The sequence below is a fragment of the Malus domestica genome, chromosome 09 (genome assembly GCF_042453785.1).
Source record: "Malus domestica chromosome 09, GDT2T_hap1".
Taxonomy (NCBI): Eukaryota; Viridiplantae; Streptophyta; class Magnoliopsida; order Rosales; family Rosaceae; genus Malus; species Malus domestica.
In genome coordinates this window covers 15941051-16011001 of record NC_091669.1, presented here as the reverse complement: position 1 = coordinate 16011001, position 69951 = coordinate 15941051, and the positions used below count along the sequence as shown (strand labels likewise).

At 37.9% G+C, this 69951-nt stretch overlaps 7 protein-coding genes and 2 non-coding genes across 15 annotated transcripts; 2 read left to right on the top strand and 7 right to left on the bottom strand.

Annotated features, from left to right (window-relative positions):
- Positions 1-18663: 18663 nt before the first annotated feature.
- Positions 18664-20598, bottom strand: LOC103454608 (eukaryotic initiation factor 4A-14-like). The gene is made up of 6 exons (XM_070804390.1): positions 20520-20598; positions 20243-20353; positions 19611-19736; positions 19387-19527; positions 19097-19293; positions 18664-18972 (listed from the first exon to the last, which is right to left on the bottom strand). Exons 1-6 carry the CDS (start codon positions 20596-20598, stop codon positions 18664-18666), a joined length of 963 nt encoding a protein of 320 aa, XP_070660491.1.
- Positions 20599-21249: 651 nt separating this feature from the next.
- LOC103454559 (eukaryotic initiation factor 4A-8) lies at positions 21250-24943 on the bottom strand. Its single transcript, XM_008394156.4, has 5 exons — positions 24676-24943; positions 22981-23050; positions 22760-22866; positions 22153-22583; positions 21250-22055 (listed from the first exon to the last, which is right to left on the bottom strand). The coding sequence occupies exons 2-5, from the start codon at positions 23046-23048 to the stop codon at positions 21420-21422; spliced, it is 1242 nt and encodes a 413-aa protein (XP_008392378.1). The 5' UTR covers positions 23049-23050; positions 24676-24943; the 3' UTR covers positions 21250-21419.
- On the bottom strand, positions 23239-23336 carry LOC114827209 (small nucleolar RNA snoR98). Its single transcript, XR_003776427.1, has one exon. It is a non-coding gene; the product is annotated as a small nucleolar RNA snoR98 (small nucleolar RNA).
- On the bottom strand, positions 23642-23747 carry LOC114827210 (small nucleolar RNA snoR98). The gene has a single exon (XR_003776428.1). It is a non-coding gene; the product is annotated as a small nucleolar RNA snoR98 (small nucleolar RNA).
- Positions 24944-40014: 15071 nt separating the features above from the next.
- LOC103454561 (deoxypodophyllotoxin synthase-like) lies at positions 40015-41462 on the top strand. Its single transcript, XM_008394158.4, has 3 exons — positions 40015-40475; positions 40590-40818; positions 40926-41462. Exons 1-3 carry the CDS (start codon positions 40105-40107, stop codon positions 41160-41162), a joined length of 837 nt encoding a protein of 278 aa, XP_008392380.1. The 5' UTR covers positions 40015-40104; the 3' UTR covers positions 41163-41462.
- Positions 41463-42793: 1331 nt separating this feature from the next.
- On the bottom strand, positions 42794-46269 carry LOC103454560 (telomere repeat-binding factor 4). The gene is made up of 6 exons (XM_008394157.4): positions 45965-46269; positions 45232-45437; positions 44381-44465; positions 43706-43795; positions 43096-43381; positions 42794-42999 (listed from the first exon to the last, which is right to left on the bottom strand). Exons 1-6 carry the CDS (start codon positions 46112-46114, stop codon positions 42968-42970), a joined length of 849 nt encoding a protein of 282 aa, XP_008392379.2. The 5' UTR covers positions 46115-46269; the 3' UTR covers positions 42794-42967.
- Positions 46270-52605: 6336 nt separating this feature from the next.
- On the top strand, positions 52606-58954 carry LOC103415054 (dihydrolipoyllysine-residue acetyltransferase component 3 of pyruvate dehydrogenase complex, mitochondrial-like). The gene is made up of 19 exons (XM_008353417.4): positions 52606-52937; positions 53598-53679; positions 54043-54119; positions 54311-54405; positions 54494-54534; positions 55120-55175; positions 55261-55335; positions 55468-55560; positions 55734-55988; positions 56078-56150; positions 56318-56406; positions 56619-56704; positions 56788-56863; positions 57683-57750; positions 57832-57898; positions 57979-58074; positions 58162-58264; positions 58341-58436; positions 58549-58954. The coding sequence occupies exons 1-19, from the start codon at positions 52899-52901 to the stop codon at positions 58617-58619; spliced, it is 1638 nt and encodes a 545-aa protein (XP_008351639.1). The 5' UTR covers positions 52606-52898; the 3' UTR covers positions 58620-58954.
- A 1670-nt stretch (positions 58955-60624) lies between these two features.
- On the bottom strand, positions 60625-61699 carry LOC103415053 (mitochondrial import inner membrane translocase subunit TIM23-2-like). The gene has a single exon (XM_008353416.4). The coding sequence runs from the start codon at positions 61515-61517 to the stop codon at positions 60948-60950; it is 570 nt and encodes a 189-aa protein (XP_008351638.1). The 5' UTR covers positions 61518-61699; the 3' UTR covers positions 60625-60947.
- Positions 61700-64942: 3243 nt separating this feature from the next.
- On the bottom strand, positions 64943-68654 carry LOC103415052 (probable 2-oxoglutarate-dependent dioxygenase AOP1). Of its 7 annotated transcripts, none has more exons than XM_029108293.2 (5): positions 68532-68654; positions 66611-66713; positions 66030-66495; positions 65602-65926; positions 64943-65494 (listed from the first exon to the last, which is right to left on the bottom strand). In XM_029108293.2, exons 3-5 carry the CDS (start codon positions 66398-66400, stop codon positions 65258-65260), a joined length of 933 nt encoding a protein of 310 aa, XP_028964126.1. In that variant the 5' UTR covers positions 66401-66495; positions 66611-66713; positions 68532-68654; the 3' UTR covers positions 64943-65257. The 7 variants fall into 7 exon arrangements, with proteins under 7 accessions (XP_028964126.1, XP_028964128.1, XP_028964124.1 ...); XM_029108295.2 differs by having other exon boundaries at positions 66030-66491; XM_029108291.2 differs by having other exon boundaries at positions 66030-66713.
- Positions 68655-69951: the final 1297 nt, after the last annotated feature.

Sequence of the window (69951 nt, the reverse complement as noted above, 5' to 3'; positions counted from 1 at the left end):
ATGAAAAAATGGATACATTACAACCTACAGTCTGGAAGTGAGTAAGAACACGTCACTCAGGCGTGACACCCTTAGCATGCTCCCAATCATTATAAAGAAAGCACCAACGTTTCTTCCATGTGCAGTACGCCTTTCTCTTATCAAAGACAACACGTTCTCTCTCACTCCGACATGCACATTCGGCATAACCAGTACATGCTTTCACCGGGCGCATCTTATAACAGTAGCGCCACTGATGGAAGGAAGGCTCACCTAATCCACACTTCATCCAAATAATATAAAACCCGATCAAGGTATCCCAGAAACCAGGGTTGAGTTGCCCCGGTGCATAACCAATAAAAGACAGCATCCGTTGCAACCACGGATGCAAAGGTAAATTTACCCCCAAGGTCATTAATGTCTGGGTATAGAACATAACATGACCCGTGGACGGCTCAAAAGGCAATTCTTCACAACGCACCAAACGTATTCCTACACTACGGGGGATACTACATGATCGCCTTAGGGCCTCAAGCTGCTTTTCGCTATCTAACAAGTTATTTTCTAAATGGTCCGCTGTGAACTCAAAGAGAAATATGGGTATGGCGTCACAAACAACCCCCTCACCCACTAGCATGGAGGAAGAACCAATATTGGCTAAGGTTTGACAATTGTGAGGATCATCCAACGTTTCTTTCATACCAGACTCTAACAAAGGCCATGAAGACCCTGACATGGCAGGCTCAAACCTAGAGCTAGAGCTAGGGAGCCCTCATCACTAAGACTTCCAGACTCCGACATCTACAACAAACAGAAACAAACTCTATCACTACATGAAGGATCAAAACATAAGGAAGCTCATAGGGCATGCAGAAAAGCTCAACCAGTTCATTATGTTCTTAACAAAATACATGAACACTCAAACAATTCAACAAGAATGAAAACATCTGATCTAGTGGAGAAGACTACCAACCTGAAGATGGTGCAGCAAAGCAATGCCAGAATCCCTCTCAAGTAAAGAGCACTATGTCTTCAAAAATCACTACAAGATGAGCAAATGAAGGTAAGGTAAAGAATGGAAACTTATCCTTCTTATATATAGTTCAACATGGCTATTGATATTCAAAATTCAAATTCAAACCGTGAGAAAGCCCCACATGGAAAATCTTCAAACTTCTAACACTAGGGAGTTTCAAATTTCAAATGTTTCAGTCCCCCCTTCAAAAAAAAAATCGAAAAAAAAAAATCCGAAGGGGGAACACAGTAGCTTCATCAATGGGATTCAACTACCAATCAAAAAAAAAAAAAAACTTCGCACTATCTTCATCAAGATAGTGCGAAGCACAATCAATTTATGGTGCCAACAAAAGCATCATCAATGGAGGACAAATATCAATCTCAAAAGCTTCGCACTATCTTCATCAAGATAGTGTGAAACAAAATCAATTTATGGTGCCAACAAAAGCTTCATCAATGGAGGACAAATATCAATCTCAAAAGCTTCGCACTATCTTCATCAAGATAGTGTGAAGCAAAATCAATTTATGGTGCCAACAAAAGCTTCATCAATGGAGAACAAATATCAATCTCAAAAGCTTCGCACTATCTTCATCAAGATAGTGTGAAGCAAAATCAATTTATGGTGCCAACAAAAGCTTCATCAATGGAGGACAAATATCAATCTCAAAAGCTTCGCACTATCTTCATCAAGATAGTGTGAAGCAAAATCAATTTATGGTGCCAACAAAAGCTTCATCAATGGAGGACAAATATCAATCTCAAAAGCTTCGCACTATATTCATCAAGATAGTGTGAAGCAAAATCAATTTATGGTGCCAACAAAAGCTTCACCTATAAAGCTTCAACACCAAAGCTTCACCTATAAAGCTTCAACACCAAAGCTTCACCTATAAAGCTTCAACACCAAAGCTTCACCTATCAAGGTTCCACCGTAAAGCTTCACCTATAAAGCTTCAAACCCAAAGCTTCACCTATCAAGGTTCCACCCCAAAGCTTCACCTATAAAGCTTCAACACCAAAGCTTCACATATAAAGCTTCAACACCAAAGCTTCACCTATCAAGGTTCCACCCCAAAGCTTCACCTATAAAGCTTCAAACCCAAAGCTTCACCTATCAAGGTTCCACCCCAAAGCTTCACCTATAAAGCTTCAAACACAAAGCTTCACCTATAAAGCTTCAACACCAAAGCTTCACCTATAAAGCTTCACCTATCAAGCTTCAACCCCAAAGCTTCACCTATAAAGCTTCAAACACAAAGCTTCACCTATAAAGCTTCACCTATCAAGCTTCAACCCCAATGCTTCACCTACAATACAAAATTTCAACACCAAAACATATAAAAGCTTCGCACACTCTTCATCAAGATAGTGCGAAGCTAATTCAAGTTTTTTATCCTAAAAATAGCTTCAACTAGTCACGCTATATACCCAAGCAAAAATCTATAGTCAATAAACCTTACCTATTAAACTATTTCCCAAACACAAAACCTTGTGACAAATAAACAAATTTTGTTCACAAAACCAAGATTCCCTTGAACCTGTACAAAAACACGGGTCAACGCAAACATTTGTTTTGTTCTACACCCACAACATCCCTGTCATAAACAAACAAGCAATTATGTATATGTTTCCAAACATATTATAATAAATCAAACAACAAGCCAAAATCCCAAGTTTAACTAGAAATCCAACCCAAGCAACCTCTTTCCCTCTCTTCCTCTTCCGCCTCCTTTCATCTATCAAATTTCTGCAACCTTTGCTCTTCTCCAGTGGAGCTGAATTTTGGACACCCTATAGTTCTTGAGCAGATGAACAACTTTCAAGAAGGAATCGTTTCTGTTTGAGCGACGGAAATTAAAGTGTTGAGGCTCCAAACACGACAGTCGGATTCCCGCAAATTTAAAAGCTGCTGTGATGTTTCGAAGATCTGGAAATATTTAACCGTTAGTTCATTCTGAATTTTTGATATGTCATGAAAGAGATGATAAGGAACAACTTCTATGAAGAAACTATCTTGATGGATCTCAAATTTGGATATGTACTGCTCCGATGGATTTGTACTGTGATATTTCTGGATTTGTACTGCTCCGATGGATCTCAAATTTGGATATGTTGTAGCTGACAAGGTGAGGAACAACTTCGATGAAGAAACTATGTTGAGCTGAACAAGAAAAAATGGAGTTTCGAAGCTCACAACAAGTCTGACAGGTTAACAGAAAATTGATGAACAGTTACTCATCATACCTGAATTTCTGGAGTTGTACTACTCCGATGGATCTCAAATTTGGATATGTTGTAGCTCACAAGATAAGGAACAACTTTCATGAAGACGACTTTGCGATCTGAGCTATAGAGAATGGTGTTATATTGCATCCACTCAGGCTGATTAGTGGAAACGAAAAGCAATTCCACCAAAGAAAAGATGAAAAAGAAGAATAACACAAACAAGGGAGCTGGGTAGGACACAGGTACTCATCAAAAAGAGAGAAAAGCTACTAATTGCACTTGATCTTGTCTAGTCAATAGCATGCAGCATCAAACACACAAAAGTTGGAAATATTTTTAGATAAGGCATATACGAATGTGTGACATCGAAACAAGGATTCGTTACTTTGACAAATTAGTAACAAACAAGACACCTCATTCGGCAAGTCTCCTCGCCTGAAGACTTGGGGGACTCCCACCATATGCTACTGCACCTTGATACTCGGAAGTCTCACAACCACTCAGTAACTTGGATTTTTCAAGTCTCCAACCGAGAAGTTTTCCTCACTCGGGAAATTAAGAGAACACTACCTCAAACTACATGCTTCACTCACAAAGCTTCAACAATACAAGTTTCAACAAAAGAAAAAAATTCAAAGAACTTTCTGAAGAAGGCTTTGGTGTATTTAACACAATATGTTGAAATGAAGCAAAGCTTATTTATTAATATTTCCGATAAGCCACAAATATGTACATATACATGAGTCAAAATAAACAAACAAAAGGGAGCCTTCACAAAGGTTGCTTAGGGGAAGTCTCAGCAGTCGGTAGAGCCCCAGAAAGAGAAAGCACCGGAGGGTGGTTATCCGAAGCCTCAGTACTGGATAGAACCCCAGAAGGAGAAGGCATTGGAGGTTGATCATTTGGAGCTTCATTATGCGGTACAGTCCCAGAAGACGAAGGCAATAAATGCCTTTGGAACAAACCCACAAACCTTTTATGATCAAGTAAAGCCTAACCATCAGATTCCTGCATCTGGTCAAGTTTCCTCTTCATGTTTGTAGCATAGTCATACGCGAGCCTGTGCAACTGTTTATTCTCATGCTTGAGCCCTCTAATCTCCTGTTTGAGACTTATCACTTCAGCAACCAATGATTCAACTTGGTGGGTTCTAGCAAATAGGCGTTGGGCCATATTAGACACAGAAGCTGCACACTGAACACTAAGAGCCAGAGAATCCTTAACAGCCAACTCATCAGACCGTTTGGAAAGTAGTCTGTTATCTCTGGGAGTGAGAAGGTTTCTGGCCACCACCGCAGTGGTCATATCATTCTTCATCACAGAATCCCCAACGGTAAGAGGACCAGTAGAGGATATGAAGGATAGGCGCCATATGTTGTCTGGAAAAGGCGTGGCTGCCTCTTCTCCAAGGTTCAAGTCAAAACGACGGTCGGATGGGCCAGACATTTTCAAAGGTGTTGAAGAGAGAAGAGGTCAGACAAATCAAGATCTTAGAAGTGCAAGAAGTGAGCTTCTACTGGTGGAGATTCAAGTGTGCTGTGGAACTTAATGCCAGCCTCTATAATCTGCACTCGACGGAGCTTCAGAAATCGAAAAGGCGTTTGCTTTCTCAAAAGCTGGGCTGCTCAGAGACCACGAAGGCCGATCTCAAAAATCGAAGAGGCGCTTCCTTTCTCAAAAGCTGGGCTACTCAGAGACCACGAGGGCCGATCTCAGAAATCGAAGAAGCGCATGCTTTTTCAGCCTCGTCAGCACCTGTCACATGCACACTCAGCTTTGCGGAAATTACGAGCAATCTGTCGAAGATTTCTGGTGAAGTAGAAAACACGCGAATCTTGCTGTTCAATCACCACTCTCCACAAGCACCATCAACTCCTCGGGTACCACATATAACTTTGCCAAAGATCTTTGACAAAGTTTAGGCGTGAGAATTTCGAAGTTCCAGCTACCCTACTATTACCCACAAGGGTAAAGGAACATTACCACTGCTTGACAACTGGAAAGTCCCTATGTGTGTCGACCTCCATGTTCCGTGGCAAGACAGGCTGGCAAGAACGTCTAACCTTTACTCACATTCGAGAAAAGACTCCCAACATAATTACTTTCTCAAAAACCGAAGTGGCACCACTTTCCAAATCTCGAGAGCCAGATCCCCGACGGGATTGCTTGTTCGAAAACCGAAGAGGCACAGCTCTCAGAACTTCGAGAGCCAGATTTCCTTAGATAAAGCTTGTCTATAATCTTCACATGCAACATCAGCTTTCCAGATACCACATACCATTTTTTCAAAGTGCTCTGACAAAGTTAAAACACGTGAAGCTGGCAGCTCCCACTACATTGCTGTGACCGATAAGGGTAAAGGAATAGCATTACTACTTGCTATTGGGAAATCCCTATATACGTCAACCTCCCTCCTCCACGAACATGCAAACCTGCAAAAATGCTCAACCCTTTCTCGCATTCGAGAAGGCACCCTCAACATAACCTCTCGAAATACTCAGCTTTATTTCCCCCCGATAATACCTCAGCAAATAAGCCACGCCAAGAACAAGAGTATCTCATATCATCAGGGTCGAAAGCAAGAGTATCCCATATCATGCTTTCTCCATGTCCTTATCTTTGTCCTTGTCCACACCTGCAGGACAAGGAGAAAGAGAGCAGTCAGTCGGAACCTGAAATCAAACCTCCAATCTGGAACTGACTGCCTGAGACCTTTGCCTGGTTGCTTACTTAGCATTGCTCTCGAGTACTCATCCTCAACTGCTGTCAAGGTCATGAATTCCACCGGCAAATACCTCATGACAGTTGATCAGATATTGGCTCTTTACACTGAAGCTGCCAAGCGTGGATGAGTCACTATGAAGGAATGTTCTGAAGGACCATTTAAATGCAAAGGTTTCACACCACTTCTGCCATGCAAAAGATTGAAGCAGAAGGTTCAACGGTGAGCTGAAACAGATCACTACAGCACGACACCTTTCCATACCACATTCACTATTCTGTCAACAGCAAAAGTATCCCATATCATCAAGGTCGAACGTACTCTAGATTTGATGGACTTGTTTAGAACCCTCAAATTCTTGAGTCGGCCTTATACTCTAGAGGGAACCAGAAAACCCTCAAGCCTAGTTCAAGAATAAGCCTGTGGAAAGTTACTTCTTCAAAAGCAAAAGTAGTTCATATCATCTCTTCTCCATTTGCTTCTCCTTATCCTTGGTGTTATTTACGACACAAGGAGAAGGAGAACAATCAACAGGAAGCCGAGGTCGAACCTCCGATCCAGGTTGCTTGCTTGGAAGTCTGATTGCTTACCTTGTCTGTTACCTCCTTCGACAAATCTCCTAGCTCGGCGACTTGGGGGACTCCTACTATAGGGTTTGTATCGCACTTGACCAAGCCCGAAACTACAAGTAAGCTTCAAGTGAAATTGATACATTACCTTGTGCATCTTCATCGGTTAAAGATACCACCCCTGGATGGAGGAAAAGTACTTCCAGAGAAGATGCCACATCTACATATGAGACAGATAAGGCACGTGAAAATGATACCACACTTCGGTACTTAGAAGTTTCGTGATTACTCAGTTGCTTGGATCTTGCAAGTCCCCAACCGAGGAGCTTCCCTCACTCAAGAACTTAGGGGAACACTGTTTGTACCATACTTGACCAATCCCGAAACTACTGAGCACCGGTCAACGTTATACCGTCAATGACCCAGAAGAGCTTCCCTTCAACCAGGAGGCCAATCACAATGCGACACGTGTCGACATCAAAAGCCAATCACAACGCGACACGTGTCAACATCAGAAGCCAATCACAACACGACACGTGTCAATGTCAGAACAAAACTAGAAACTCTCTTCTATAAATAGGGATCATTCTCCCATAATAATCTCTAATGTCATTTTGTACCAAACTATTCACTAGAACTCCCAAAAGGAGAGCTTGAACTTTGTATTTGTGTAAACCCTTCATAATCAATGAGAACTCCTCTACTCCGTGGACGTAGCCAATCTGGGTGAACCACGTATATCTTGTGTTTACTTCTCTGTCTATATTCATTTACATACTTATCCTCACGAGTGATCGAAGCAACCAAGCGAAGGTCACAAACCTGACACTTTTTGTTGTACCAAAGTCCTCGCTGATTTTGTGCATCAACAAACCTCATCATATGGTGTGAAAAAATTGTCATCAACCTCACCATAGGATACCTCTTGTTCTTCAAGAGCAAGACCTGCCATATCTGTAGGCGTATCTGTACAATGACTGATCTGTTAAAGTAGCTAAAAACAAACTAGTAATGGGTTTTTGAGAAACTATTAAGGTCATATATTTTCATGTCCGAATTGCTTAATTATGAGGATGTGATGAATGTCCCATTTTGGAAAGTTAAGAAAGCTGACATGAACCTAATTATAAGAAATTTAGACCGCTCCCCCCGTTTAGTATTTGGTTTTCGAGTTGAACTTCAACTTCCTTCATTGCTCAATAAAACCCTAAAAAACAATTTTTGAAAATTAACATTTATGATAGTTTTTTACCGGGTTCCTTTTCGTTTACATCCTTAGCCACACCACTGCCGCCGAACGCCAAAAGCTTCGTGTCTCCATGCTCCACAAATATCCACACGAGCAAAGCCATGCCGACAAGAGCCACGGCTGCAGTCGCTGAGGCCAAGGCATTGAACCCCAGAATGCCCACAAGTGACCCCCCAACTGCTAAACCAGTGAAGAATGCCATCAGCATTTGCCTATCACGACCCTCCATGGACTACTGTCTGGTTTACTTTCTTATTTTTTATGGGTGGATTGAACCTTTTCCTTCTTATACATCAAATGAACCCTTTTGGTTACTTGATAACCAAGTAATGAAGGAATGACATACGTAGTTTTTGCCTTTTGGGTACGAAAAAAGACCGACTTAATGAGTTTTGAAAGTTCTTCAGAATGCTGACTCTTTTGGCTTAAATTGGTAGCCATGTGACTTTATAGTGGCTCTGATAAGGCCTCGTCACATAAGCATATAATGGGGTTGTGTTTAGCCATGCCTTTTGTTGGCTTTTCAAACATGATAAGAGTTTGTGTAGAGTGTTCCGATCACATTATTTGTACCTTTTACAAAGTAGTGAATCATATGTATTTTGATCACATCCAACCTCACATGCTCTTACCCTAGTCAAACAACCTTACCAAATATCTAGTAAACAAACTGCATAGGCTACAACAACAACAACAACAACAAAGCCTTTTCCCACTAAGTAGGGTCGGCTATATGAATCATATAACACCATTGCGCGCGGTTTTGTGTCATATCCTCCGTTAGATCCAAGTACTCTAAGTCTTTTCTTAGGGTCTCTTCCAAAGTTTTCCTAGGTCTACCTCTACCCCTTCGGCCCTGAACCTCTATTCCGTAGTCCCATCTTCGAACCGGAGCGTCAATAGGCCTTCTTTGTACATGTCCAAACCCATTTTGTATACGTGTTAATGCTTCACCGCCCAACATTCTGTGCCATACAGCATCGCCGGCCTTATTGCCGTCCTATAAAATTTTCCCTTGAGCTTTAGTGGCCTACGACGGTTACACAACACGCCGGAAGCACTCTTCCACTTCATCTATCCAGCTTGTATTCTATGGTTGAGATCTCCATCTAATTCTCCGTTCTTTTGCAAGATAGATCCTAGGTAGCGAAAACGGTCGCTCTTTGGTATTTCCTGATCTCCGATCCTCACCCATAACTCATTTTGGCCTCCATTTGTAATGAACTTGCAGTCCATATATTCTGTCTTTGATCGGCTTAGGCGAAGACCTTTAGATTCCAACACTTCTCTTCAAAAGTTAAGCTTCGCATTTACCCCTCCTGAGTTTCATCTATCAACACTATATCGTCTGCGAAAAGCATACACCAAGGAATATCATCTTGAATATGTCATGTTAACTCATCCATTACCAACGCAAAAAGGTAAGGACTTAAGGATTGTTGATGCACAAAATCAGTGAGGACTTTGGTACAACAGAGAGTATTAAGTTTGTGATCTTCGCTAGATTGCTCTGGTCATTAGTGTGGATAAGTATGTAAATGGATAGTGATAGGAGCATATTTATGCGACTTAGTTAGCTTATTTTCTTGCATTTTCATAGTTTGTTTGTGTTTATTATAGTGTTTTAAGCTATTTTCGTGTGTTTGTAGGTCCATATGACAAAGTTGGCAAGAAAGTGCAATTTGGAGCATTTTGAGGCAGTTTTGGGCACCAAATGGATAGCTTATGAATGGAGCAAGATGGATGGACGAATTTGAAATTCAAGAGGCTAGAAATGTGCTGAAAAGAGTGAAGAAATAAATCCAAGTCAAGGAAGATAAGAAATCAGCTCAAAAGAAGGAACATTATCCAAAATCTTATCCAACCTTATCTTATCTTATCTTATCCTAATCCTATCCTAACTTAATTCCAGTTGCAAAGGGGATTTATTTTCAAATTAAAACACATTAAAATAGGTTTCTAGAAGCCCTTATCCACTCCTACAAAGGTGTTGCACCTTATCCCTTGTTTTTCTAGAAATCAGCCACAAAACAACCTTTCTAGAAGGCCTTATCCCTTGTCCTACAAAAGTGACGCCCCAAACCTTTCTAGAACTTCTAGAAACCTGATTATTCCTTTCCCCCTTGGTTTCTAAAAGCCTTAGCCTTTTCCTTCAAGGATTGTGTGTTATTATCCCATACAAATTAGGCCTTTAAATCCTTTTCCTTTGCTATATAGGGGCTGCGAATTTCAGCCTATAAATACCATCCTTTGCTGCACCATTTAGTCACCACCCTCTACCATATTTTCATTACATCATTCACCCAAAAATCCCTCTTGTGTCGTGAGTTTGCAAAGGAGAAGAAAGGAGACTCTTGGAGTCGTGCATGCCATTCAAGGAGCTTGGATTGTTGGAGCGTTTCTAGGTGTTTTCTATCTTTATGTCAATGTTTAAATTTATTTATCTTTGTCTATTTGCGAACATGAGGAACTAATTTCTTCGTAGTTAGAGGGGAATTCAAAGCCATGATCATATGTTTTATATGACTTGATTTCCTCCAGTTATGATTTCATAAATTGTGAATGTGGTTTGCTTATCTATTTGATTGATAACATGTTTATGTATGTTGATTGAGGGTCGACACTTAGTTTGCATGCATGAATTTGATGCTAGAGTATAAGGGAATTTCACCTAATCGTTATTAACTTATATTCATAAGTAGTAAAAGTCGCTAGTCACGATTGTGTTAAGTAAATCCTTGGCAAGAGTAACATGCGTATTCCATAGTTATGAATGCCTCGTCAATGCTTATGATTTCCATTGAACTTAATGATCTTTGATATGTGTCTCTATCATGCGTATTCCATAGTTAGGGTCCTTGATAAGAATAATTTGGTTGTAATGCGTATTCCATTCAATTCAATTAATCTAGGGAAATCTGAGAATTAATTGGTGCAATCTAGTTAATTTGGGGCATTGTCATTCATGGTTTGTTGAAAGAGTAACTGGAAATCGAGTCGTATGCATATGTTTCATGTGTGGAGAAGGAACCCTCTAACTAGCCTTTCACCATTCTATTTCGTCAAAATCGTTTTTGTTAAAGTTTGTTTTCAAAATTTATGTTTTAAATTTCAATTTTCGTCAAAACCAAACCCCTTACTTTTAAGTCTTGTTTTTAGAGTCAAAACTTGTTTCCTTTAAGTCCTTTGAGTCTTGGAAGTTCTATTTTCGTCCAAATCACTTGTTAGGTCTAGAATTGAGTCTTTTTTATTGTTATTTGCTGTTTTGAGTGTTTTAAGTTAGTTTTGAGTTTATAGAGTCTAGTTTAGTGTTTTTTTAATCTTATATTTGTTGATTGGCATCCCTAGTTAATCCCCGGTCTAGAACGATCCCTACTTGCATCATTACTACAATTGTCATCAATAGGGTTTAATTTGTGTGTCAAGTTAATTTTCACATCAGATAGAGACAGGAAAGCAAACACAAGATGTACGTGGTTCACCCAAATTGGCTACATCCACGGAGTAGATGAGTTCTCATTAATTGTGAAGGGTTTACGCAAGTACATAGGTTCAAGCTCTCCTTTAGTGAGTACAAGTGAATGATTTAGTACAAATGACATAGGTGCAGGCTCTCGTCTTCACTTGCCTTAACTGTCTCATAGGTAGATGTGGCGTCTTCTCTGGAAGTACGCTTCCTCCATCCAGGGGTGGTATCTTTAACTGGTGGAGATGCACAAGGTAATGTATCAATTTCACTTGAAGCTTACTTGTAGTTTCAGGCTTGGTCAAGCGCGATACAAACCATGTAGTAGGAGTCCCCCAAGTCATCGAGCTAGGGGATCTGCTGAAAGAGGTGACAAACAAGGTAAGCAATCAGAGCTCCAAGCAATCAGTCCCAGATCAGAAGTTTGATTTCGAGTTCCGGCTGATTGTTCTCATTCTCCCTATCTTGCAGGCAGCATGAAGGATAAAGAGAAGAAAATGAGAATAGATGATATGAGATACTTTTGCTTTTGAAGAAGTAACTTTCCACAGGCTTATTCTTGAAATGGGCTGGAGGATTTTCTGGTTTCCTCCAGAGTATAAGGCCGACTGAAGAATTTGAGGGTCAAAACACGTCCATCAAATCTAGAGTACGTTCGACCCTGCTGATATGGGATACTTTTGCTGTTGACAAAGTAGTGGATGTATCGGCACGTGTTCTGTTACGCTTGTCTCCACATGCTTCCTTGTATCCTTCTCACTTTCCCTATCTGTTCCTCAGCAGATGTGGTATCTTCTTTGGAAGCATAAGATGTTGAAGATGGGTACTCGAGAGCAATGCCAGGTAAGTAATCAGGTAAGGGGTTCCAGGCAATCAGTTCCTGACTGGAAGCTTGATTCCAAGTGCTGACTGATTGCTCTCTTTCTCCTTGTCTTGCAGGTAAGAACAAGGCCAAAGGAAAAGACAGGGAAAAAGCATGATATGGGATACTCTTGCTTTTAACCCTGATGATATGAGATATTCTTGCTCTGGTGTAGCTTGTTTGCAGAGGTATTATCGGGGGGAAAGAAAGCTGAGTATTTCGAGAGGCTTCGTTGGGAGTGCCCTCTCAGATATGAGGAAGGGTTGAGCATTTTTGCAGGTCTACCTGTCCGTTGAGGATAGAGGTCGACATATATAGGAGTTTCCCTAACAACAAGTAGTAATGCTATTCCTTTACCCTGCTTGGTCATAACACGGTAGTGGGAGCTGTCAGCTTCACGTGTGTCAGAGCACTTTGAAAAAGTGGTCTGTGGTATCTGGAAAGCTGATGTTGCGTGTAAAGATTACAGACAAGCTTTATCCAAGGAGATCTGGCTCTCGAAGTTGAGAAAGCGATACCTCTTCGGTTTTCGTACAAGCAATCATGTCGGACATCTGGCTCTCGAGATTCAGAAAACGGTGCCTCTTCGATTTTTTGAGAGAGCAATCATGCTGGGAGTCTAGCTCTCGAGATTTGGAGAGCAGTGTCTTTTCAATTTTTGAGAAAGTAATCATGTTGGCAGTCTGGCTCTCGAGATTCGGAGAACGGTGCCTCTTCGATTTTGGAGCAAGCAATCTTGTTGGGAGTGTTTTCTCGAATGTAAGTAAAGGTTGGGCATGTTTGCTAGTCTACCTTGCCACAGAGCACAGAGGTTGACACACAAGGACTTTCCAATTATCCAGCAGCGATGCTATTCCTTTACCCTTGTAGGTAATAATATGGTAACTAGACCTTCAAAATTTATGTATCTAAACTTTGTTAGTGCTGTTTCTTTGCTATTCTTTTAACCTTCTTGGTCATAGCGATGTAGTGGGAGCTGCAAGCTTCACGTGTCTAAACTTTGTCAGAGATCTTTGGCAAAGTTATATATGGTACCCATGAGCTGATGGTGCGTGTGGAAAGTGGATGATTGAACAGTAAGATTCACGTGCTTTCTACTTCACCAGAAATCTTCAACAGAATGCCCGTAATTTCAGCAAAGCTGAGTGTGCATGTGACAAGTGCTGACAAGGCTGAAAAAAGCAGGTGCCTCTTCGATTTCTGAGATCGGCCCTCGTGGTCTCTGAGCAACCCAGCTTTTGAGAAAGCAAACGCCTCTTCGATTTCTGAGATCGGCCTTCGTGGTCTTTGAGCAGCCCAGCTTTTGAGAAAGCAAACGCCTCTTCGATTTCTAAGATCGGCCCTCGTGGTCTCTGAGCAGCCCAGCTTTTGAAAAAGCAAACGCCTTTTCGATTTCTGGGCAGGCGCCTCTTCGATTTCTGAAGCTCCGTCGAGTGCAGATTTTTATAGAGGCTGGCATTAAGTTCCAAAGCACACTTGAATCTTCACCAGTAGAAGCTCCCTTCTTGCACTTCTAAGATCTTATTTGTCCGACCTCTTCTCTCTTCAACACCTTTGAAAATGTCTGGCCCCTCCGACCGTCGTTTTGACTTGAACCTCGTTGAAGAGGTAGCCACGCCTTCTCCAGACAACATATGGCGCCCATCCTTCTTATCCCCTACTGGTCCGCTTACCGTTGGGGATTCCGTGATGAAGAATGATATGACTGCTGCGGTGGTGGCCAGGAACCTTCTCACTCCCAAAGATAACAGACTACTTTCCAAACGGTCTGATGAGTTGGCTGTTAAGGATTCTCTGGCTCTAAGTGTTCAGTGTGCAGGCTCTGTGTCTAATATAGCCCAGCGCCTATTTTCTCGAACCCGCCAAGTTGAATCATTAGCGGCTGAAGTGATGAGTCTCAAACAAGAGATTATAGGGCTCAAGCATGAGAATAAACAGTTGCACCGGCTCGCACATGACTATGCTACAAACATGAAGAGGAAGCTTGACCAGATGAAGGAATCTGATGGTCAGGTTTTACTTGATCATCAGCGGTTTGTGGGTTTGTTCCAAAGGCATTTATTGCTTTCGTCTTCTGAGGCTGTACCGCGTACTGAAGCTCCAAATGATCAACCTTCGATGCCTCCTCCTTCTAAGGTTCTGTCCAATACTGAGGCTCCGAATGATCCCCCTTCGGTGTCTTCTCTTTCTGGGCCTCTACCGACTGCTGAGACTTCTCCTAAGCAACCTTTGTGAAGGCTTCCTCTTGTTTGTTTATTTTGACTCATGTATATGTACATATTTGTAACTTATCGGAGATATCAATAAATAAGTTTTGCTTCATTTCAACGTATTGTGTTAAATACATCAAAGCCTTCTTCACTGAGTGGGGTCGGCTATATGAATCTTAAAACGCCATTGTGCTCGGTCCTGTGTCATGTCCTCCGTTAGATCTAAATACTCTAAGTCTTTTCTTAGAGTCTCTTCCAAAGTTTTCCTAGGTCTTCCTCTACCCCTCCGGCCCTGAACCTCTTTCCCGCAGTCGCATCTTCTAACCGGAGTGTCAGTAGGCCTTCTTTGCACATGTCCAAACCACCGTAACCGATTTTCTCTCAATTTTCCTACAATTTCGGCTACTCCTACTTTACCTCGGATATCCTCATTCCTAATCTTATCCTTTCTCGTGTGCCCACACTTCCAACGAAGCATCCTCATCTCCGCTACACCCATTTTGTGTACGTGTTGATGCTTCACCGCCCAACATTTGTGCCATACAGCATCGCCGGCCTTATTGTTGTCCTATAAAATTTTTCCTTGAGCTTCAGTGGCATACGGTGGTCACACAACATGCCGGATGCACTCTTCCACTTCATCCATCCAGCTTGTATTCTATGGTTGAGATCTCCATCTAATTCTCCGTTCTTTTGCAAGATAGATCCTAAGTAGCGAAAACGATCGCTCTTTGGTATTTCCTGATCTCCAATCCTCACCCCTAACTCATTTTGGCCTCCATTTGCAGTGAACTTGCACTCCATATTTCTGTCTTTGATCGGCTTAGGCGAAGACCTTTAGATTCCAACACTTCTCTCCAAAGGTTAAGTTTCGCATTTACCCCTTCCTGAGTTTCATCTATCAACACTATATCGTCTGCGAAAAGCATACACCAAGGAATATCATCTTGAATATGTCCTGTTAACTCATCCATTACCAACGCAAAAAGGTAAGGACTTAAGGATGAGCCTTGATGTAATCCTACAGGTATGGGGAAGCTTTCGGTTTGTCCTTCATGAGTTCTTACGGCAGTCTTTGCTCCTTCATACATATCTTTTATAGCTTGGATATATGCCACTCGTACTCCTTTCTTCTCTAAAATCCTCCAAAGAATGTCTCTTGGGACCCTATCATACGCTTTTTCCAAATCTATAAAGACCATGTGTAAATCCTTTTTCCCATCTCTATATCTTTCCATCAATCTTCGTAAGAGATAGATTGCCTTCATGGTTGAGCGCCCTGGCATGAACCCGAATTGGTTGTCCGAAACCCGTGTCTCTTGCCTCAATCTATGCTCAATGACTCTCTCCCAGAGCTTCATTGTATGGCTCATTAGCTTAATACCCCTATAGTTCATGCAATTTTGTACGTCGCCCTTATTCTTGTAGATAGGCACCAAAGTGCTCTTTCGCCACTCAGTTGGCATCTTCTTCGTTTTCAAAATCCTATTGAAAAGGTCAGTGAGCTATGCTATACCTGTCTCTCCCAAGACTTTCCACACTTCGATCGGTATATCGTCTGGGCCCACTGTTTTTCTATGCTTCATCTTCTTCAAAGCTACAACCACTTCTTCCTTCCTGATTCGACGATAAAATGAGTAGTTTCTACACTCTTCTGAGTTACTCAACTCCCCTAAAGAAGTACTCCTTTCATGTCCTTCATTAAAAAGATTATGAAAATAACCTCTCCATCTGTCTTTGACCGCATTCTCTGTAGCAAGAACCTTTCCATCCTCATCCTTGATGCACCTCACTTGGTTTAGGTCCCTTGTCTTCTTTTCCCTTGCTCTAGCTAGTTTATAGATATCCAACTCTCCTTCTTTGGTATCTAGTCGCTTATACATGTCGTCATAAGCCGCTAACTTAGCTTCTCTCACAGCTTTCTTCGCCTCTTGCTTCGCTCTTCTATACCTTTCACCATTTTCATCGATCCTGTCCTTGTATAAGGCTTTACAACATTCCTTCTTAGCCTTCACCTTTGTTTGTACCTCCTCATTCCACCACCAAGATTCCTTTTGGTGTGGGGCAAAGCCCTTGGACTCTCTGAAGTGATGATTTGAAATGTTATCGATTTGTTTTCATTATCTCTTGTCAATAGTTATTTGTTTCGCATACAATCTAGAACATATTGGTTAAAACCTATGTACAACATAATGTGGGGTTGAGTGCAGCTATCCATGTTTTGTTCTAAACCAACATGCTCTAGTTGATGAGAGATACTCTTTTGTCATCAATTCACCACATGTTAAGCTCATGTAAAACGGATATAGTTCACTTTCTGAACACACGGCAAACCTTGATTGGATGAATGACCCCACTGGACTATGAATGGGGTGCATAGATATTCTCTCATAATTGAGAGTCAATACAAACCCACTAACTTCTGATCCAGTCGTATAAAAAATTGTCAACTAAGTATAAGCACTAAAACTGCAGGCATCAAACCCCAACAAATACATAAAGAACTACAAGTGACTTGATCCCTCAACGAGGGTACGTAGGCAATCTAAGGCTCGACCTTGGTGCAGTCGCAAAATCAAACACCCAAATCCCCAAGTTACGATTTATTCATATTGGAATCGAAGGGTTTTTCCTTTTAACGAAGGATTGTAATTAATAGACGCATAGTCTAGAATAAGTTGAACTCAAATTAATAAAACCCTCTTTGGAAAAATGAATGAGGGTGAAATTATGTCGAGGTGAATTATTTTTTACATATTGTGTACAATTTTTGCTCAACACCCCATATAATCGAAACTTTCATGAACCTCATCATATGGTGTGAAAAAATTGTCATCAACCTCACTATAGGTACCTCCTGTTGTTCAGGAGCAAGACCTGCCATATCTGTAGGCGTATCTGTACAATGACTGATCTGATCTGTTAAAGTAGCTAAAAACAAACTAGAACTGGGTTTTTGAGGAACTATTGAGGTCATATATTTTCATGTTCGAATTGCTTAATTGTGAGGATGTGATGAATGTCCCATTTCGGAAAGTTAAGAAAGCTGACATGAACCTAATTATAAGAAATTTGGACCGCTCCCCCATTTAGTATTTGGTTTTCGAGTTGAACTTCAACTTCCTTCATTGCTCAATAAAACCCTAAAAAAATTAGAAAATTAATATTTATTATAGTTTTTTACCGGGTTCCTTTTCGTTTACTCCTTAGCCACACCACTGCCTCCGAACGCCAAGAGCTTCGTGTCTCCATGCTCCACAAATATCCACACGAGCAGAGCCATGCCGACAAGAGCCACGGCTGCAGTCGCTGAGGCCAAGGCACTGAACCCCAGCAAGCCCACAAGTGACCCTCCGACTGCTAAGCCAGTAAAGAATGCCATCAGCATTTGCCTATCACGACCCTCCATGGACTACTGTCTGGTTTACTTTCTTATTTTTTATGGGTGGATTGAACCTTTTCCTTCTTATACATCAAATGACCCTTTTGGTTACTTGATAACCAAGTAATGAACGAAGGACATACGTAGTTTTTGCCTTTTGGTTACCAAAAAAGACCGACTTAATGAGTTTTGAAAGTTCTTCAGAATGTTGACTCTTTTGGCTTAAATTTGTAGCCATCTGACTTGATTGTGGCTCTGATAAGGCCTCGTCACATAAGCATATAATGGGGTTGTTTTTAGCCATGCCTTTCGTTGGCTTTTCAAACACGATAAGAGTTTGTGTAGGGTGTTCTAATATATTATTTGTACCTGTTACAAAGCAGTGAACCTTATGTATTTTAATCACATCCGACCTCACATGCTCTTACCCTACTCAGACAACCTTACCGAATATCTAGCAAACAAACTGCATATTTTGGGTTATCGATTTGTTTTCATTATCTCTTGTCAATAGTTATTTGTTTCGCATACAATCTAGAACATATCGGTTAAAACCTATGTACAACCTAATGTGGGGTTGAGTGCAGTTTTAGTATCCATGGTTTGGTCTAAACCAACATGCTCTAGTTGATGAGAGATACTCTTTTGTCACCAATTCACCACATGTTAAGCTCATGTGAAACGGATACAGTTCTGAACACGCGGCAAACCTTGATTGGATGAATGACCCCACTGGACTATGAATGGGGTGCATAGATATTCTCTCATAATTGAGGGTCAACACAAACCCACTAACTTCTGATCCAGTCTTATGAAAAATCGTCAACCAAGTATAAGCACTATAATATTCTCAAGGAATAGACAAATTAATTAACACAAACCAACTTAAGATATATTGGCTGGTAGAGTCACACAACACAAGAGACCCTAGAACAATTAATTGCTTCGAATCCTTCTGATATCAAAATGAATATTCTTTTACTCGGGTAGGAAATTGAATACCAAATGCTCAGAGGAAATCATCAAAATTTGCTGGCAGCTCCTCTGAATGTCAAAAAGCATTTTCTCCCCATCTCTAGCCACGAAGTTGATGGCAGCACCTCTTTTTCCAAAATTTCCGCTTCGTCCTATACGATGAAGGTAGTTTTCTGGTTGATCGGCCGGCAAATCATAATCTACTACAACAAACGCTTGCTGGACCTCAAGATGACGAGCATATTGATCGGTGGTAATGAGGATGCGGCAAGAGCATCTGCGAAATTCGCGCATAACAGTATCGCGAGTTTTCTGGTTCATGCCATGATGGATAGCAGAGATAGCTTGGAAGTTTCACATATGGTGAGCAATATACTTTTTCACTTTCTGGCATCATGTTAGACTACTTGGCAAAAAGATATCCCTAGAAACGAACCTTGTGAGTAAAAGTTCCGGTAAGCATATCATCAGCCTGATCCAGTACAATCATCTTAATATCTTTGGGGTCAAGTGTCTTCCTTCGCAACATGTCAAATATGCGATCAGGAGTGCCAACAACATGAACACCGGCTTCAAGAATGAATTTACCCTCACGATAAGTTCTGCCACTTACACCAGCGTAAACCTTCGCACCTAGGTCTCAGAAAGTTGCTCTCATAACGTTTCTCAGTCTCCCCTGCCAAGGCCTGGGTAGGTGCAGAACCGAGGCCTGGCACTCAACCGAACTATCAAGATCAAGTTGCTGCACAATTCCATAGCTGAAAGTTATCGTTTTCCCAGTTCCAGGTGGAGCCTGTTGAATCACATCAAGGCCTTGGCTGAAAGGAACAATGCCCCTTTGCTGACTTGCAGACGGCTTCCCAAAACCTTTTGAACAAAAACAAAACAAAATTACCATACAAACACATTAATGGCTTAGTCATTGTATTAAATACAGCAAACCAACCTACCATAAGCATAACTGGTCGTCTTAAGATTGCCTCGCAATCCGATGCTTTCAAAATCATCATAGACCTCATCAAATGATGGATAGAACTCGTGTCCTTGTGGAGCAAGCTCTGTCATATGACTCATATCTGTAGGCAGGAAACCATGAGTAATGATTGATCGGCATTCAAAAGGCTACCCCGAATGGGAAATTCGACATAATTTCAAATATAAAATCATTGTAGTCCATCAAAGAGGCATGCTAATAACTAGCATGAGAAAAAAAAAACGAAAACAAAATAAACCGGCCGCTAATTGGTTGCTAAGAAAACTAAGGAAACTTGATTTTATATCTGTTTCAAATCACTTCCAAGACGCGGAAACAAAATCCAAATTGATTTAGAGTTTATCATAGTTAAACTTATTAACCATGAACAATATGCAAGCACATTAAATGACTTTGCTAAGCACTAGCTAGATGGGACTTGGGACACTCCCTTGTTCATTGTTCACTATCTCCGTCCCAGTCTGAGTCTCATCGGAGTCTCAATCTCAGACTGGATCTCAGTATGAGTCTCTTCCTTAGTTTCATTCTGGGTCTGAGTCTTAGACCACCACTACCCCCACAGATACCGAGACCGAGACTCGGCCACACCAGTGACACCACCACTGTCAACCCACAAAAGGCATGTGCCGCCATGCTCTTGAAAAACTGATACCATGCAAGTGACAGCCGAGGCCACAGCCGAAGCAAACCCAGCAATTGCTGCAACAAACACAAAGCCAGCAAAAAGTAGCAAGGGGGATGACGGTCAGAAAAAAGAGTGCCGCTGAGGGAAGGGCCAAACCAAACCCAGCTACCGCTCCCCACAAACACAAGGCCAGTGAAAACAAGCCAGGCGATATTTGGCACTCAGTGAAACTAGTGTTACCCAGGCCAAGAAGATGAATCCCATCACGCCCACAAGTGACAACCTCCTGTTCTAGACGAGAAGATTCGGAACCGTCCATTGATTACTGTTGTGTGGTGTACTCTAATCTCCTTGCCGTCGCTAATTAGAAACTAAATTGGGAGATTTCAGATAGAACTTTGTATGCTTCTTGTTTTTTTTCCTTTCAGTAAAAACTACGGTATTTCGTTTGGGAGGATTGAGCCTTCTGGTTACTTGATAAACAAGCAATGGTAAGTTTGGAATCGGAAAACCGACTCAAGTTTTCCAAACTTTTATGATAAAAAATTGTGTCATTTGATAAATAAAAAAGTTCCTTATGACATCAGCAAAATTTGGACGAGTTATAACGCAAGAAGTAATGCTAGGTAAACTAAATTTGTAGATAAAATTTACTAAATAAATGATGTGTCGCTAATAAAAAAATAAGCACGTTAATCAAAACTTAAGTAATAATTCTATCATCAACTTCTATGTCATTTGGTTTATAAAATTTAGTCTACATATTTAGTCTTTCTTACGGAAGAGGGTTGGCAGGAATGAATTGAAACAGCATGGAGTGCTTAATGTAATTTGTAAATCCTGCGGGGTTTGTAAAAATACAATAAAAGTCTGGAGAAAAATCCGTTTCAACATCAAAAATACGGCAAATAGCAACATGACAAGGAGAAAAACTTGCAAGAACTCTCGACAGTAAAAGTCTTTCATGATATATCGAAACCGAGCAAGAAGGCGCATACCATTGAACAGTTAGATATGTTTGACAGCATAAATTGAGGACAAAACAAAATGAAAAGCAGCAGCATTAAACAGTACTTTCAAAACAGGATAATAAAAATCTGCCTCAAAAAGATAAGCGGGGGAACAAAATGCGCGAGTTCTTCAGAGAAGATCGGCCACATTCGATGGGAGCTCCTCAATCACCACGTTGTAAAACCTCTGGATGTCATAGAGCATTCTCTCGTCGTCTTTTGTCACAAAGTTAATAGCAACACCCTTCCTTCCAAATCTACCACTTCGTCCAATACGATGAAGGTAGTTTTCAGGTTGAGTCGGCAAATCATAGTTGATTACGAGAGATACCTGCTGCACATCAATACCACGAGCCAAGAGATCAGTGGTGATGAGAACACGGGATGAGCCTGATCGGAATTCACGCATGATGATATCACGAGTGTTCTGGTCCATGTCACCATGGGTGGCAGAGACAGTGTGGTCACGGCTTCTCATCTTGTCGGTAAGCCAGTCCACCTTGCGCCTGGTGTTAACAAAAATGACACTCTGGGTGATGGCCAGAGTCTCATACAAATCACAAAGGGTCTCGAGCTTCCATTCTTCTTTATCGACATTGACATAGAACTGCTTGATACCCTCAAGGGTGAGCTCATCACGCTTTACCAAAATCCTCACAGGTTTGTTCATAAACTTTCTAGTGATTTCAAGGGCTTCAGGTGGCATGGTAGCAGAGAACACCCCAACCTGAACCTTTGATGGCAAAAGCTGGAAAATGTCGTAGATCTGACCACCAAAACATCAAATATAATTAGGAATACATTGAAAACAAAACATTAATAGTGAGCTGAAGAAACACAACACCTTAATACAAATAACAAACCTGATCCTTAAAACCACGAGAAAGCATTTCATCAGCCTCATCCAATACAAACATCTTAATGTAATCTGGGCGAAGCGACTGCCTCCTCAACATGTCAAACACACGACCAGGGGTTCCAACAACAACATGAACACCAGCTTGAAGAATGCGCTGATCCTCACGAACACTTGTCCCACCAACACAAGCATGAACCTTAACGCCAAGGTAGTCACCAAGTGCTCGCATAACCTTCTCAATCTGCTGTGCCAACTCCCTGGTAGGAGCCAAAACCAAGGCCTGGCACTGGACAACACCATAATCAAGTTGCTGCAAAATCCCTGAGCAAAAGGTTGCTGTTTTCCCGGTTCCAGACTGAGCCTGTTGAATCACATCAAGGCCTTTGCAGAATGGAACAATTCCCCTTTGCTGAATTGCAGAAGGCTTCTCAAAACCTTCAGAATAAAAACAAAATTATACACAGAGGCCTTTAAAGATGAATATAAGTATAACATACTTTAACAACATTGCAAAAGGAGAAATCAAAATTAAGAAATTGAACATGCATTCCTGCAGGGGTGCATCCTACCAAACAAAAAGACAACTAAATAATGAATACAGTTGTACCTACCATAAGCATAAATGCCTCTCAGCAGATTTTCCTGCAATCCCATGGCATCAAAACTTTCAAAAACTTCATCATACGATGTGAAGAAATCTTGCCCATCAGTTGAGAGCCTATAAAAGTTGTCAAAACATTAATGGTGACATCAAATCATAAGATGATAAATTATCTTCCCCAAACAAACTTAACAAATAACTATGAAAATAAATACCAAGCAAGACACTCACAGCTCACTCATCTTAGTATCATACTGTTTTGCATCAAATTGTGATCCCTCGGGTGCAACACCTGCCATGACTGCAGAAAGAATTTCATTTAAAAAGTTATGGATCATAAAACCCAAAACAAATACAGTGTTTTTGACGTGGGATTCATGAGCATATAAACAAACACGAGACAGTTCATACGCACATAAATCTCTCCACAATATATATATATGAAATTCAAAGGCTTGCCAAAGATGGCTTGAAAGGAAATTTATACAAAAATATAACAGAAGAGCCAAACTTGTTAACCAAACAAAAAGGCAAACAAGCATTAACTCCTGTTTTAGTTTTCGGAGAAGCGTTTTAAAAAGGGTTTAGGATGTCCATTTGCTATCCAGAGAATGAACCCACAAGAAAACAGACACCTCTTTGCCCAACTCCCCAAACAGTCAAAGATGACTTGAATGAATATTTACACAAAATAATATAACAGAAAAGCCAAACATGTCAACCAAGCAAAAAGGCGAACAAGCATTAACTTCTGTTTTAGTTTTCGGAGAAGCATTTTAAAAAGGGTGGATGTCCATTTGCTATCCAGAGAATGAACCCACAAGAAAACAGACACCTCTTTGCCCAACTCCCCCAAAGGTCAAAGATGACTTGAAAGAACAGTTATACAAAATAATATAACAGAAGAGCCAAACTTGTTAACCAAACAAAAAGGCGAACAAGCATTAACCCCTGTTTTAGTTTTCGGAGAAATGTTTTAAAAAGGGTGGGTGTCCATTTGCTATCCAGAGAATGAACCCACAAGAAAACAGACACCTCTTTGCCCTACTCCCCCAAAGGTCAAAGATGACCTGAAAGAACACTTATACAAAATAATATAACAGAAGAGCCAAACCTGATAACCAAACAAAAAGGCGAACAAGCATTAACTCCCGTTTTAGTTTTCGGAGAAGTGTTTTAGAAAGGGCGGATGTCCATTTTCTATCCAGAGAATGATCCCAAAAGAAAACAGACACCTCTTTGCCCAACTCCCCAAAAAGGGCATATAACTTCCATACCAAACATTTACTTTGACAAAAGGTAACACATAACACAACACTTCATCTCTAAGAGTAACCGGATAAAATTCCGTTTTACAGTAGCAAGTAAATCAACTTTCACAAACAAATTTGATATTACAATACAACAATTTAGATGTAAGAACAGAAAAAACAAAGTTAACCCCAAAACCATAGACAACATAATTTTCACCAGAAACACAAAAAGTAACCACAGATACGTCAATAAAAAGGATAAACTGTAATTACACTAACTAGCGTAACAAAAACTAATCACTCGATGATGGGTTGCTAAGAAAACAGATGAATCCCCAACTTACATGTTCGAATTGGCCCCAAACACGTAAAAATCATATAAAACGTTAAAAAGTTACTATCTTTACATCATATTTCCCACTACTTTCTCGGAAAACAAACAGACAGCCATTGAAATCCATCCGTAACAAAAACCATAACTTGCAAACAAATCAAGCAGATGGATCCAGATCCAAAACACGATTAAAACCCACAAATCGATCACCAAAACAAATACTTTCACCAATAAAATCAATCAAATTAACAACTTTACAATCAGATATATAGATACACAACAATATGTATAAACATATGAGAGAGATAGAGAGAGAAAGAGAGACGTAGAGAGAGAGACCTGATGATGTTGATGAGCGCTAGAGAGAGAAGTAGAGGACAATTGGAGGTTGCTAAAAGAGAGCTAGGGTTTCCCAAACTCCTCGGATCTGCGCCGTGGAGTTTGAAAGTAGGCGAGTGTTGAAAAGAGGCTGAGTTTACCCACTCACTCTGTTATAGGTTTTAGGTTTTGGTGTTTCCCACTTTAAAATTCCGGATGTGCCCTTGGGCTTCTCCTCTTATCACCAACTCCCGGGGGACCGTTTCGTCACTTGAGAAAATTTCTGTCCAACAAGTAAAAGAAAACAGTGCAACTAGTTTACCACTTAAATTCTTTTTTCTATTTTTTTTTTTAATCACGAAATTATTATTCCAGTAGAAATTAGCACAATTCATTTATTTTGTAACGCGTGTTTGTTTTATTTTACCTAATAATATTTATTAATCATTAACACGTGTTATAACAAGTGAATTGATAATGTGTTTTTCGTGTATGATATATTGTAAGGGATGAACTTTGTTGGGACGGTTGCACACCTCACACTCAGAAAAACTTGTGTAGGGCTTAGCTTGCCATTGGATTTTACTGAATGACACTACAATCCAATCAAAATTCACCACATGGTAAGTCTAAGTATAATCTTTTATTTTTTATATTTAAAGCTCTTATAATTTTTTTCTTACTAATTAATATACACCATGAGAATAATTTAGTGGTTTTTTTTTTCCTCTTCTCCTCTCCCTCTTTTTTCTTCCCAAATTTTCTCTACCGTCTTCTTCCCCACTCTTTGTCTTTCCTTTCTTCATATGAATATGGAAAAAAAACAATTAAATCATCTTCTCCCACTATCATGAAATGGAAAAAAAAAATCCAACACATATTTCATATTTTACAAAATGTGTATTTTTACAAGAGTTGTTCGTTCATTTAAAATTTAATTATATACTTTTAACAATATTATAAATAATAATGAACATTTTGATATTTTAAACCCAAAACTTACTAAAGTGATTAAGATTGTAAATGTTGGAAACCCAGTGACCAAAACCGACTGTTGATACAAGGTGAGTTACGCCTTGTTTGGTACGCCGTATATAGCATCGGATAGGACTATTAATACGGAGCCGAGTATTTGGCATCCTTTCATATTAAATTGGACCGGATCGGGTCCCTTTCTTCTCTCTCGCGCGAAATGAGCGCTCTCTCTCTCTCGTCTTCCCTCGCCATCCCCGCTGTTCTCTCCGTCTCCTTCTCTCGCCGGCTATGTTCTCCCCATCTCCTCCGGCAAACTTTGTTCTCCCCGTCTCCTCTCGCCGGCTCTATCCTTCCTCACCTTCGTTATCTGATAATTGGAGACGTGAGAGACCACTGGCACCACCACGGCACAAATTCGAAAAGATTCATCTGGGTTTTAGAACCTTGACTGGGAATCGATGATAGGATTTGAAAATTCAGAAAGATTCCATCTGGGTTTTATTTGATTCGGAAAGATTTCTTCTGGTTTTAAGATTTCATCTGGGTTTCTAATTTCTTTAATTTCTGGGTTTTTAATTTCTTTAATTACTGGGTTTTAAAGATTTCATCTGCTTGAGGGTGTATTTCAAACCTCTTTGGGCCAAGAACAAGTAAGGAGAAGGGAGTGAGGTTGTTTGTGGGGCACGGTGCGGCGGAAAAATCTGGGGAAGAGATAGATTTCATTTTTTTTTTTTGTTTAGTAATTTGATTTAAACAGGGAACAGATAGATTTCATTAAACAACCAAAGATTTGTCTTTTTTTTTTCCTTGTCCTATCCGGTTCAATACCAAACACCGTATAAATAATACGATCATTAGTCTGATACTGCATCAAACGCTCAACTAATTTAGTCAGTACTATCCGGTGGCTATTTATCCTATCCGACAGAAACAGTCAGTACAGTCCGAGCTGCCAAACGAAACCTTAGAATCACATACCTGAAGAAAACTATATTTTTATATATACATTCAGGTAGGTGAAAAGTTAAAAAGGAAAAATAGATTTTAAAAAATATTACACAACAAAGGAAAAAGGAACAAACTTCCATATCCATTTTCCTTTTTCCCAGCAATTGAAAGGACTTGGGAAGAAAATTTTAATGGCTTAATTTTTTTTTTATCATATTCTTATGAAGAAAGGAAAGGAAGACACGAGTGGGAAAAAAAACATTAGATTAATCTCATGGTGTGTATTAATTAATAGAAAAAATTATTATGAGAGCTTTAAATTAAAAAAGTAATAAAAGTTATATATTGTAGAAAATAAAAGTTTTATATTGTAGAATTGTCATGCGGTGAGTTTTGATTGGATTGCAGTGCCACTCAGCAAAATCCAGTGACAAGACAAGCCCCACACAAGTTTTTCTCCTCTTGCAGAAGGCCTGATTGACAAGAGATATAAACACATATCATTAATATTATGTACAGTGTATTCAATTGGGATTATGGAAGATTTTTAATTCTTTTAATAAATCTAAAAGTATTCAATTAAGATTTTAAGTGATTATCTGAAATTTAATGGGTATCCAATTAGGATTTTTAAATAGTTTATTAAAATCCTTAAAACGAGAGTGTCTTCAATTAGGATCTTAAACAAGTTTATAACATTGCAAATGTATTCAATTAGAAATTTGTTTAAAGAATTTTTTTTTTTTTTAAGTTAATGAATTTGAGAGATTTATTTTAAGCATTCACAAATCTCACCTCTCCCTCGAGATTAAAAAAAAGTTGATGAATTTGAGAGATTTATTTTAAGCATTCACAAATCTCACCTCTCCCTCGAGATTTTGAGAGAATTAAATCAAAATTTTACATGAAATCTCTATAAATCAATCATCAAAATCAATGGATTCATAAATCCATTAAAATCCCTCAAAATCTCAATTGAATACACCCTTTAATGTATAATATCAAGCCATCATTCTCAAAATCCCCTTGTATATGTGAGCATTTATGCATAATGACACGCTATAGATCCCTCCGAAATGCCACGCAGGAATAGGTATTTCGGTTGAAAAATACTCAAATTGTCTTTTTGTAACAGTTATTACTGACGTGGCTTTTTTGGACTCCTTCTTCTTCTTTTTTTAGTACATCTATATTTTTACACTAAATAAAAGAAAAGTTCGATTAAATCATAAAATATGCAACCTAATTTAGACTCCTTGAAGATGCTCTAATATACCATTCAAGTGAACGTCATTATAATACAAGATGAAAAGCCAAATATACATCACACCACAAGTGGAGTTTGAAAACAATTATCCAATGTGGAAGGTAGCCTTTTTGTAGCCAAAAGTAAGTGGAAATAGGAAAAGCCGGTGGCATTTTGGTGTCTTTTTGACCACTGCAGGCTGCAGCCCAACTTCTTTATATGTCCAGCCAAAATTCTGGTGTCATGCCAGCATCAAACCACCTCAACTCCCATGTCAATTTCCTTCTCCACTAAGGTAAGGTTTGGTACTGTTTAAATTATTTTAAAAGCAGAGATGAAAAAACAGTTGGAATAAAATTTGTATTTGGTAATTCTACTTATTTTCAAAGTCACGGGTCATTTTAAGTTGAAAAGTGGAAAAAAGCAGAAGCAGCAAAATGCGGTGAACAGTAGAATTTAATGAAACTTTCACACTCTCAAAAACACCCTCCTCCGTTTCTCCTTCTTGCTGGGTTAAAGATCGAATCTTCATCGTTGATATTCTATTTCGCCAAATTTCAATTTCGAAATCGAAATCCCATTGGAGTATTTTTCAACTCGTCGTCGCATCGCAGACCAAAGAAACAAATCCAAAACCCTGCTGTCACAAACCATCAAGTGTTCAATCCAAGATGCACAATTTTACACAATAGATCTTCATAGCAAGCTCCTTCTGCAACTCTAAGAGGAAGGTGGATCGGAAAGTAAAGGGGAAAGTAGTGGATGGCAAAGGAGATGGGTGGTTTGTGAGAGCTTGCAGACGCCATGGATGGCAAAGGAGGTGAAATTGGGAAACTAGTGGTAGTGGAAGTTATATAATTAGGGAAAAAAAAGGTAGCAATCCTAGTCTCAGAAATCGGAAAGTCGATCTTGTCGATGATCTTGAGGTAGATGAGAAGGAACTTCTGGACGATGTGGTCCTCAGAGTGGAGAAAATCATACGAAAAAAAAAATTGGGCAAAAAGGATGACTCTAGAATTATAGATGGGAGAGAGAGACAGAGAGAGAAGGATGAGAGAAGGAGTGGGCGGCGGAAGAGGAAAGAAAATTGAGGTTTTGCAAAAGAGGAGGACTGAACGTTGGAGAAGAAAGTAGAATAAAAAATATTTCAGTCTAAAATATTTCAATTGAAGTAGTTTGTCATACTAATTAATATTTAAAATGAAGTTTATAAATATTTTTCTTTTAAAAATAAAGTATATTTAGTAATTCACTTTTATTTCTTAAGAAAATTAAATTAATAGCACATCTAGTATTATACTATTTTTTGTCATTTCACATAGTCACAGTTGTTTTACATAAAAGTTTATCAAACACTATAATACTCTTTTTTTCCAAAAGCACTTTTACAAAAAAGTTTACCAAACACTCTACTGCTTATTCTCACAGCACGGCAGAATCAGTTTTTTTTCATAGCACCGCAATACCAAAGCAGCCCTAAGTCTGCTGTTTTATTGAGCTTCCAAGAAACCCACCCCAACAATACATAACATTTTATGCTAAAAGCCTAACAACTGCTTGTTTGTAAGTGTTTTTAAAATGACTACAAGCATTTTTGGAGGAAATGTTTTTAGATTCCAAAAAGCACTTAAAATGCTTTTTGCAAGAAGCGCATTTCAAGTACTTTTCCATAGTTTACTTTCATTTTTACAAAAAATTAGTTCTGAAAATATTTTCACCAACAAGCGTTTTCAACAATTTTAAAAGTACTTTCAAACAATTCGAAAAACTCATGCGTTTTTTGTTCTCATCACATTGTTCTTGCTCTGTCGTTATTGGTGAAGCGGTTGAGTCTGACAGTTCAACAAGAGCAGTTTCGGCTCACACCCGTACCTAATGAAAATCATTGCTTTGAGGAATCTCAATGGATTAAGGATTTTTCTTGTCAATCCTCTTGTCTCAAGTTCTCAATGGTACTACAACTTATAATTAATTTGTGTCATGAAAAGTTATGTTATTATTAGGGATGAGACTTTGAACTATCACTAAGAAGAAAGACAAATCTTACTTAACCAGGAGTTAATCATGCCAATGAATCTATAAATAAAAAAAATTTAGCATTGAATTATCATATCAGGCGTTTTTCTTTTCCAAACAAATTAATTTAAATTACGTAAAGAGCACACCTCAATTCATTTCTAAAATTTTCCCCGAAATTAACTCACAAAAACTGTTACAATAACTAATGACACGGATGCCGTGCATAAGGAGTTTATTCAACGGGGTTTTAGTATTTTGATGTTTGGTCATTCCGTTAATTATTAATTTGAAATTCATGTATCTTAGGCTGTGATTTAATGTTTTTTAGTAATTTTGATGCATTGTAAGTTGCGTTTTAAATTAAGTGGCTAGGTGGAACAATTGTCATTTAATATGTTTTAGTGGCTTAGGGAGTTGTATTTGCTTTGATGAAGATGTTTTGGCACACTAGTATATTAGGGAGGGAGTTTGATATGTTAAAGAAGACAATTTGGAATTATAATTTGAGTAAACTGTCGATTTACCTCCTGAACTTTCACTTAACTTTCAATTTCCCCCCTGAACTTTTCTATTGGAAAATTAAGGACTCAAACTAATTTTTTTTTTTGCCAATTTGCCCCCTACCGTTAATTTTTCATATATTCCATCCATATTTATGTTAAGTGAGACCATATGCACAACATGTGAGAGTAGTTAAGTCATTTCACTCTTAAAAATGATTAAAAAACTGAAAATAAAAAAAAAACAAAACTTTCCCTCTATTCTTTCCGCTAATTCCTATCCTCAGTTTTATTTTTTCCCTCTCATTCATATGCATGAGAAATGACATATGGTGTTATTGTCTTCATAAGTAACTAAGTTAGTCTTTTTCTTGAAGCATGTACTATCATTTTTTTTTTCTAACAAATTAATAATTTGACAAATACTTATGGTGTTATTGTCTCAAAAGCAATGCATTAATATAAAAAAATGTGTTCATAATACTCATAAAAAAATGCTCAAGATAATTACATATTTTTCATAATGTCATAATAATCCCAATACAATTCCAAAAATGATCCTTAAGAAGTTGGAAAACATAACACCCACAACCTTACTTAGCTATCAGAAATGAAAATAGGTTTAGGTACAAGATTCCAACCAAACAAGGAAGGCCATGGAAAGTGTAGTTGATCTCCACATGTCATGTGCGTTTCGAGCAGAATGTTTGTGCTCTTGTTTTCATAACTAAAGCCTTATTTTGCTTGTGTTTGGTTAAGTGAAATGCCCATACTTTGTGATCGAGATTCTATGGGTTATATACCTTATGGATGGTAAAATCTCTTATGTTTTCCAACTTCTTAAGGATCATTTTGTGGAATTGTATTGGGATTATTATGACATTATGAAAGTATGTAATTATCTTGAGCATTTTTTATGAGTATTATGAACATGTTTCTTATATTAATGCACTGCTTTGGAGACAATAACACCATGAGCATTTGTCAAATTATTAATTTGTTAGAGAAAATAAAAATGGTAGTACATGCTTCAAGAAAAAGACTAACTTAGCTACTTATGAAGACAATAACACCATATGTCATTTCTCATGCATAGAAATGAGAAGGAAAAATAAAATTGAGGATAGGAATTAGCGGGAAAAAATAGAGGGAAAGTTTTGTTTTGTTTTGTTTTTTTTCTTCTGTTTTTTAATTATTTTTAAGAGTGAAATAACTTAACTATCCTCACATGTTGTGCACTTGGTCTCACTTAACAGAAATATGGATGGAATATATGAAAAACTAACGGTATGAGGCAAATCGGCTAAAAAAATTAGTTTGAGTCTTTAATTTTCCAATAGAAAAGTTTAGGGGGGGAAATCAAAAGCTAAGTAAAAGTTCAAGGGGTAAATCGACAATTTACTCTTATAATTTTATGGTAATGAAGAATTGAGCATTGCTCTTCTATCATTTTTCTATCAAGCCTCGTGTGTTTTTTGACATATCTCCTCTATCTCTTTGTCGTTCTGCATTACTTGTTACAATAACAAAACTTGAAACTTCACTACAAACGAGCAACGATCAATAACAATCGACTCGTGTCACCGTTAATCATCCACTATTGAAAGTTATTCATCTTTCATAAATCCAAAAGTTAGTAGTGGGTTGTCGGAATGAGATTGAAGTGGAAATGTATATAAATTTTTATTTTAACAAATTATATTATTTACACTAAGGAAATGGAGTGGGTTTAGCCTTATTAGGCTAGCAATAATGTGATTCAAATTTGCTTTGGCGAGATTCAAACCTAAGACATCTCACTTACAAATGAAGAAGAATACCACATAAATGAAATAACATGCTCAACTAGCAAAATAGCATAACAGGGACAAATGCTCAACTTTCCGAGAGATGCTCTATTGTCACGTGACAAACGTTTATTAAACGAGTGATTCGCTTGTCAACACATAACAAACATCAATTGAATATATGCCACCTAAAATTCCGTATTGATTGCAAGAGAAAATCTCTCATACTTCGCATAATTTAATCCCCCTTAGATCCCTTAAACATTGTAGCCAATTAGAAGAAAGGGGAAAAAAATGTGTGATATCCACACTTCCTTTTAATTTTCGGATCGGATGAATTGAAAATTTTCAAATAACCGAAATTAACAAGAGATATGTGAAAAGTAAAAATGGATGTGTGGATAGCACATCCGAAAAGGTTGCATGGGTACCCAAACAACTACCACACTTCGTCGTCGGCGGGGAGGTTTGCCTTGCACTGGAGCCTATTATAGGAAGTCAACTCTAAGGTTTATATAATACAAGGTAGTCTATAATATTAGACGTCCTGATTGAAGGCCTACACTCCATGTTTCTGCTGTTCCTCATGTGTTTAAATATGTTGACAGCTCTAGTCAACTTCCGGGCTTCCGTGAATAAGTAAATAATGGAATTGTGACAGGCTGTTCAATCTTAAAACGAAAACAACGCAGGAAGTCGTGGGTTTTGCTTAAGCTTTTGAGTTCGTTTATATCAAGACATTTGATATGGTTTCATTTATTTTGTGAAATTAAATATTTTTCTGTAAAGATTTTTTTTTCGAAGTTCAGTAAATTGATTGCTCCTTTTAAATTTGACAATAGTAAATTCTGGACTTTCATTTCAATGATTACCCAGTATTAATTGGTTATTGATTAGCATTTGTTTTCTAGAATTTGGACTCTGATCGGTTCAAAGGTTTTGGGAAAGAAGCGCTTTTTAATCAGGCCAATTGGGTCCTCCTGGCAATACAATGTCGAAATATTTAAATACGAGTCCGATAGTTTTGGCAGGAAGCAAATGGGTTGTGATTGGGAAGGTAACACCATCCTAATATATTTTTCGAAGCAATTTACTTATTTGTATTTTTCAGCTTTATGTGTCCAAAGAGTTTTCAAGTGTTAATGAGGACCTCGAAAAGGTTAATCAGTAGTGTTGTAGTAGCACAAAATGTAAACATCACTTTGAGTGAATAATATAAACTCTGTACGTTTTTAAATGTTAAAGTTGGAAATTGCTTTGGTTAGGATACTATTACTAATGATCAGAAAATAACTTTGACTAAACTTCTTCTTTGTTGTTATAATATGCTGCTTGTAACATCCCACATCGCTCAGGGGAGTGGATCTTGTAAGCCTTATATGTATATTCTCATCTCTACCTAGCACGAGGCTTTTTGGGAACTCACTGGTTTCGGGTTCCATCGGAACTCCGAGGTTAAGCGAATTTGCGCGAGAGCAATCCCATTATGGGTGACCCATTAGGAAGTTCTCGTGTGAGTTCCCTGAAACAAAATCGTGGGAGCGTGGTCGGGGCCCAAAGTGGACAATATTGTGCTACGGCGTAGTCAAGCCCGGGATGTGGTGGGGGCTTGGGCCGGGATGTGACACTGCTTCTGTGGTGGGTTTTGAAATTTCAGTTGTGGATGTGAAATTCACTTCTCAAGATAGTTGCGATAATGCCTATTTTCGATCAAAGCTCTTTCAGCCGAGTTGCCAAAATTAGTGATTAAAGCTCTCTATGACGAGTCGAACATCATCCTGGTACACTACTCTCACTCTTTCATGCTTTTAATTTTGTTTGTTTATGAAATGTGTGCTTTTAATTTGCAATTTGTTGCTGAATTTTATTTTGATAATTTGTAAAATTTTGTTTTATTTTTTGTTCGACAGCTTTTAGGGTTATTGCCCACAAATTCTCTTTAGGCCAAACAATAAAGTTAGAAGAGCTACGAATTTGCTTTCGATTGGTTCCCTTCTATTGAGTGCAGACCTACGCCTAATATACTTGAATTGATTTTAAGTTAGTATCTTTTTTTGGATTGTTTGTGGTTTTGTGAGCGTTGTCTAAATTGCTACATTTAAGAAGTGATTGTATTGCTACAACAATTTCAAGCAGCGATTGTATTGCTACAACAATTTCAATTAATTTTTCTGTGGATATTATTCATGTAGGTTGTCAATTATAATTTGAAAACCCGCAGTAAAGCGCAGGAAATCCTCATTACAAGTAACATTGCATTTCAGCCGTGGATTATAATTTAATTCTCTTGTACAAGAAACCCCTATAAATTTCATTTCTTGCCATAGGCAGATACAACATTATTCAACGTAGTGAGGGAATAAACTCCCACTGGAAGAGTTGGAACTAGCTCCACCTCTCTTAAAGCATTGAGTCTTGTGAGGTCCCAAAAATGATTGACATTTACCTTTATCATCTTTCTTCTGATTTCCATCCTTTTCTTCCTCCTCACTCTCACTAGCCATATTCTCTGAATCTTCAATTCGCAGCAAAATCTTATAAAACTCCTGATAAGTATCACAGGGAGTCGTGATCGCCATAGAATGCCACTTCTTTCGAGTACCCAACCTAAAACGACGAAGCATCTCAACTAGATTAGTAGCAACCTTCAGGTGATAGCGAGATAAATTAGTAAACCTCGTGTAATACTCATTACCTATCATCGTTCCTTGTTTTAGGTGCGTGAATTCTTTATTCTTGCGATCTATATACTCTGGAGGAATGAATCTCTTCTTAAACAACTGCTTAAAAACTTCCCAATCAGTAGTTTCCTCTGATGATAACTGATAAGACTCATGTCTCCACCAGGATGCAGGCTGCTCTCCTAAAAATCAGGTAGTCGTCTTAACCCACTTATAAGGATGAAGGCTCCCTTGACTCTACATCACACGGAAAGTATTCTCAAGATAATTGAGCCACTGCTCTACTACTTCATGACATTCATTACTTATGAAATGATTCAACTTCAGATTATACACAATCTCTAGATGAGTCCCTTGGGGAGGACGAAACGAATACTAAATAGCATTAGCTATAGCTTCCCTTAACTGAGCAATATCAAGGAAACCAGACTCAGCTGAAGGACGTGGCTTTCTACGAGGCGGCATAGTTCTGACAGAAGACACCAAAATAATTAGAATATTCACAAGATATGCAGGACTGCCAAACCTAAGCTGTGATACCAAACTGACACATCTCGGCCCGGGCTTTACCACATCCCGGGCTCAACTCTGTCGCAGCACAATATTGTCCGCCTTGGGCCCTGATCACGCCCTCACGGTTTTGTTTCTGGGAACTCACGCGAACAGAACTTCCCAATAGGTCACCCATCCTGGGAATGCTCTAGCGCTTTTCTCGCTTAACTTCGGAGTTCCTACGGAACCCGAAGCTAGTGAGCTCCCAAAAAGCCTTGTGCTAGGTAGAGATGAGAATATACATATAAGGCTTACAAGATCCACTCCCTTTAGCAATATGGGATGTTACACTTTTGATGCATTGTAAGTTGCGTTTTAAATTAAGTGGTTAGGTGGAACAATTATCATTTAATATGCTTTGGTGGCTTAGGGAGTTGTATTTGCATTGATGAAGATGTTTTGACACACTAGTATATTAGGGAGGAAGTTTGATATGTTAAAGAAGAAAATTTGGAATTATAATTTGAGTAAACTGTCGATTTACCCCCTAAACTTTCACTTCACTTTCGATTTTCCCCCTGAACTTTTCTATTGGAAAATTAAGGACTCAAACTAATTTTTTTTTAGCCAATTTGCCCCTACCCTTAGTTTTTCATATATTCCATCCATATTTCTGTTAAGTGAGACTATGTGCACAACATGTGAGGGTAGTTAAGTCATTTCACTCTTAAAATGATTAAAAAAACTGAAAATAAAAAAAAAACAATACTTTCCCTCTATTGTTCCCGCTAATTCTTATCCTCAATTTTATTTTTCCCTCTCATTCCTATACATGAGAAATGCCATATGGTGTTATTGTCTTCATAAGTAGTTAAGTTAGTCTTTTTCTTGAAGCATATACTACCATTTTTATTTTCTCTAACAAATTAATAATTTGACCAATGTTCATGGTGTTATTGTCTCCAAAGCAGTGCATTAATATAAGAAACATGTTCATAATACTCATAAAAAAATGCTCAAGATAATTACATATTTTTCATAATGTCATAATAATCCCAATACAATTCCACAAAATGATCCTTAAGAAGTTGGAAAACATAACACCCTCAACCTTACTCAGCCATCAGAAATGAAAATAGGTTTAGGTACAAGATTCCAACCAAACGAGGAAGGCCATGGAAAGTGTAGTTGATCTCCACGTGTCATGTGTGTTTCGAGCAGAATGTTTGTGCTCTTGTTTTGATAACTAAAACCTTATTTTGCTTGTGTTTGGTTAAGTGGAATGCCCATATTTTGTGATCAAGATTCTATGGGTTATATACCTTATGGATGGTAAAATCTCTTATGTTTTCCAACTTCTTAAGGATCATTTTGTGGAATTGTATTGGGATTATTATGACATTATGAAAAGTATACAATTATCTTGAGCAATTTTTATGAGTATTATGAACATGTTTATTATATTAATGCACTGCTTTGGAGACAATAACACCATGAGCATTTGTCAAATTATTAATTTGTTAGAGAAAATAAAAATGGTAGTATATGCTTCAAAAAAAAGACTAACTTAGCTACTTATGAAGACAATAATACCATATGTCATTTGTCATGCACAAGAATGAAGGGAAAAATTAAATTGAGAGGATAGGAATTAGTGGGAAAAAATAGAGGGAAAGTTTTGTTTTGTTTTGTTTTTTCCTTCAGTTTTTTAATCATTTTTAAGAGTGAAATGACTTAACTACACAGTTTTGTTTTTTTTTTCCTTCAGTTTTTTAATCATTTTTAAAAGTGAAATGATTTAACTACCCTCACATGTTGTGCACATGGTCTCACTTAACAGAAATATGGATGGAATATATGAAAAACTAACGATAGGGGGCAAATCGGCTAAAAAAATTAGTTTGAGTCCTTAATTTTCCAATAGAAAAGTGCAGGGGAAAATCGAAAGCTAAATAAAAGTTCAAGGGGTAAATCGACAGTTTACTCTTATAATTTTATGGTAATGAAGAATTGAGCATTGCTCTTCTATTATTTTTCTATCAAGCCTCGTATGTTTTTTGACATATCTCCTCTAGCTCTTTGTCGTTATGTATTGCTTGTTACAATAACAGAACTTGACACTTCACTTCAAACGGGCAACAATCAATAACAATCGACGTGTCACCGTTAATCATCCACTATTGAAAGTTATTCATCTTTCATAAATCCAAAAGTTAGTAGTGGGTTGTCGGAATGAGATTGAAGGGGAAATGTATATAAATTTTTATTTTAACAAATGATATTATTTACACTAAGGGAATGGAGTGGGTTTAGTCTTATAATGGGCTAGCAATAATGTGATTCAAATTCGCCTTGGCGAGAATCGAATATAAGACATTTCACTTACAAATGAAGAAAAATACCACATAAATGAATAACATGCACAACTAGCAAAAGAGCATAACAGGGACAAATGCTGAACTTTACGAGGGATGCTCTATTGTCACGTGACAAGCATTTATTAAACAAGTGATTCGCTTGTCAACACATAACAAACATCAATTGAATGTATGCCACCTAAAATTCCATATTGATTGCAAGAGAAAATCTCTCCTACTTTGCATAATTTAATCCCCCTTAGATCCCTCAAAGCTTGTAGCCAGTTCGAAGAAAGGAAAAAAACAGTATGATATCCACGCATCCTTTTAATTTTCAAATCGGATGAATTGAAAATTTTCAAATGACCGAAATTAACAAGAGATGTGTGAAAAGTAAAAATGAATGTGTGGATAGCACATCCGACCCAAACAACTACCACAGTTCGTCGTCGGCGGGGAGGTTTGCCGTGCACTGGAAGCCTATTATAGGAAGCCAACTCTAAGGTTTATATAATACAAGGTAGTCTAATATTCGACGTCCTGATTGAAGGCCTACACTCCATGTTTCTGCTGTTCCTCATGTGTTTAAATATATTGACAGCTCTAGCTTCCGTGAATAAGTAAATAATGGAATTGTGGCAGGCAGCTCAATCTTAAAACGAAAACAACGCAGGAAGTCGTGGATTATAATTAGGAAGTCGTGGGTTTTGCTTAACCTTTCGAGTTCGTTTATATCAAGACATTTGATATGGTTTCATTTATTTTGTGAAATTAGATATTTTTCTGTAAAGATTTTTTTTTTCGGAGTCCAGTAAATTGATTGGTGGCTGTAAATTTGACAATAGTAAATTTTGGACTTTAATTTCAATGATTACCCAGTATTAATTGGTTATTGATTAGCATTTGTTTTCTAGAATTTGGACTCGGTTCAAAGGTTTTGGGAAAGAAGCTCTTTTTAATCAGGCCAATTAGGTCCTCCTGGCAATACAATGTCGAAAAATTTAAATACGAGTCCGATAGTTTTGGAAAGATGCAAATGGGTTGTGATTGGGAATGTAACACCATCCTAATATATTTTTCGAAGCAATTTACTTATTTGTATTTTTCAGCTTTATGTGTCCAAGAGTTTTCAAGTGTTAGTGAGGACCTCGAAAAGGTTAATCAGTAGTGTTGTAGTAGCACAAAATGTAAACATCACTTTGATTGAATAATATAAACTCTGTACGTTTTTGAATGTTGAAGTTGGAAATTGCTTTGGTTAGGATACTATTACTAATGATCAGAAAATAACTTTGACTAAACTTCTTCTTTGTTGTTATAATATGCTGCTTGTAACATTCCACATCGCTCAGGGGAGTGAATCCTGTAAGCCTTATATGTATATTCCCATCTTTACCTAGCACGAGGTTTTTTGGGAGCTCACTGACTTCGGGTTCCATCGGAACTCCGAAGTTAAACGAGTTCGCGCCAGAGTAATCCCATTATGGGTGACCCATTAGGAAGTTCTCATGTGAGTTCCCAGAAACAAAACCGTGAGGGCGTGGTCAGGGCCCAAAACGGACAATATCGTGCTACGGCGGAGTCAAGTCCGGAATGTGGTGAGGGCTCGGGCCGGGATGTGACACTGCTTCTGTGGTGGGTTTTGAAATTTCAGTTGTGAATGTGAAATTCACTTCTCAAGATAGTTGCGATAATGCCTATTTTGCTCTCAAAGCTTTTTCAACCGAGTTGCCATAATCAGTGATTGAAGCTCTCCATGACAAGTCGAACATCGTCCTGGTACGCTACTCTCACTCTTTCCTGCTTTTAATTTTGTTTGTTTATGAACAGTGTGCTTTTAATTTGCAATTTGTTGCTGAATTTTATTTTGATAATTTGTAAAATTTTGTTTTATTTTTTGTTCGACAGCTTTTAGGGTTATTGCCCACAAATTCTCTTTAGGTCAAACAATAAAGTTAGAAGAGCTACGGATTTGCTTTCGATTGGTACCCCTCTATTGAGTGCAAACGTGCTCCTAATATACTTGAATTGATTTTAAGTTAGTATCTTTTCTGGGATAGTTTGTGGTTTTGTGAGCGTTATTTAGGTAAAACGTGCGTTGTCTAAATTGCTACATTTAAGAATGCAATTATATTGCTACAACAATTTCAATTAATTTTTCTGTGGATATTATTTATGTAGGTTGTTGATTATAATTTAAAAACCCGTAGCAAAGCACGGGCATTCCTGCTAGTTAAAACGAAAACAACGCAGGAAAGTCCTCAGTACACGTGACATTGCATTTCAGCCGTGGATTATAATTTAATCCCCCTTGTACAACAAACCTCTATAAATTTCATTTCTTGCCATAGGCAGATACAACAGTATTCAACGTAGTGAGAGAATAATCCATTAGATCCCTCAAAACCTTGTAGCCAATCAGAAGAAAAGGTAAAAAAGGGTTGCATGGGTACCAGGGATGGATTTCTTCCGGTGATAGATTTCTCCAAAGAGGACTGCTTGAAGCCAGGGACAAGTTCTTGGCTCTCCGTCCGCAGGGAGGTTTGCCGTGCACTGGAAGAGCTCGGCGGTTTCATGGCGACAATGCCCGACAAAGTTTCTGCTGAGCTCCACCAAACCATCTTTGGTGCACTGAAGGACTTGTTTGAGTTCCCTGCCGAACTCAAATCCAAAAACCGATACGAAGAGAATCCCTTTTGTGGCCATTTCATATATAATTCTGTCCATGAGAGCTTGGGGATTCAGAATCCCACACACTCGGAAGAAACTCAGAAATTCACACATCTTTTCTGGCCTAACCAAAATGATCAATTCCGGTATGTATTGTACGAGTTTTTTCGTTTCATGAATTACAGTTCTTGTTACTCTTAATCATTTTCTTAATTAATACTTATTTACTAACAATTATTATTTTCTTTTTTTTTGGCCAGTGATAGTGTAGACTCATATGTAAAGGTGATGATGGAACTTGATCATGTTGTAACAAGAATGGTATTCGAAAACTACGGTATGGAGAAGTACCACGACGAACACATTCGATCTACTTCTCACTTTATCCAGTTTGCTAAATACAAAGAACCCAGAAAAGCTGGAAGCGATGTGGGTATAGTGAGTCACACTGACAAGAACTTCCTTTTCATAGCTAGTGATGTGTTTAAGGTATGTACGTGACAACTTTTGAATTGACAAACACAATTAATATTGCAACATGCATTACTTAGAGGAAGTTTCCATGGTCTAATTAATATTTTCTTTGGTTAATATAGGTATGGAGTAACGGCAGAATACGAGCTTGTAGACACAGAGTCAACGTAAGAGAAAATGATGAGGCAAGATACTCGGTTGGGTTTTTCTCTCTAAAGATAGGGGTAACAACCGTACCCAAGGAGCTTGTGGACGAAGAACACCCCTTACGTTACAAGTCACTAGACCAAGTGGAGTATATCGAAGCACAAAGGAAAAATGGAATTGAGTGCACACCGGAGGCATTCTGCGGAGTTTGATTATTTTTAGTTTACTTTTCGTAATATTACTTCCCTTTTAAACTGAAATGTATTTATGTTTTTTCCCTTGTCTTGGGATATGCTGATTTCTCATTACTTGATTTCTCAATGTTTTTGAGCATCAAAATCATTATTGTTGCCCTATGTGTGTTGGACCAAGTCATAACTTGGTTTCAGTTGTAACGGCGTGAAGTGTTGGAAAATATTAGTATTCAGGTGTTGGAAAAAGTCATTCAAGATGTAGTCATTCGGTTGTAGCCGTCTCGACAATCTTGTTTAATAAAATAATATTTATAGTTATATTCTGTTTCTTCTTCCGTTTACTTTCAACCGTTTGTGATTCATCTAAACTCTCATCAACGAAGAGTTAGCTATGTTCCTGCAATTCCTTCCATGAACCCCTTCTCATCCATGACTACTGTCGTCAACATAAAGCTGGATCGAACCAACTATCCTTTATAGTTGGCTCAGATTCTCCCAATCCTCAAAAGCCGTGACTTGATGGGGTACGTTGATGGGTCCATTGATACCCCAATCACGTATCCTACATATGAAATGACTGAACGCTGCTCAGGCACATGATACACTGATACCCCAATCACGTATCCTACTCTTGAAGCTCTCCTGCTGACCACGGAGAGAAGAATGACGGAGCAAACTGCGCCTCTTGTGGAGGCTGCTCCTGCTAATGCCTTTGTGACTACTAGAGGTCGTGGTGGACGATCTCGTGGAAGTAGACGTGGTGTGTTTCCGTCCACTCGTGGTGCTGGTGCTGCCAACCAACGAGGCTTTATTTGTCGCAACAACAACTTCAACAACTAACGGCTCAGTCTGGTTGAAATGGTGACAGGTTCAACACGGCAGGAGAGAGGATTACCTGCCAAATATGTGGAAAACTGGGGCATCCTGCCCTAGACTCTTACCAAAGAATGAATGCAGCATATGAGGGAAGGATTCCAGCCAAACGCCTCACCATCATGGCCACTCACCTATCACTCTCAACAGGTAGAACAATGGACAAAGGCTCCTGGACACCGGTGCAAATGCTCATGTCACGGATATTCAGCATTTGGTGAACGCAAAAGAATATAACGGTAACGAGGATGTTGATGGTGTAGGTAATGATACTGGTATTTCAATATCTCAAGTTTAATTTAGATAATAACTGTTATTTGCTTATTTTTCCTCACTTTTTTCTTGTACAGAACCTCAAGACCCATAAAACACTTTTCCACGGAAGATGTGAGACTGGCTTATACCCATTCCCAGGTGCGGTGGACAGTTCAATTACCCTATTTCAATGTGTTGGCATTCGTGTCTCGGCCAAGAAATGGGGGCCACCAAACCTAAAGTGGCGACCACCAGACCCGACACAGTCGTATCATTTGACAAAATTTTGTCACCAGTTGATGTGTCACTACACATTTCAAAGTGATAGATTGATCGAGGGAAGCAGCTTCTAACTTTAGTTCCCAGAACACTTCTTTTGATCTTGTCAACTAGATCCAAGGGGATTGTTAACAAGCCTAATCAAACCATGTTCCCAACGGGCCTGTAGTATCGAACCACCACTGAACTTGTAGCAGCAAGCGACATACGACAAACAGAAAAAAAAAACATCTAGAGAACACTGGCTGAATCCAGGCACACTCGCGCATCCAAATGGAATTGACTTCTGGTATAACAGAATTCGAATGCATTTTCATGACAAAAGAAAGCTTAAACTGTTCGATTGGATCAGTGAATTTACATACACCGTTCTATAAGTTACAAGGTACACACTAGTCAGACTTACAATTGAAGACCTAAGCCAAGGCAACGACTTCACCACGCAAACCTGTAATGATTGAAACAAAAATTATGAAGGTAATACACATCATGATAATGGAGAGACTTACAACGACTAAAGTACACATACAAGTTTCATACTTACATTGTTCATAAATCTCTTCCATTAACAGTAGCATTGAGTCGGTATCTTCTGCCATCATTGAAACTCTTTCTGCTTCCTTCATTGCTTGAGTAGCCAGAAAGCATTTGTTATCAGCATCCACGAGTTTGTAGGCAGCATTATCAGCTGCATCCTTCACTGTTTCGGTAGAGATCATTGGCACATAATTCTGCAACTTCCACGGCCTCACTTCCTTTTGATCTGGAGTAGATATAGGTGTTTCTGCTACCAAAGTTACATCCTTTTTTATCTTGTAACCATTTTGTGCCTATATTTGAAAGGAACACTTTAGAATGTTTCAAGTATCAACGAGTGTGGTATAATTAGGAACAAGATTTGACATGACAGAAGTACACAACAAAGCATCAAAGAGAAATGTTCAAAAGATATAAGAAGTACAAGATCTAATAATACCGTGCAAGTGCCACCTAGATAGTTAGAATATGAATATGAGTATTAGCTATCACTCAACATTTGAGAAATACAACCAGGTTGTGTTCAAGCCTTCTGAGTTCTGACAGGCTACATGCAATAAACGACATAAAAAATTTATTAATGAAAAACTTGTAAAATTTCATCATGCTAAATATACCTTGTCCAGTTTTCCTTGCATAGCAAGCTGTCTTAACCTTGTACCCAAAACCCTTCTGAAATTTGCTGGTACAGGCACCTCATGCCTTTGCTGCAGTAGGTGTATCAAGATTCAAGACAGTCACCATCTTTCTTGTACGTATATGAAATTTAAAAAAAGGCAGCTAGAGATTAATTGCAAACTCAAAAGTATGAGTGAGAGGCGAGGATTCAGCAATTGTGCCTTGCTGCTCAGATAAATAAATATACTTAAATAGTTTAATACCCACAATAATTGATAATGTTAGTGAGAAACACTTCAAAATGATACCATAGAAAACAAACCCCTCACTCATGCTGCTAACAGTCAGGTGTAATAATAGTTGGGTCCAAGGGTTTTTCTCCTTCAGAAAGTCAACTGGTAATCCGATGGAAGGTTAATGAAACTAACATATAATATATTAATATGTTCTCAACCTTCCGTGGCTCGTCTTTGGTTTGTGCAACAAAATTTTAACTTTGAATGTCTGAATATATGTAGTGAAAGGATTTATGCTATGCAAGATTTTTTTTCATAATTCTGCAGCAGGTTTCCCAACTAAGCTACGGACATTCAACAACCTAATACATATATTTCATAATAAATCGAACTAATCAGATATTTTTAATAATACATAACAAAAGACCTCCATCTGACCTCAATATAGTTAAGAATGGCACCTATAGTAGATCCATCCTTATCTTTCATCGTTAAAAGGGCCTCAAAAATCATTGCATCATACCTGTCGAAAATTGTTTAAAAATAAGAAAAAATAAATGAACAGATCAAGTACCCTGCAGATGACTTAAACAAAAAGCTCTACAAAGTTTATCCATAATGTAGAAGAAAGACATTAATAACTGTGGATACCAACTGTGAAAACAGAATAAATTAGTGAATGGTTGAACGAGTGAAAGCCTAAACGGACAAATTTTGAATCGTTGTAAATAGTACAGAAAAATTACACTAGCTAGAACAAACTAAACTTTAATGTCTATCACAATGGAGGCAGCATCTGTTCCATACAAATGTACTGCACCCGCAGTAAATACCTCACTATCTACTGTAGTGCTTTACTATGTCCTCCTACCATACTGTATCAGATCACACAAAAGGTCAACAATGGGTCTAGTTTGAGAAATTTTGGTACGTTTGGCATTTTTCAAAGATCTCTATGTCCCTGGAACTGTGTTTCAACCGCTCTCTAGGAAAAACAACGTATTTCAATTCTTAATTCCAGTTGTCTGAAAAGAGGAAAAACTGAAAGAGCTCTTCATAGCATGTCGGGATTCAGGAGTTTTTTTCTCTCCATCTTTGAATCCTATATCCTAAACATCGGTTGACATGACATACCATACATTTGCAAACACCCCTTCTACTTCAATTCAAACGGCCCCAACATCATGTTCATTTCAACCGGAATTTTGTTCTAAAGAAGCGATATCAAAAAGAAATATGAAGCACACCATCTAAAGGCCTGACAACATCGGGATCACAAAAGCACACACCTTGGAGCATTTTTCCCATCAGATGCTGTACTCAAAGCATCGTTCGTGACAGCAACGAGAGATGCATTGGGTCGAACTGAAGCAGCAGAAGCAGGGCTCTGAACAATGTCATGCTGGGTACCCACAACCTTTCTAATCTTTGTAGCCCTTGGTCTTTCCTTAGAACCATGTCCACAAGAATTAACACCCAAGTTCCTCCACTTATCCTGATTCGCAAGCGAAAATCGAGACAAGGAAATAACGTTGCAAAAGAAAGGACCAAAATCATCAATTCATTTACTGAAGCAGCCAAGACACCCATAGCAAATGCAGATTAGACAAAACCAAAACTAGGGTTTCTTCATATACAATTATATATGTGTGTGTGTGTGTGTGTGTGTGTGTGTGTGGGTGTATATATACAAAAAATACATGCATGCATATTTGTCTGTATCAATTGATGATTATTTTTGGTCAATTTCAGGCAGAAATTGGGAGACCTAGGGTTTTCTAAGCAGAAAATTGCATATTTCTCAGAAATTCAATGAATAATATATCTGCCTAACAGTTCAACCACCATCAACTCAGCTTTTTTTTTATTTTTTTTTTTGAAAAAAAAAATGGCACTTTACTTTTTACAGTTTCATTTTTTCAACTTCAAAATTTAGCTAAAAAAATAAGAAAACTGAGGAAAGAGTGAACTTTTCTTTTTAGTAAGATGAACAGGTGGCAATAGATGTAAATAGGAGGGAACCTTGAGGTCGATATTGGAGCGGTGAATTAGGAAAGGGGCGCATTCGGGATCTTTGATGATGTTCTTCCACTTGCCTGGTCCGTGCTTCGCTACTCCGGCGAGTAGGGCTTCTTCCTCCGCCGCCGTCCACTTTTGCTTTTGGTTTCCCATTCTACCCCTCTCCCTCTCTCTCTCCCCCCGAAGCTTTCTCTCTCCTAGTCTCCTTCTCTCTTGACTTCTCAGCCTAAAACTCTGTGTGTGTCTGTCTCTATCTTAAAATATTATGGCTTTCGAGGGAAGGACGACATCTGTGCCTCTCTCCCGCTTTCCGCTGCCCTTTCGTGGTTTGGATAAAAAAAAGCCCATCTTACGATATCCATGTCTCACGTCGGCCCCAGACACTCATGTTCCGCGGCCCAAAAGGTCCAACGACTGGTAAAATAAAATGAATGCCAAGTCAACACACCAACGGATTTTTTGACGGAGTTGGAAGGACAACATTGATGACTAAAGCAAGAGATTAGGGACGAAAGTGATGAGTTTGAAATATAAAAGACAAACTGATGCGTTGACAAAACATCAAGGATCTTGAGTGATAAATATTCTATAAAAGGTTTGAAATTTTTATGGATCATATATGTTTCATCACCAAATGTTGTTTCAAGAAATCCTTCTAAAAGTACTTTTTAACGAGGAACTTAAATGTCAACATATTTTTAATGAAAACAATTATAATACAAGCGTTTATTAGTAGAAGTGTTGTTTATAAAAGCAATTTTAAACGAAACCTATTTATATTAGTAACTAAAACGAGTGGCGGCAATTGAAATTATATGTACTAAAGTCAAACTTTGCTCAAATTATGGAGATTAAAATTGAAAGTGAGATTACTCCTCACATGTATCATGTATGGAAGATCACCAATGCTTTGAATTGTTTGCTTGGATAATGTATTGCCTGTTAGGATTAACTTAAATGTATGGTTCTAATTTCTACTTGGAATACGTCTATTTTTGAGAAGATTACTACTATAAATGAGAACATTTTTATCTTATCTTCTTTATATATAAAGCCAACAATCCATTTTTGGGTCACAAGCTTCATCAAAAAAGTTGGAACAAAACTGCCCTAAAACAAAAAATTTCAAAAGCAATCCAAAATAATGCTGGGATATTTTCGTCATTTTAACAATGTTTTTTTTTAATAATTAATTCTGTTTGTACAATTTTTTTAATTAGTACCTCACAATAGGCTAGCAATAATGTGATTCAATTAGTTGTTCATTAAATATTATTTTCTCTATTTTTAAACACGTTCAAAACATCTTAAAAGGCATGTAATGCTGATTATAAAAAATGTCTTTCGCACTCGCATAATAATGTGATTAAATTAGTTGTCAAATGATTGTTTTTTTTTTTTAACAAACGATATTATCTACACTAAGGGGGAGGAGGTTGGCTTAGCCTTACAATGGGTTAGCAATAATGTGATTCAATCAATTGTTTATTAAATATTATTTTCTCTATTCTTAATGTAATTTCAATAGAATGTAAATGGAAATTGAAAGACGGATTTTATTATGTGAATTCAACTGCTTTGATTGGTTTGTGAGGGGTTTTTTCTAGCATGATTTAAGATTATTCATTTACTTTAAATATTTGACTTTCCTTTTGCCAATTCATGCATATGAATACATTTAAAACGTGTAAGTAAATATGTGATTTTCCATTTGTCAATTCACGCATATAAATACATTGAAAACGTGTAAGTCGCGTGTAGTATGTCATGATTCAAAAAATGTCTTCTGCACGCGCTTGAGCGCGTGCATGAAGGCTAGTTATATTTAAAGACAAGAGGCACTTTTGGGATCACTGGCTTCACCAAAATTTTTAGGACAAAAATGCCCCTCAAACAAAAAAGTTCAAAAGCAATCCAAAATAATGCAAGAGTATTTTCGTCATATAAATAGTGTTTTTTAATAATTAATTCTTTTTGTATAGTGTTTTTTTTTAATTAGTACCTCACAATAAGCTAGCAATAATGTGATTCAATCAGTTGTTTATTAAATATTATTTTATCTATTTTCAAACACGTTCAAAATATCTTAAGAGACATGTAGTTCCAGTTATAAAAAAAGGTATGTCGCACGTGCATAATAATACATTTAAAACGTGTAAGTCGTGTGTAGCACGTAGTGATTCAAAAAATGTCTTATGCATGCACTCACTAATTATAAAAAAAGGTTTTTTCGCATGCGCATAATAATACATTTAAAAAATATAAGTTGTGCGTAGCATGCCATGATTCAAAAAATGCCTTCTTCACGCGCTCACCAGTTATAAAAAAAAAGTCTTTTGCACGTGCATAATAATATATTTAAAATGTGTAAGTCACGCATAGCATGCCATATTCAAAAAATGTCTTTTGCGTCAGGGCCAGCCCTGGCCCAGGGCTAGCAGTGCGACCGTCTAGGGCCCAAAAACTCGAGGGGCACCAAAATTGATAGGGTAGTATTTTTGCATATATTTCCATAAGCCTATAAATTTTGAAACCTTGGTTAAATCAACAAGAACTTTAGGCAGGAGCGGTGGTGTTTCGCTGCTTACTTAATAGGACAGTGTTGTGTTCGAAACCCAATGAGTTCATTTTTTTTTCCAATTTTTTACGATATTCTATTTGGGATCAAGGCGAGGCACGTTATGCTTTTCCTTTCATGCCTTTCCCCTCACCATTTAACATCGGGATGTAATTTGCACAACAAACTAAAATACAAATAAGTTAAAACAATAAATTAGAAATATGGTGCCCAACACCGGGATGTATTTTAATAAAACAATAAATTAGAAATATGGTGCCCAACATCTATTAATGTTCTTCCTCAACCCTTTTGTCATTTCTTTTAACTTCCCTAGGCAGCAGTCATAAGCCATGCCTCTCAATTTCTCTTATTTTATTTATAAAGAAATATAATTCTTGAAAAAATAATTTTACAATAACAATTACATATGGTTGTAGGTCAGAGAAAATTGCAAAGGCATAGGGAGGAAGAGGTAGAATTGGAGAAGGATTTTGATGAATTTACCTAGTTAACGAATTTCAGAAAAAATTACGAAAAAAATGTCATTAGTTCTACAAGATTTAGGGGTTAAAATGTGAACGATGATGAGAGATTCTATGTTGAGAGACATAGCTGTTGCGACCCGTGGAGGAAGTGAAAGAGATAAAATTTAAAGTTTGAGGAAGAACAAAGATAGGTGGTGGGACTCAGAATTTTAATTATCTTTAATTCTCTCATGCATTGCTTATACATTTCAATTAAAAACTCAAAAATATGATATATTTTTTTAGTCACATATTGACAAAGTAAGTAAATAAGAAAAAACATCTCACAGTTTTATATAAAAGCACTCCAAAATTTCGAGGGGAAACATTTACTTGTAAGCCCAGGTTTTTTGGTTCCCTTCTCTCAAACCAAATGTTGTGTCATCAATAGAAATAAGCACGTTAATCAATCCTTAAATAATAATCCAATCATCAACTTCCATGTCATTTAGTTTACCATATTTTGTCCACAAATTTAGTCTTCTTAACATTACTCCTTCTAAATTATTAAATTTGGTGTGCTTGTCTAAGTGTTATTTTATCGAAGTTCAACCTGTAAAAACAAATAATTTTTATTATATGGAGTTAGGGTATATTTTTTTACGTTGTCCTGAGCCTCAAAAATCTCAGGACCGACCCTGTTCTGCATACGCGTGAGCGCGTTAATGAAGGCCAGTAAAAACATTATGTTGGCAAGCCTCCTAACATATGTTTGTTCTAACATAAAAACATATGCTTTCAAGACAGCCTGAATCCTTTTGGCTCTTACTTTTAAAGATTTGTGTTAGAGTATGACTTAGGGGTGGGCACGGGCCGGGCCGGGCCCATTTTTGGAGGGACCGGACCGGACCCGGGTGCAAAGGAAACGGGCCGGGCCGGGCTGGGCATTACAGTTTTGAATATAGGAACTGGACCTTACCCGGCCCGGTTGAAACGGGCCGGGTCCACGGGTCCTTGGTTTTTTTTTTTTTTTCTTTGGGTTATTAAAAAAAAAATTGCACAGAATGCAATTGCACAGATTGTTGCAATTTGCACAGATTGCTGCAATCTGCAGTTTTGCACAGATTGCATTTGCCCAGATTGCTGCAATTGCACAGATTCTTTCTATGATTCTACCACGGCACTACCAACGTCCAAAATAACAACACATCCAAATTCCGAGAGTCCAAAAAAACAAAAGAACAACACATCGTCCAAATTCATAGATTAACAATACATCCAAAATAACAACATTACATCGTCCAACATCTAAAAATCAAATCAACATACAAAAATCATACCACATCCAACGTCCACGTTCCAACAACATTCCTCATTGAATCTGTAAGGAAAAATAGTATATAAACATGACATTTTTAACGTCCAACATCAAACTATTCTCATTGAATCATTGAAATTTAAAGTTTATTCATTTGAGTTTAACGTCCAACATCAAACTATTCCTAATTGCCTTGCTATGATTCATGGGTAACCTACATTAGCATTCACTGCACACTATTTCTGAAATTAATTATTCGGTCTAGCTTCAAGTATTCTGTCTCAAATATTCACTACACATATGTCTCTAGCAACGAAATCAAATAGCAGCTCAACAAAAAAAAGAATCCAAAAGAGGTACCATGCAAAGGATTTGCATTACACAAGTCTACCTAAATTGATCAGAAAGTCAGAACAGTGGCCATGGGGTTTCCTGGCAAGCAGGACAAAGCCAGCTGCATATTGAAATTCGAAAGTCTGGTTTTTCTATCACATATTTACAGAATAATAATACAAAAATCTAAGGCACCTATGCATTTCAACTTTCATTTAACACTTCCAAATACCAATATTTACAGAACAATTATCACATATTTACATTTTACAGAATATTTGAGAGTCAATAACAGGATTCAAATAGTTGCCTAGGGTTTTTACTTAGATACGAATCACTCAGTCCACAAACCAATAATACGAATCAAATAAAAGAGAGAAGCGAGATTGTTTGTTAGGGTTTTTACCTGAGAACGAAGAGGTTGCGACGAGAGAGAGAGAGAGTGCGAATTCGAAGAGGAGAGATTTGAGGTTCTGCCGTTGTGTTGGTGCAGCGTCGGAGTCGAGGGATACGGATTCGAGGTTCTGCCATTGTGTGACTGACTGTGAGAGACTGATCTGAATCTGGAAAATGGAAACCTGGACTCGGTAAGGGTAGGGTTGAAAACTTGAAACTCAGATACGAATCACTCAGTCCACAAACCCATAATACGAATAAAATAAAAGAGAGAAGCGAGATCGAATTGTTTGTTAGGGTTTTTACCTTAGAACGAAGACGCTGCGAGTCTGTGACGAGAGAAAGAGAGAGTGCGAATTCGAAGAGGAGAGAATCCAGGTTCTGCCGTTGTGTTGGTGCGGCGTCGGACTCGGAGTCGAGGGTTATGGACTGACGGATGGTGGAGGAGAGGTGGGAGTGAGTGACTGTGAGAGAGTCGAGAGACTGATCTGAAATTATGAATCTGGAAAATGGAAACCCGGACTAGACTCGGTAAGGGTAGGGTTGAAACTAACGGTTTAGATTGAATGATAGATTATCATTCAATCTTAACCGTTCATTATAAATAGAAACGGGTCAATCCGGGGCCCCGTTTTTCTAGGATGTAGGACTCGGCCCGCCCCGTAAATGACAATGGCCCAGCCCGGCCCGCCCCGTTTAGTTTCTAAAATATTTGGAACCGGCCCGTACCCACCCCGAACCTACATTACCCGCCCCGACTCGCGGTTCCTCTACCCGTTTGCCCACCCCTAGTATGACTAGTAACTAATTGAGAGTTTTTATATATTCCTTCCTTCCATAAAAGTGGCTTTTTTGGCAACCGACTTATGCCAGTTTAATTCTCATAATCTGATACCTAATATTACAAATAAATAAATAAATAAATCTAATACCTAATAGAACGACCAAACTATTAGGTATCAAACTTATTATTCGTCGCAATTGAACTTAAACTTCTTTGTTATGATTGATTTTTCATAACAGTCATGTAATGTTACTATCTCTCTTAAATTATAACACATTTATTTTAACTATTATACCTAAAATCAAACACATCAATTATATCGTTCATTTCTATTATAATACGTAAATTAATACGTCCCGTGACTTGTTTCATAGATATCCTTAAACAGATTCGCTGGTTATAAATAACAATGAAAGCTCCACGTTTATTCCTTTTTGTAATTTCGGCCGCAATAAAATAGTATCATTTGGGCACAATATATTATGCAGCAGACAGCTAACAAACACGCACCTACTCAGATCTGAGGCACTTCTGAGTGCTGTTTTGGTACTTGGTATTTTTATAAAAAGTGAATATAAAAGAAAATTGAGTTTAAAAATATGTTTGGTAAACACTTAAAAACAACTTATTTTCACAGTTTTAAGTGAAAAAAAATAAAAATATGAAGCAGTAAAAATGAACTTATTTTCATAGCACAGCAGAAACAATTTTTTTTCAAAATACAACAATACCAAACCAACCTTGAGTCTACTGACTTGAGCTCAAAGGGTTAGGTAATTCCAGAAAGGCGGGCGCCTACCCACCTCTGTCAACCAAACAATCCAAAAAGCCCAGCCCAAACTCTTCCCCTTTACCTCTCCTCCTCCTCCATTTTCTTTCACCCTCTCCCTCGATCGCACAATCGTTTTTCACTCATTACACAAATATTTATATTTATATACACACAATTTGCAATAAACTCATTGGGTTCCTCTTCCGTGGCAATCGTCGCAATCCCATAAATTTCCAATTTTTTTCGAGTTTTTTTGGGTTCGCTGGTTTCTTGGGCACTGTTTGTTTGATCGGTTTGATACCGGAGAAATATGACTTACGCATCTCGTATCATCCACCATTCGAAAAGGGTGCGCCTCAGTTTTCACCATTTTTCCTATCTCTCGTGAATTTTGTTTAGGCATTGATTTTCCGGGTTTGTAGCTTGTTTGGTTAATGGGTTTGTTTCCAAGCACTTGTTTCACTGTTTGAATTCCACAAATCTTGAATCTTGTTTTGTATTGGATTTCGTATTCACTTGAAGATTTATATTCTATAACTGGGTAGTGATTGGAGGAATATGTTTATACTTCACATTAGCATTTCATTCATTTTCGGGTTACTCCGAGTTTGGTAGCAAGTAGGTGTGTGAGCATATAAATGGAGGTAGTGTAAATTTCAGACTTAATCCTCAATTGGGTAATTTAGGATACTATGTCCAGGGTGTTTTTACTTTGAATTTCACTAGTATCAAAATTGTAGGCAGAGGATCGTGCTTTATGGAATATAGTTTTTCGGTGTATATTTTGACATAAGTTTTTGAATTCGGTTTAAAGGTACCATGATCCCATGACCAAATGGTGATTGGAAGCTTACATGGCCCATTTGTTTTGTTTCCTTTTTATTTTTGGGTGCTTTATATCATTGATTTAGATATATTTCAAGTATTAATCTACGAAGCTGATGGCTCTCTGTTATCACGAAGTTTCTTTTAAAACTTAATTTTGTACTACATTTCGTGTTCACTGCAGTTACAGAATGCCCCCAACTTAGTACGGCAAGAGCAAGCACTCTTGGTTCGTTGGTTTTCACATGATGCTCAACCCTCTACTGGTAAATAAAGCTGGTCTTTTTTGTTATTTATTTACGTTGGTTTTTAATGTAAAATTGAAAACTTGCTGACCCGATGACTTAATTGCATATAGTTCTATCAAGAATGAGTGTGTGGGTGTGGATGAATGTGTATTTGTTTGACAACTATTTGTGCTTTCCTTATCATTCTTCATACATTAACAGATACTATATGAATTAAGAAATTTGATGATTTAACTATGAATCACATGTTAAAGTTTTCTTGTTGTACAATGTGTGTGGCATCATTTGAATGCAACTAGCCACTTGGATTTTTAATTATGCACATAAATGCGTCTGAAATTTTGTTTTGCCGACTTTAAGCGAGTTCAATTTTTATCTCAGATATCCTGAAGGCTCGTCGCCCCAGTTGTGTGCCTTCAGAAAGAGCAAGAGGTTCTAGGTCTTTCAGCAGTAGCACTGTAAGTTAAACTAGTTAAATATTAAAAATGTGCCATCTTTGGAGTATTTCTGTTCAAAGTTTTTAGTGGTATATCTTTGCTTCTGGCCTTTTTTATTTTTATTTTTTTATCTTGTCACACACACTTAGAAATAATTTTTTACAAGTGAACTTTGTATCAGTTATAACACTATGACGTATCATCTTTTGCAGAAATCAGTGTCTGGTACATTTACCAGGGATATCTCAATGACAAGGAAACTAGGAAGTTCAGTTTCTGAATCAGGATTCAACAAACGGCTTTCATGGTATGCTGTGCTAGATTTTGTTACTCTGTGTGCGCGTGCGTGTGCGTGGAAAAATCTGTTTTGATACATATATTTTTCCCTATATCAGTATGCAGGTGCAATTGAGCAGAGGCTTTTCATCTGATGCTGGTACGCCTCTTGCTGTTTTGGATCTCTCAAATTTCTTTATGTATTTTTGTGTCCTTGAGTGCACATTGCCTTTTGTATCTTCTAGTAGGCTAGTATGATGATGGACTAAATGTCACTATAACAGCTGCTTCAAGATACAAGTTTCTAGCATAGAGCTATAAGAACTTAACTATTTGTTCATAGATTTCTCAGGCTTGTCCATGCTGGAAATTGAAAGTGTAGTATTGTCATCAATGACTGTGGCTTTGTTATTTCGGTTATTTTTTTCATTTCATAACTCTATTTGGATATTTTTAAGATTGAGGGTGGTCACTGGCCATTACTCTTCGAATACTGATTTTATGTAGTACATTTTCTTGATCTCTGCTACTTTAATTCATAGAGAGATAGTTAACTTAATTTGAAACTATGATTTATTGTGAATGTTTTATTTCACTAGTTTTGGGCATTGAAGTGCTTTGCATCCCTTTGCAAAGTGTGATAGTCTTTCATTTTGCACTCTTTTGTTGGTTAGGCAATCCTCAAAAATGTTACCTTGAGTTATATGATCATCTAACTTATCAAGAATCATGTGCTGCCCTTCAGGCCTTCCTCCACACCAAGAAATTGGAATGCCTTCTCTTTCACCCACTATGTCTGAGGTATTTACTGTTTTGAGGCTTATTGGACTATCATACCTTTGAAATTTTACTGCTCCTTTCTAAGTCATTGTTTTATGATGTGTAGGGTAATATTGCTAGGTGGCTGAAGAAAGAGGGTGACAAAGTTTCTCCTGGTGAAGTTCTTTGTGAAGTTGAAACTGTAAGTTTTCTGTACTTTAAATCCACTTACCTATGGCTTTGTTGATTGAGTAAAATGTACATATTGTCAGTTTATGTGCTTCTTTTTATGATGGAAGCCTGACGTGTACCTCATATCCAATTACCTGTTAAGGATAAAGCTACAGTGGAGATGGAATGCATGGAAGATGGTTATCTTGCCAAGATTGTACGACCAGATGGGACCCAAGGGATCAAAGTTGGAGAGGTATTGATTGTAGTTAACTTTTATGGGGCCTGGGTAGATTTATATTTCATCTTTCTTTTACTTGTGCTTGGTGATGTTCAACTGATTAATTATGGGGATAAATTAGATTGAATAGAAAGAAACATCTTGGCATGATATGAGCACTTTCTAATGGTTAATGGGTTGGCACATAGGTGATTGCAATTACCGTTGAAGAGGAGGATGATATTGCAAAATTTAAAGATTACACACCATCGGCATCTGGTGCCAGTGCTTCTGCAGCTAAAGAGTCATCTGAGCCTACTCCGCCCAAAAAAGAGGTGGTTGCAGAACCAGTTACTTCCCCAGAGCCAAAGGTATCAAAGCCCAGTGCAGCTCCTGTTGCTTCCCCTTCTGGAGATCGCATATTTGCAAGTCCTCTGGCAAGAAGTTTGGCCGAAGAGCACAAGGTATGCCATGCAGAATTCTGTGGCTGAATTATTATCATTTAATGGTAGGAAACAAATCATGCGCCATTTCTGACTTCTGTGTTTTCTAGGTTCCCCTCTCAAGTATCAAAGGAACAGGTCCTGATGGAAGCATTGTGAAGGCTGATGTTGAAGAGTATTTGGGTATACTTTTGTTACTCTTTGCTATTTTATTGTTTACATTTTGTTCATTTCATCTTGAACCTTTGTCTACCATAATTTTCTTCTGGTTGAAAAAAAAAAAAGCTAATCCACCTGATGATTATAAATTGTGTTTGATCTTTTGCTTTTGTTTTCTCATGATTATGTAGCTTCTCGTGGGAAGGAAGCCCCTAAAGCTAAGGGTGCAGTACCTGCAGCGTTGGATTACACCGATATCCCCCATTCTCAGATACGGAAGGTAATATTAGAAGTAATGATTGTAGCAATTCAGTCCCCACAACTATTCTTATTTTTGGTGCACCTGAAGTACTGTCTTTGAAAAATTTGAAGATGTTTCCTTGGTTTGCTTCACTTACACTTTACAAGTACTTTTCATCTATTAATTGTTTAATCTCTGTTCTGAACTTAACTTTATTCTTTCTAAAGCTATATCTGGTATGATTTTTGCAGATCACAGCTTCGAGATTATTATTCTCAAAGCAAACAATTCCTCATTATTATTTGACAGTAGATACATGTGTTGATAGACTCATGGAGTGAGTATAAGTTTCTTGAACATTTTAAAAATTAAACTAACTGCATAACTCTTGGATATGTTTAACTCTTGTTTTATCTGCAGTTTGAGAGGCCAACTCAATGCACTACAAGAGGCATCAGGTGGGAAGCGGATATCTGTTAATGATCTCGTAATTAAGGTACAAGATTTCTTCACTGAATCTTTTTATTAGCCAATTATGGTACAAGTTTCCCCCCATGGTAAGACCAATGGAATTTGTGAGGTGCTCAAGTGTAGAATGAGATAACGGGTTCTTGTGATCTCGAGAGTTATGAAATGAAATCTAACTATTATCAGAATGACCTCTAGTCTATCAAAAAGGTGTCTCAAGGGGGAGACTGAGTTCTAGAGATAACTAGAACCCAGTTAGGTTATGAGTTCATGTAAGAGAAAATAAAAATCAAGTATACTGGAGGTATATGGTACCTTTCCGATTGTGGATTCACTCCAATGCAAGGTTCTAAAAGACGCTAGGTGCTAGTCGGGCGACAGGCTGGGCCTTAGCAGCTAGGCGGGGTCTAGGCGGGTGCCTAGGCTGATTTAATTAAATCTATTATATTTCATGTAAATAAGTGTGTTTATATTTAAAATATATATGATTTCATCATAAACTACAAAATTGAATGACATATATATTATGAGATATTGGAACACAATGAAAACATGGAGAACAAGTATATAATGTGTGTTCCTTTAAGTATTCAACAAGTCTTTTACAATTTATTGAAAAAGTAAAATGTAAAATGAAAGTCAGCTATTTTTTGTCAAAGTGAGTCGCAATCTATGCAGGTGTCTAGGCAGGTCTGGGTGGGCTAGGCGGTCTAGGCGGGCCCCTCAGTAGGTCTAGGTGCCCTTTCTTAATTTTCAAACGCCTAGGCATTAATCGGGGTTGTGGCCAACCGCCTAGCGTCTAGGCATGGATTTTTAGAACAGTGCTCCAATGTAACTATTATTGCAGGCTGCTGCTTTGGCTCTTCAAAAGGTTCCTCAATGCAATAGTTCATGGACAGATGATTACATCCGCCAGTGAGTTTAGATACAAACATTACTAATTAAGTTTCCATATTCCACTTGAATTAATACTTACTTTACGGTTGCTATTCTCAGGTTTCACAACGTGAACATTAATGTTGCGGTACAGACAGAAAATGGACTCTTTGTACCCGTCATTAGGGTGAGTGATTAGCTTGGTCCTATTTTGCTGAATTAGTTATAACAGCAATTTGCCTGAGTCTACGTTGTTAAATTTTGTAGGATGCGAACAAGAAGGGACTATCCAGCATAGCTGAGGAGGTCAGGCAGCTGGCCCAAAAGGCCAAAGAAAACAGCTTAAAGCCAGAAGATTATGAGGTTGATAAAATTGTCCTATATTGTGTGCACTGCAGGTATATGATAGCTTTGTGGTTTTGATCAAACTTTGGTTTATTCTCTGCACAGGGAGGCACATTTACCGTGACCAATTTGGGAGGTCCATTCGGCATCAAACAATTCTGTGCCATTATTAACCCTCCTCAATCAGGCATTCTTGCGGTTGGATCAGGTAATATCGGGACTTAATCATGTCTTCTTTGGACCAAAGTTGTCTTTATGTTTATTCTGCGTTTTCTTCTGAGCAGCTGAGAAGAGGGTTGTACCTAGTTCTGGGCCCGAGCTATACAAGTTTGCTTCCTACATGTCTGTAACACTAAGCTGTGATCATCGTGTTATCGATGGTATGTCCATCTCTAATTTCTTTTCGGAACTGAATCTGAAATCATTAAAACTACCTTGTATACGTATCTGAAACATTATAACAACTTAATAACGCCACTTTCCCTTGTATAGGTGCAATTGGTGCGGAATGGCTGAAGGCGTTCAAAGGCTACATTGAGAACCCCGAGTCAATGCTGCTCTAAGTAGACGGATTTTTTCATCGTTTTCCCTTGTGTGATTAGTCAAGACAATGGGGGCTTTTGGCTTGAATGATGACATCCCAGGTGTTGTTCCCAATCTTTTGAGCTGGGCTTCGGATGATTGTATTTGTATAACTGAGGAAATCATTTTGTAGTGTTCATTAATTCAGATTTGCATAGCTTTTGAAATAAAAGGGTTTCGATGATTCAGGCATCAGATTTTGGACGAAATTTTGCCCATATAGAGCGGTAATTGCCCGCTGTATGTAATAAGAAATTTGAGTTTAACCCATTTGTTTTGTTTTTCCTCAGATTATTGTGAATATTTGCAAGTTTTACGTGTGCTTTTGTTCTGCTACTCTTTTTATTCATTCAAAGTACCTTATCATTCTGTACTAAGATTGAATACTAGATCATCACAATACTAGCGACAATAGACCGCAGTACTAAATGATATTTGATCGGTAAGGATAGTTTATATGAATGGTTCTTATTGATTTTGCATGAAAATTAGAGAAAATGTTTCACTAGCCTGGTATTCAAGCAGGTACCTAACGTGTCATAGAAAAAGAGGATGGATACTGAAAAATGTATCATTTCCTTCAACTTATATAATGACACGTGGACTGTGAAGTATACATCACCTCTAGGTTAATGGAGATGAGGATGGTTAGTAGGGACCATATATAATGGAGCAACTCGCAAATGTGCTTTAAGGATGACAACTTTGGGGATCACCTCCCGTTGTGCATTCTTCTGTACCTCAAACAGGATAACCAAAATGGATGGCACCCATGCCTTCGTGCCGTGCCCTGCCATGTCCATTACGCGACGGCCGCTGTGATTGTTATGTTTAGAATGTGAAAGTGTAACTTCAAGAAATTCACCAACAAGGAAATCTATTAGTCATCAAGATTGTGTTCACCAGTACCTTTGAAACCAATATATAAGAATAAAGCATCATTAAGGCTCCAAGACATTCAAATTGGAACTCCATTTTTAGTACCCCTTGACGTTTAAAGCTTTCTTTCACATTCATAACTACTAACCCCACCTAGAAGCTCGTAAAACAATCACGGGTCTCCTGGGAAGCAATGACAGGATTCCAAGTGACAAAAAGTTGGGAAAAAAATTGCAAATCCCATGTACGCTTGTCTCTCTCATATCAAGTGATGAGAGAGATAGAGAAGGGTTTACAAAATTGTTACATGGGTGTTTATCTCAAAAAGTTAATGCGTTTTTGCTCAACCGGATCCAAATACAATGCAGAGGCAAGATACAAGACTACACAAAGAACATCAACAGCATATGACAATTCCATAACACACAATTCTAGCATCATCACTTACGCCATTGTGCTCGAGTTAATCCAAGTAGTTCATAAAAAACTGTTGTTTTGAAGCAACTTGGTAAAGACTTGCATGCATTTTCATAATTTCTAGACCAAACCCAATTTCTGTTTCAATAAGTATGTAATCTACCATCAACATAAAACCACACAAAACATTATATTCCCAATCAAATTATATTAACTTGCTAAACATCCTCAAAATATAGATTCCCTTGCATCACTCATCAAGTATTACTCGAATTTCTACCCTAAAAGTGCCTAACACCAGACCTTCATGCGTCTGCAACCTCATAACGAAACATTCTACAATGCAAAAATGCCAATGACAGCAATCATAGCACACACCCTCTCTCAATTTAGCATCAATTTCCACATAAAGTAAAGAAGTATCGAACAATCATCAAACAAAAGAGAACCAACCTCTATAAAACCCCCATTAGTAATGTGTTCTCAACTCACATATATCCCTAGACAATGTTAAAGTCAGAAGTTCACACGCTAACAATGAAACAGAGAACAAACTACCTCTTGATACAAAAGATAATAACATCAAATGAAAACAATTCCATGACTCCAACAAACATTGCAAACCACATGTTTAAAATATTAAGGACTGCAAATTTGAAGAATTATTGATATACAATGAATACCCAGAAGTCTAAATGCATCCAAATTATTCATTATCAGGACAAGTCGACAAATTACAATAGAATTCTTAACATGAAAACTCGTATAAAAGCATGGAAACTCCCGTGCTCAACTACTTGTTCATCAATAATCAATTCCATTTAAAATTACCAAACACAGCAACACCATCTTCATCATGCATTGCCCACATATTTTCACTTTATCATCGTCTCCGATTCCTAATGGGACTATCAAAATTGCCGAAAACTAACCAAACAGACAAAAAAAAAAAAAAAAAAAAAAAAAAAAGAGCCAACAATACCACCACTCACATCACAACCAGGCCTCCCTGATTATATTGGCACATATCGCTTGGCCGCCTGCTTCGCCGTGACTGCCACGCCAACCAGGACTCCTCCAATAGCTCCAGCCACCGCAGCCGACCTCACGCCCCTCGCAGCTCGGTAAATCGCACCAGTTCCCAGTCCAGCCGCAACGCTATTCCAAACATCGTCAGTGTCTCTGACCGCCTGAATCCCACTCTCCATACCCGCATAGATCAACCCGATCACGCCCAGCCGGTTCCCCCAAGCCCGACCCGTGTGGCCAGAGGAGTTGAGAACCCTATTGATCCTGAGCTTGGTGGTGTCTCCAGACTCGAACGATCGTACGCCGGAAAAGAGACCGGCGGCGCCGCCTCCAACTGCGCCGGCGAGGTAGGAGCAACCGGTGTAGAAGGTGAGATTCTCGCCCCAGGAGCGACGCTGACGTTTAGCCTCTTCGACGAAGAGGAACTCCGGGGAGGTAGGTAGCTGGTAGAGGTTTCGCATGGGAACCTGGAGATCCTGGTAGGGGTTGTAGAGGCGGGCCTTGGACGAGTCGGAGTTGGGGTCGTGATCGGAAGGGGACATTTGATGCGCCATCGCGGAAAGAGAGGAGAGAGAGATAGAGAGATTGGGAAGAGGAGGAGGATTTAGGCTTCGGGGGTGGTTAGGGTTTGGTAGTGGCTTCACGGAGAGAGAGAGAGAGAGAGAGAGACGAGGTCAGTTGTGTGGTGGCGTCGTGGTGGAAATTGGAATGCGAGAAAAAAGAAGGTTCTCGGAAAATATCAACGATATTCTTAAGAAAAATTTTATTAGGTAAATTACATAAAATTACTTCAACGATTAAGTCATTAATAGTTTCATATCTTGTTTTTAAAAAGTTTTAATATCATACATTATTTTCGAATTTGTTGTAATGTTATACATTCCGTTAGTTGTCTTTTAATTATTTTGTTAAATGCTGACGTGGCTTAAGACGAGGTTCATTTTCTATTAAAAAATTAATATAATATTATTAAAATAATAATTTACCCTAAAAAGAAAAATACCCAAATCATCATCTTCCTCGACCTCCCTTCCTTGCAACCCCCCTCCTGTCTTCCCCAAACCCACCGCGCACCCACTCTGCAACCCATCTTCTTCGACCTTCCCTTCCCTGCAACCCAAATCCAAAACCACAGTGGGAAGGTGGATGTCTAGAAAAAGATTTTGAAGTATTTATGCATCTATTGAAGATTAGTTTTAGAATTGGCTAAAATGGCTATTTCTTTAAGGACTAGTATAAGGATCCAACACTTGGTGAAAAACCATAGTCACAATCATAATAAAAATTGAAGTTTTCTGGGGAAGTCTGGGTTGTTGGTTCAAATCCAGTTCGTAACATGGTGGTGGGGGGTTGGGTGCTTCAAATTGAGGGAGAAATAAGAGCTTAGGGGAAAAGAGCAAGGGAAGTAAAGAGTAGCGGAAAGAGAGAAAAGACGCGAAACTCATTTGGCCGTTGAATTAGTATCAACGGATGAGATTAATCCGTTAGAAGGATCCCTATGGAAATAATCCGGAGAGGATCTGAGTTGCAAGGAAGGGGGGTCGGGGAAGATGGGTTGCAGGGTGGGTGTGAGGGTAGGTGCGGAGGAGGAGGTGGAGGATGGGTGCGCGGTGGGTTTGGGAAAGACCATAGTCACGATCAGAATAAAAATGGAAGTTTTTTGGGGAAGTTTGGGTTGCTGGTTCAAATCCAGTTTGTAACATGGTGGCACGGGGTCGAGTGCTTCAAATTGAGGGAGAAAGAGGAGCTGAAGGGAAGAGAGCAAGGGAAGTAGAGAGTAACGGAAGGAGAGAAAAGACGCGAAACTCATTTGATCGTTGAATTAGTATCAACGAATGAGATTAATCCGTTAGAAGGATCCCCCACGGAAATAATCCGGAGAGGATCTGAGTTGCAAGGAAAGGGGTAGGGGAAGATGGGTTGCAGGGTGGGTGCGAGGGTGGGTGCGGATGAGGAGGTGTAGGATGGGTGTGCGGTGGGTTTGGGGAAGACGGGATGGGGTCGGGGAAGATGATGATTTTTTTTAAGGGTAAATTAATATTTTAATAATTTTTTAATAGAAAGTGGGCCCGTCTCAAAACCATGTCATCATTTAACATAGGAATTGACAGACAACTGACAGAAGGTATGACATTGCAACAAATTCGAAGATAAGGTATGACATTGGAATTTTTTAAAGATGGGGTATGAAACTATTAATGACCCAATAATTGAGGTAGTTTTATGTAATTTACCTAATTTTATTTGAATTCATCTAACCTCTTTCTACACCTAACGTACTCTTTCCACCCATTTGATTTTTAACTAAACTATTATTATCTCTTGAAACCCAAATTTACTACCTTAGATGCCCTCATAAACTCAATTCAATATGTAAATTTATCTTTACACCCATTTTATTTTTAACTCTATTAATGACAGTAAATTGTATTGGAGTGGTTCATCCTCAAGTTTCCTTAAGTCTCAAAGCTTAATTTTCTTCTCTTTTCTAGATTTCACCATAAGATGGTGGAATGCAATTGCAGAGACGGGTCCCTTATGACACAGAGTAGAGGAGCATAGCTTATAGGCTTCCATATGAAAACTGCACCAAGTAATTGGCTCAAGGACTAGGATTCTCTCTCAACCTCTCACATTCTTTATTTTGTCTTTCTCTTTCTATAAAAAATTAATATAAGATATTGACGTGACCTAAATCCTAAACTAGCAACAACCCCATTAGAGGGGTTCACCTGCACTGCACATCAGTACAGCCTATGGTTGTCCTGTAACTACCTACCATCTTACCCATTATCACATCCGGATAATGAAACTTCCCAGAAATTTAGGAGGAGGGAGGAGGGAAATGATGGCAGCAGCAGAGAAAAATAATAAAAATATAAAATATAAAATGCATGAAATTTGACCAAACAAAGAAGGAAATGGAATCGAAAGTCCTTGCAATGTCTGCAAGTCCTTTTAGTGTTTTGGGGTGTAGAGAGAGACCGAGAGAGTATTTGCAACAATTTGATGTTGCATAAAGTTTAACAAACTATGCGGAATTGATGAAAAAAAAAATTGAAACTCAAATACTCATCTTCTAAACTCTAAAAAAATTGAAATCAAACGAACAAAAAATTCATAAATTGAGTCATACTTTAGTTAGAAGATTCAAAACTTCAAAATCACCATCCGTCAATAAAATAAAAAGAGTATTTTTCTCTATAATACCTATTAGGGTTTTAGCTGAAATGAAAGTAGGATAAACAATGAATTATGGTAGGGTATAATTATAGTTTGGGTTTATTTACAAATTTGAGTTTTATTATTAATTTCATTTATACTTAATAATAATTGTGTAATATGATAAAAAAAAGACAATTAACTTTTAAATTTAAGTTGGATGTAAAAAAAATGTTACATGAATTTAAATAAAATTTTCCTATTATTAAATTCGTTTTTTATCGGCGACCTATTTTTTTGGGGGGGGGGGAGGGTTAAAAAACTCTTTATTTGATTTGGATAAATAGAGTTTATTACACATTTTCCCATTATTTTAGTCCTCGTTCCACTTTGGTCCTCAAACTTTTTTTTTCTTTTTGCATTGCTTCCTCATAAATGGAGTTTCTTTCTAAATATATAAATCTTGGAGTGCACATGAGATTTTTTGTTTGTACAAACGATATTATATACATTAAAAAGAAATGACAAGCTTAACCTCATAATAGATTAGCAATGACAGGAAGCTGTTTAGGAGGGCATTCAATGTATCCATCAACGTACCCCATCAAGTCACGACTTTTGAGGATTGGGAGAATCTAAGCCAAATATAAAGGATAGTTGGTTCAATTCAGCTTTATGTTGACGACAGTAGTCTTGGATGAGAAGGGGTTCATGGAAGGAATTGTAGGATACATTTTGAAACATAGCTAACTCTTCCTGGATGAGAGTTTAGATGAATCACAAACGGTTGAAAGTAAATAAACGAACAAATAGAATATAACTATAAACATTTTTTTTATTAAACAAGATTGTCGAGATGGCTACAACCGAATGATTACATCTTGATTGACTTTTACAAACACTTGAATACTAATGTTTTTCAACACCTGATGCCGTTACAACTAAAACCATACAACTAAAACCAAGTTATAACTTGGTCCAACACACATAGGGCAACAATAACGATTTTGATGCTAAAAAACATTGAGAAATCAAGTAATAAGACATCACCATATCCCAAGACAAGGAAAAAAAACGTAAATACATTTCAATTTAAAGGGAAGTAATATTATGAAAAGTAAACTAAAAATAATCAAACTCCGCAGAATGCCTCCGGTGTGGACTCAATTCCATTTTTCCTTTGTGCTTCGATATACTCCACTTGGTCTAGTGACTTGTAACGTAAGGGGTGTTCTTCGTCCACAAGCTCCTTGGGTACGGTTGTTACCCCTATCTTTAGAGAGAAAAAACCAACCGAGTATCTTGCCTCGTCATTTTCTCTTACGTTGACTCTGTGTCTACAAGCCCGTATTCTGCCGTTACTCCATACCTATATTAACCGAAGAAAATATTAATTAGACCATGGAAACTTCCTCTAAGTAATGCATGTTGCAATATTAATTGTGTTTGTCAATTCAAAAGTTGTCATGTACATACCTTAAACACATCACCAGCTATGAAAAGGAAGGATGAAGGTAGATGTGGATCGAACATTATCCACTCGTCATCGTCAGTGTTTATCTCCAGACCGTTGACATGATTTTGATGAAGAATTGTGTTGAAGTTCTTGTCAGTGTGACTCACTATACCCACATTGCTTCCAGCTTTTCTGGGTTCTTTGTATTTAGCAAACTGGATAAAGTGAGAAGTAGATCGAATGTGTTCGTCGTGGTACTTCTCCATACCGTAGTTTTCGAATACCATTCTTGTTACAACACGATCAAGCTCCATCATCACCTTTGCATATGAATCTACACTATCACTGGCCAAAAAAATAAATTAAGTAAATAAGTATTAATTAAGAAAATGATTAAGAGTAGCAAGAACTGTAATTCATGAAACGAAAAAACTCGTACAATACATACCGGAATTGATCATTTTGGTTAGGCCAGAAAAGATGTGTGAATTTCTGAGTTTCTTCTGAGTTTGTGGGATTCTGAATCCCCAAGCTCTCATGCACAGAATTATATATGAAATGGCCACAAAATGGATTCTCTTCGTATCGGTTTTTGGCTTTGAGTTCGGCAGGGAACTCAAACAAGTCCTTCAGTGCACCAAAGATAGTTTGGTGGAGCTCAGCAAAAACTTTGTCGGGCATTATTGCCATGAAACCACCGAGCTCTTCCAGTGCACGGCAAACCTCCCGGCGGACGGAGAGCCAAGATCTTGTCCCTGGCTTCAAGCAGTCCTCTTTGGAGAAATCTATCACCGGAAGAAATCCATCCCTGGTACCCATGCAACCCTTTTGTACCTTTTCTTCTGATTGGCCGCAAGGTTTTGAGGGATCTAATGGATTATTCTTCTCACTACGTTGAATACTGTTGTATCTGCCTATGGCAAGAAATGAAATTTATAGGGGTTTCTTGCACAAGGGGGATTAAATTTATAGGGGTTTCATGTTCAATTTTGTAGATTTGCAATGGCAACGGACAATAATAATACATACCTCTAGAAATTAAATCGATCTAGAAAGAGATTTTGCAAGCCAGTGAAAAGATTGAGGAGGTTGGGCTGGCTCTGTCAAGTGTCAATGCCAAGAGTTGTAGATGCTGCATAATGACACCAAGAGAGTTACAGATACTGTAATTTTGTATACTTTCATCCAATGGAAGTGAATATAATTATATAATAATATGTATTACAATCAAGGAAGAAAATATCGGTAATATCGGAAATATCGGTAGTCCGAAAACACGGAAATATCGATGGAAATATCGGGATAATATCGATATCGATAAAAATTACATGGAAACCACGGAAATTGTAAGAAAAACTTGGAAATTTTTATTGAAACTTTGCAGGATGTTTATTTAGTCAATTATCTATTAGTTTATCACAAAAAATTGGAAGGAAATGCATTGCATGATGGATTTAACTGATTTAAGTTGATTATACAGCGAGCTGGCAAACACTGTGAGTGTAGAAAATATGTAGTAATTAATGAAAAAAAGATTAAACACACCATAATCATTTATATATAATGATTTACTACAATATTTTACACTTTATACATTGCAGGGTAAGATACATGAGTGATTTAGAATCTTGATGAAACCACCATTACTTTTTATCTTGTCAAAAGTTGTAAAAGTTGTAAAAGTTGTCAAGAGTCAGAGACAGAGAGTCAGAGACAAGGTTATGAATTAAGGAAAACTAATGAAAAGGGCTTGAAAACTTTGAGTTTTAACGATAAGGACAAAATAAAGGGTAAAATGAATAGTACCAAGATTGACTTTTTAGTGTAAAAATGTGGTTTTTCGTTAAAGTGAATAGTACCAAGATTGACTTTTTAGTGTAAAAATGTGGTTTTTCGTTAAAGTGAACAGTCCCGGGAGCTTTTTGTTAAAGTTCCCTATGAATTATTTGAATGCTTTTTTTTTTCTCACACGCCACCACACACATACACAGAGTCAGAGACTCTCACACGCCACCACACACGCACACAGAGACATTTATAAAATATATGTTTAATTTAAATAGGTTTAAGAATTATGTGGACCGTCGGATTGGTTGAGATTTAATCTCAACCGTCCAATCCAACTTAAGTTTTTCAGTCCTCTCCTCTTCGTCTCTCATTCTGAATCTCTGATTCACAGACACACACACACATTCTCGAACTCTCTCAAGTCTGAACCCAATCTCATCTCTCTCAGTCTCGATTTCCCAATCTCATCTCTCTCAGTCTCGACTCCACAGTCGTCGAGACGCCATCGTCGTCATCCAAGAGTCACCGCAGAAAAAAAAGGGCGCCGTTGTCGTCAGAAGTAAGGAGGCGCCGTCGTCAAGACTCTTGCCTCTCATTCTGTAGAAGTATGAAGGAGGCACCGTCGTCGTCATCCAAGAGTTGTCGACGTTGTTGTTATCCAAGAGTCGCCGCAGAAGATTTGACAACGATTCTGCATCGTATACTGAGTCCAATGGTTTCGATAGTCGCAACTCCTCTCCGGCGAAGCTCCAGGGAGCGGAAGGAACGAAGCAGTCGTAGAAAAAGCAGCCGCCGGAATGAACGATGAGATTTCTGGGTTGATTTCAAAATATAAGGTTTTATTTCGATTTTTTTTTCTGGGTTGATTTCTAGGGTTTGTCAAGATTGGGGTTGAATCTGTTTTGATTGTTTCTTGATCTGCAATTGGAACAAGATTGGGGTTGATTTCTAAAATGTCGCGATATTATCGGTAATATCGCGATATTATCGATAATATCGGTAATATCACGATATTATCGATAATATCGCGATATTTTGACGAAAACCTATTGGATGTGTGTGGAAATATCGGACTCCGAAAAAAACGATAATATCGGCGAAATATTGCCGATATTATCGAGTTTTTATACCCTGATTACAATTATATAATAATATGTATTACATGCATGCATATATACATAAAAGATCTTGTAATCATTTTGAAGTTGCAGTCAAGAAAGTTTGAAATACTTGATGAAGCCAGAACTTTCTTTTCTTCTTTGCCTTTCATTCACATTGCCTTCACCACTCGAATAAATTATTAAGATCTATAAGTTCGTATGTTCTAGCCTTATCAGAGCACTCAATTATTTGAGTCAAATCCCACTAAATATGGGTCACTGTGTCCTAACTTTTGATGTAGGGTAGATTAGTTGAGTTGTGGTGTATATATTGGACCGGCTTCTCTGCCATCCCAGTTCTCATACATTTTCATTTTCTTTTATTTATACGATTACGGTTAAGCTATATTAACATTTTATATTAATTTTTTTTTATAGCGATAATAAGATAAAAAATAATAGTAATATAAAATGTTGATATGATTTAATCGTAATCGCACAAATAAGAAAAATTAAGAATGTATGAAAATTGGAAGGGCAGAGAAAGCCAGATCCATATATATTGTACAACAATGAGAGATACGAAATATTCAATCTGCCATTTCATAGCCTTTACAGTGTTCAATCATTTTAACATGGTATCAGAGTATAAAGTTCTGGTGCCTGATTGCCCACATTTGCAACTCTCACCCTATTTCCCAAACATCATGTCAGACACACTTGCTCAACCACCACCACAGAAAAATCACAATAATAGCAATGTCGGCATGGATTTATCAAGTCCATACTATGTTTATCATTTAGATAAGGGAGGCATATGATATGCCCTCTTGTTACCGTGCCCTTTCTATCTTTTTTTTATTTGTGTTGTCATAATTAAGTCACGTCAACATTTTATATTCTTATTACTTTTTGTCTTATTATCTTTTTAAAAAAATTAATATAAAATGTTGACATGGCTTAATCGTGACCACGCAAATAAGAGAGAATAGGAAGAACACAGTAAGAGAAGAGCAAACAATCTACCTCCTAGATAACCCCAGTCACATGATCGTTTCAGAAAAATTGAATAGACCCAATTATCCATCTTGGAGTAAATCCATAATACATGCTCTCATAGCCAAGAACAAAATTGGCTTCATCGATGGCTCCATTCAGCCCTCCTCAACAACAGACCAACCAAAAGAACGTGCTCTTTGCAATCAATGCAACAATATGATTTTGTCATGGCTTGCTCAATCAGTTGAATATGATCCATCTTTTTCTACTCCATTGATTAAAATTTTATTCTTTTTCAACTTTTTATCAAGGTCATTAATTATTTCAATAATAAAATATTTTTTATTTCTAAATATATTCATTTAGTGTTATGTTACAATTAATATATTTATATTTATGGCTAAATTTTTTATCATATATTTTTATTTTTAGTTTGTACCCATTTTTAATTTGCAACCATTTTTTAATTTGTACTAATTTTCT

Bases quoted from the DNA above. Each gene is read 5' to 3' on its own strand.
- LOC103454608 (XM_070804390.1), bottom strand. From the start codon at position 20,598: ATGGACGGTTCCGAATCTTCTCGTCTAGAACAGGAGGTTGTCACTTGT. The intron at 19,737-20,242 runs GTGTGGCCGAGT...TCCTGCCTACAG, and splicing joins TGACAGTGGTGGTGTCACTG to ATATGAGTCATATGACAGAG. The intron at 19,294-19,386 runs GTTCGGTTGAGT...TCTGAGACCTAG, and splicing joins GCAGCAACTTGATCTTGATA to GTGCGAAGGTTTACGCTGGT.
- LOC103454559 (XM_008394156.4), bottom strand. From the start codon at position 23,048: ATGGCAGGTGTTGCACCCGAGGGATCACAATTTGATGCAAAACAGTAT. The intron at 22,867-22,980 runs GTGAGTGTCTTG...CAACTTTTATAG, and splicing joins GATACTAAGATGAGTGAGCT to GCTCTCAACTGATGGGCAAG. The intron at 22,584-22,759 runs GTAGGTACAACT...TTTATTCTGAAG, and splicing joins GAGAGGCATTTATGCTTATG to GTTTTGAGAAGCCTTCTGCA.
- LOC103454561 (XM_008394158.4), top strand. From the start codon at position 40,105: ATGGGTACCAGGGATGGATTTCTTCCGGTGATAGATTTCTCCAAAGAG. The intron at 40,476-40,589 runs GTATGTATTGTA...TTTTTTGGCCAG, and splicing joins AACCAAAATGATCAATTCCG to TGATAGTGTAGACTCATATG. The intron at 40,819-40,925 runs GTATGTACGTGA...TGGTTAATATAG, and splicing joins TAGCTAGTGATGTGTTTAAG to GTATGGAGTAACGGCAGAAT.
- LOC103454560 (XM_008394157.4), bottom strand. From the start codon at position 46,114: ATGGGAAACCAAAAGCAAAAGTGGACGGCGGCGGAGGAAGAAGCCCTA. The intron at 45,438-45,964 runs GTTCCCTCCTAT...CTTGCGAATCAG, and splicing joins GCTCCAATATCGACCTCAAG to GATAAGTGGAGGAACTTGGG. The intron at 43,382-43,705 runs GTATATTTAGCA...TTTCAAATATAG, and splicing joins TGCAAGGAAAACTGGACAAG to GCACAAAATGGTTACAAGAT.
- LOC103415054 (XM_008353417.4), top strand. From the start codon at position 52,899: ATGACTTACGCATCTCGTATCATCCACCATTCGAAAAGG. The intron at 54,535-55,119 runs GTACGCCTCTTG...GCTGCCCTTCAG, and splicing joins AGGCTTTTCATCTGATGCTG to GCCTTCCTCCACACCAAGAA. The intron at 56,407-56,618 runs GTAATATTAGAA...TGATTTTTGCAG, and splicing joins CCCATTCTCAGATACGGAAG to ATCACAGCTTCGAGATTATT.
- LOC103415053 (XM_008353416.4), bottom strand. From the start codon at position 61,517: ATGGCGCATCAAATGTCCCCTTCCGATCACGACCCCAACTCCGACTCG.
- LOC103415052 (XM_029108291.2), bottom strand. From the start codon at position 66,400: ATGGGTACCAGGGATGGATTTCTTCCGGTGATAGATTTCTCCAAAGAG. The intron at 65,927-66,029 runs GTATGTATTGTA...TTTTTTGGCCAG, and splicing joins AACCAAAATGATCAATTCCG to TGATAGTGTAGATTCATATG. The intron at 65,495-65,601 runs GTATGTACATGA...CGGTTAATATAG, and splicing joins TAGCTGGTGATGTGTTTAAG to GTATGGAGTAACGGCAGAAT.